A 65,622-nucleotide genomic window follows, 5' to 3' on the forward strand; every position below is an offset into this window, starting at 1 on the left:
GGAGGGATAGAATATAGGCAGAGTTTGATTAATTTATTTATCTGTCTTGACTTTGGCATATTCATATCTTCCATATATATTTTTCCTAATCAAGCTTTCCTTATCCAATATCATATTTAATACTTGCATATGCAAACAATCGATACATATATGAGGAAGGGGCAACAAGGTCAAGGTGTATATACTTTGTATAAATTTAATCAACAATAAAATATAATTTGAAATTACTATTATGGCAATCTCATTATGTCTCCAAAATATTTTTCTTTCTCAAATAATCCTTCCACATTGCCCCTTGTCGTGTTATTCCAACCCAATTACCCAAAAGTCTTGATGAGAGACCGCCGGAAGGAAATGAATTTTGCAAATCAAATTCAGTGCATAAATAATTGTTATGAGTTGACTTGGCTCAAATTATAAGGAAATGTAATAAGAATAATTAAGAAAATGTAATAAGAATAATTAAGAAATAGATATTGACACCTAATACTATGAACTTTAAAAAAGTTTAGTTTTTTCCACGAACTTTGAAATTGACAAATAATTATTTTTATCAGTGAAAAAATTCCAGCTATATTAATAGATTGAAGAACAAATTTGGAGAGTGCTTCTAAAAAAACTATTCTTAATGATTGAAAATCTTGAAACTCTCGAAGTTGTTGTCGAGAAATTTCAAAAAAAAAATCCGTATTATGATATTATTTGCCGGAATTTTTTTATCAGTGAGAAATAACAAACTCGGGATAAAATTCTTGATATTATTTGTCAATTTCAAAGTTCGTGGGAAAAAATCCAATTTTTTTAAAGTTCCATGATATTGGTGCGCCAATATCACTCAAAAAATTGTTGGAATGTGAATATAATAAGTGAAATAAGTTACTTCCTCCATCCCATTATAGGAGTCACTCTTATTGTGGACACGAGTTTTAAGAAATGTAAAGATTAATGGGTTAGAAAACTTAGTGGAATATGAGACACACTTTTATAATAAAATGTGAATGAATTGAGTTAGTGGAACGTGGGACCTACTTATCATTTTTAAAAAAGAGAAGTGTAACTCTTATTGTGGGAGGGACAAAAAATGACAAAGTGTTGGGACGGAAAGAGTATTTAATAAGAAGTCCAGTTGGAGCCATTCGGTTTGCCCAATTAGGCCACGACTATCTCATGATGCCTCTAATATGCTGTTCGCTTGCCGAGACACAAATAATCTCGGCCCATAAGGCCCGCTTCAAGCTCGTTGCAGTAGTGACATATTAGTCGCGTTACATACCATGCAATTATTTCTATCTCACGCCTCTCTCTTCTCTGTCTCACTTCCCCTCCCATCCTTCGCTCCACTTCCATCCCTCGTAACTTTCACCCCTCTCAATTAGTTGATTTTCTGCAATTTTGTTGGAGAGATTGGTTGATGTAGGTTTTTTGGATACACCTTATCCTATATTGTATCTCACTACTAATTAATTTACTCAACCGAACATCATCCTTATTACTCCATTAAAAGGGGCACACTATCGGGCCCAATTACCAAAACGGCCCAGCCCAAATATTTAACCTAATTTCCTCTCTTTCCCCAAAATTCTTCTTCGTCTACTTCTGTCTCATCTCTTTCCGCCATTAGGGTTTTAGCGGCAGCCGAACAGAGTAACAGAGGCATGGCTACTCCAACCGCAACTGAGTCCGTGCAGTGCTTCGGCAGGAAGAAGACCGCAGTAGCGGTCACCCACTGCAAGCGCGGCCGCGGTCTGATCAAAATCAATGGTAAGCCGATCGAGCTAGTGGAGCCGGAGATCCTCCGATACAAGGCGTTTGAGCCGATCCTCCTCCTCGGCCGCCACCGCTTCGCCGGAGTGGACATGCGCATCCGCGTCAAAGGCGGCGGTCACACCTCGCAGATCTACGCAATCCGGCAGTCCATTGCCAAGGCGCTCGTGGCGTTCTACCAGAAGTACGTGGATGAGCAGTCGAAGAAGGAGATCAAGGACATCCTTGGCCGATACGACAGGACGCTGCTCGTCGCCGATCCCAGGCGCTGCGAGCCTAAGAAGTTTGGTGGCCGTGGTGCCCGCGCCAGGTTCCAGAAATCGTACCGTTAAAATGCTGCTTCTGATTGTTGCCTTTTTTTTTGAATACTTTCTACAGAATTTTGAGACCTGTTAGTGAATATTGCTTGAATTTTCGCTATAAATTGGAGAATTATTGCATTTCAAATTTTCAACATATGTTTTGTTTTGCTATATTGTTATTGGCACTTCAAATATTTACTTGCCTTGACTAATTGTGTTGTGTGCCTTTGTTCGATATCTTATATTTCCCTTTCTTCCAAAGTTCCACTTGTTCATTGCATTGCACTGTTGTTGTTGTTGTTGTATGAGTATTGTAAGTTAGACTGAAATCAGTATAATGTTATTGAACTTGAGTTTTCTGTTTGATGAATTTTATTGCATATAACTACTGATTCCTTGACTGTAGTTGATTTATACATGAGCCTACATGAGCCTACATGAGCTTATAAACTCACAATGCTCTCTCCTTGACTTGTAACCTCATTAGCCAAACACTTGACAGCATATAACACTTGAAAATTTTCCTAGGCTGTCTAAAAATAAGCGGAGCCGAAAACCCTGTTATACACCAAAAGCGTAGCTGAAGACCCTCGTATATGTTTCGTTTTAGGTACTTTTGGTGGTTTATCTACGGCTTGGCTCTCTAGAATCTGAATTTGCTTTCCCAGATTGATTGTTTAACTGTTTAATGTGCTCTTAGTGATGATGAGAGCTATTATTGTTACCACAGCTCATATCATCTTTATAGTCATGATGAATTTACAATTTTCTTTAATGTGAAATTGTGAGTATAATGAGGGGTGGCATCTGGTCCTTTGTTTTATGGCAAGTTGGCAATAGACATGGCTTAATCTCAACTTCCCTGCCATTTGTCTATATATATAATCTATATGCTGTGAAGATCTTCATCCCCTCACTCTTACAGTTTCTCAGATTTATCTTCACATTGGAGGATTTGAAGTTTACATATTTGTTCCTACTTCACTTCTCTATGGATTTGATTTGAAGCAGAAATTTAAAGTGGGGTTGGTGCAAGGGTTTAGCTATTATACTTTTTAATTTGTTAAGTAGGGAAATGTTCATATGGTCCAGCATGAGTCGATGAATCATTCCACATAGACATAGTATCAACGAAGGTGCAGCTAGTGAACTGCTGTTCGATAAGTGTCTCTTAGTTGATAAGGCCTAATGTGTACCTTAGCGGGTAAAGCCTCTTTAGCTCAGGACTTGAAGTCATCAGATTAATGAAGAATCATTACTTAATAATGTGTCCTAGTTAAAAATAAATAAATACAGTACGTGTTTACTGGTCTATATATGTACTGGCAATTAATTGAGATCGGTTAATTCTAATAATGTGGAGCTAAACAAAAATAATCCACGAGGCCAATTCAGTATCGTGAAATTGTGATTTTATTGTATTTATTCTATACTACTATACATCTAATATGGTGGAGTACTAGTACAAGTCTACAACAGAAATATATCCTGTATGCTTTTGTGAGGTTTGTCCAGCATCGAGAAATGATTATTTTGGTGTACTCCCTCTGCCAAAAAAAAATAATAGAGATAAGAGAAAAAGCAGGTAAAATAAGATAGATACTTAAAAAAATAGGTAAATTATGTGAGTGGGGAGAAGAAGTGGATAAAACATGAGAGAGAATCATTCTATTTTTAGAAATGGGTTTATTTTTTTGCACATTTCAAAATGGCAAAATATTACTCCTACTATTTTTCGTGGACAAATGGGGTATTTTATTTCAAATATCAAGAAACTGGGAGTAGTAGTAAGTAGAAAAATCCTACTCTATTTGTCCGTGATTAAGAGTTTCATTTTTCTATTTTGGTCATTCCGCCAATAATAGTCCCAATTCATTATTAATGGTAAGTAGCTTTCACATTCTAGTTACTTTTTTCAAGTAGTACATTCTATTATAAAACCAATAGTACTAGTATATAAAAGTGAGATCCACATTTTACTATTTTTTGTACTTACTTTTCTTTATATTACTCCCTCCGTTCCATAGTAATGAGAGCGTTTCTTTTCGGCACGGAGATTAAGAAAAATTGTGTCAGGTGAGCTAAGTAAAAGGAGAATAAAGTGGAAAATGAAAAAAAGTAGAGAGATGAAGAGAGAAAAAAGTAAGAAAGAGTAAAGTAGGTGTGGAAATATGTATTGACTTTTACTAAAAAAGGAAATGACTCTATTACTATGGAACGTACCAAAATGACAAAATAACTCTTGTAGCAGAGTTATTTTGTCATTTTGGTACGTTCCATAGTACTCCCTCCGTTTCTCCATAGTTGAGTCATTTTTCCATTTCGGGAAGTTTCTTCATAGTTGAGTCATTTCCATATATGGTAATTTTTTTCTCTTTCTTACTTTACTCTCTCTTACTTTATTCTCTCTACTTTATTCTCTCTACTTTATTTACTTTACTTTATTCTTCTACCTTTTCCTCTCTCTTACTTTTTTATCTATTTATTTAACACACCCAACATTCATTTCTAAAACTCCGTACCGAAAAGTTCCGCCTCAACTATGAAGAAACGGAAGGAGTACATTTTTTAAAAAACAGTACCAATAAAAAAATAATTCTATTACTATGGAACGGAACGAAGAGAGTATTTTTTAAAAAATAGTACCAATAAAAAAATGAGACATTTATTGAAGGAGGAGAGAGTATTTGCTTTAATGTGAATAGGACATAAAGAAGCCGTCCGACATGGGTGGGTACTGTTGTTAAGGCAACATACATTAGACTGCATCAGATATTTGGTGGTGGTGGTTATCTCATAAAGTTGTAAGTTGTAACTAGCTAGTTGCTGCCCAACCATAACAACATGTGATGCTAATTTATTACCGCATGTTCTTACACACATATATCTTCAAATTTCCACGTGAAAATATGGTAACCTAACTATTTAGTGCCGGAGTCGGTCACTTACTATATTTGGATTTTCATTTTCACTTCCAATTAACATGTACAATTTTTGTGTCCATATTTATCTATAGACACGACATGTATAAACACGAAGTGTAAATGTATTGCTAAAATTCATCTTGGATTGAAAATGGTCCTTGCGTGTGTTGCAAAGTGTAAATGTATCACACCGTGAAAATAGATCCATTAACAAAAGTCAAATCAAGGAAGAATATTTTGCAAGATGAGATACGTCTTGATAGTACTCTCAGTTCAACGTATTATCTCATTTGTAGCCGCATCACTGCTAGAGTGATTACTAATAAATTCACCAAGGACAAAACTTTCAAAAGAGAAAAATATCTTAAGTTATTGTATGCGATGCTAAGCACAACGGTTTTTATATTTTGTGTGTATATTAAATTCTAAAGGATTGCATCATCATTCGTGCTTTAAGGGCATCCGCAATGGGGCGGACGATGCATCGTCCGTCGCATCGTCCGCCACTGCAGCATCGCGGACGATGGGTTAACCATCGTCCGCGCACGATAGATCGTCCGCGGACGATGCGCGGAGGATACCCATCGTCCGTCACATCGTCCGCCACAGTGGACAATGCGGACGATGGGCACGCGTTTCTAAAAATTTTTTGAATTTTTTAAAATTTTTTTTTTCTTATTTAAACTCTACTATTCACTACCATTTCACACACTCCAATTTCAAATCTCTTCAATTATTCTCTCTCATCGACTCAAAAATGAATCCCGACGACTACGATTTGAGTACATCGGATGGCTGCAGACGGGCCTTGACTCGAGCCTTGTTCGATGCCCGTAATGAAGCCAAGGCGGAATGCTTGGCACAAATGCAATGGAGCGGCGGAGGCGCGGGTCCCTCGCCCGATACGACGTCGGACGCTTGTCCCCCGTGGAGCACGACGTAGCGCACGAACGTCTGTTCGCAAATTATTTTGCCGAGAATCCAAGGTGGGGCCCGAATGTTTTTCACCGCCGTTTTAGAATGAGCCGAGATCTTTTTCTCCGCATTGTGCACACGTTGGAGGGCCGTGATGAGTACTTCCAGATCGGGTAGACGGGATCGGCAGACCCGGACTTACGCCGTTGCATACGGAAGTCATGGTTGCGATCCGCCAGTTGGCCTACGGCACAACAGCCGATATGTTCGACGAGTACCTTCACGTCGGGGATACAACTGGCCGCGAATGTCTCAAGACTTTTTGTAAGTTAGTTGTGGAGGCTTTTGGCGACACATATTTGCGACGCCCGACCGCGACGATCGTGCCCGAGCCTCGATGCGGATGCACGAGACGGTGCACGGCTTCCCTGGGATGCTAGGGAGAATCGACTGTATGCACTTGGCAGTGGAAGAACTACCCGACGGCCTGGAGAGGCCAATTTACTAGCGGCTACAAGGGCAGCCACCCGACGATGATCCTAGAAGCCGTCGCTGACCACCGCCTCTGGATCCGGCATGCCTACTTTGGTGTAGCCGGGTCGAACAACGACATCAACGTCCTCAACTCGTCCACCCTATTCGCCGATCAGTGCAGGGGTCGCGGTCCGGCCATTCAGTTCATCGCCAACGGCCGCACACATCATATGAGGTACTACTTGGCCGATGGCATATACCCTAGGTGGCTGTTTTTTCGAAGACGATCAGAGTTGCCCAATTGGTGAGAGGAGAGTCTTGTTTGCGGCAAAGCAGGAGTCCGCGCGGAAGGATGTGGAGCGGGCTTTTGGGGTGCTCCAATCGCGGTGGGTAATCGTGAAAGGTCCGGCGCGTTTCTGGTACAAGGACGTCATCGCCGACGTCATGTATGCGTGCATCATCATGCATAACATGATAGTCGAACAAGAACGTGGCCATGTCACCAATTGGGTGGATGATGAAGCCGGATCTAGCTCCAGCACGGCGACCTTGCCGGTCACTCGAGGATTACCGACCGGCTTCGGTGTGGTTCTAGAGCGACAGGCCTCAATGCGCAACCAACAAGACCATACTCAGCTCATGACCGACATGATTGAAGAAGTTTGGACCCGCAACCGCCGCCGTTGAGAAATTGTAGTTTTTTAATTTCGTATTGTAATGTTTGAATTTTAATGAAATGAAGTTAGTTTTCCAAATTTTGAATTATTTAAATATTCAAATAATAGAAAAATGCTTAGGGCGGGCTATAGTCCGCCCCACTGCAGGTGGAATAGGAGGAGGATAAAATGCTGACATGGCGGTGCATAGGGCGTCCCATTGTGGATGCCCTGAACTTCTCCCAATGGAGATTTTAATTTGGCTGAGTTGGCGGGACAACTAAAACAAACTACAAATTCATCAAATTAGCTTTACAAATTCATCATAGTTGATGGCTTGAAGTTTGCTTAGAAATCACGTTAACTATTTCTAATTGTTTACCTAATAAACTCAAATAGGAGTATAGACTGTGTTCCATTAATGGATTGGAGCTGAAACTTATTGTCGCTGGGAGCTGAAACATTTTTAAATGAATTTTCCCTATTTCATTTATTAGGATTGTGAAAGTTAATTAAAAACTGCCTTTATATTTTTAAATGAATTTTCCCTAAAACAAACTACAAATTCATCAAATTAGCCTCTACTTATAATTATTTCTGACACTACTTGTCAGACATATTTGGGCTCTTATCGACCGACAATAGCAAGCCAGTGTTAAGTTTATGTACTGAGAAGCAAAATTGGGTCAGTGAATTTTATGGCTAGTTGAAATTCAAACATAACTGAAATGATTAAAGTTCTTGAAATTCCTTCAAAAGACATGTTTTAATTACTTACGACTACAGAAGAGTAGCTCTGGTTCGCATGGTCATTTCTAATGCTTTGGCTCTATATGTAACAAAAAAATTAGAATAAAATAATTAAACTTAAAAGCCACATGTTTGAGTAATGATATTAATTTGTACTCTTCTCTAAATTTTGTTAATGATTACATGTGTGGGGTCCCCAAAATCACACAAGACCACCACACAAAATTTTGACCCTAAAACTAAAAAGAAACCCTAACGTTGGATACCATACCATACTATGAAAGAAATGGTTGAAGCCATTAAATTCCACCAACTCCCCTGCATAAAAAAAAGAGTAGATACTCTTGAATCATAGAGAAAACCAAACACACAAAGATAAAATCCCTCTCAGAAACTACTCTCAAAAAAGAAAAAAAAGAAAAAAAGATGACGGAGACGCCCGACGAGCCACTGTCCCCGACCGGGCGTCTCTTCATGCAGCCGAGCTCCGACGAAGTCATCAACTGCATCGTCGCCGGCGAGAATCCCATCGCCCTCGACACTCTCAAATCCGAAATCTCCAACTCTTTGATGCTCAAGCACCCCCGCTTCTGCAGCCTCATGCTCCGCGACCGCCGCGGCCGCGAGCACTGGCGCCGCACCGCCGTCGACGTCGACCGCCACCTCGTCGTCCTCCGCGCCCGCCTCTCCGGCGCCGACGACGACGAGGCCGTCAGCGCCTACGTCGCCGGCCTCGCCTCCTCGTCGCCGCTCGCCGCCGACAAGCCGCTCTGGGAGATACACGTGCTGGCGGCGCACAACGCCGTCGTCTTCCGCGTCCACCACGCGCTCGGCGACGGCGTCTCGCTCCTGTCCCTGCTCCTGACCCACTGCCGCCGCGCCGACGATCCAGCGCGGCTGCCAACAGTGGGTGGGAGCAGAGCCTCTGCCGCGTCAACGCTGCTGACGCGCCAGAGGTGGGGGTTTTGGGAGATTGTGAAATTGCTTTGGTTTACTTTTTTTTATGTGGTGGAGTTTGTTTTGAGGGTGGCGTGGCTGAGCGATCGGAGGACTGTTGTTAGTGGCGGATCCGGGGTGGAGCTCTGGCCGCGGCGCCTCGCCACGGCCAGGTTCCGCCTTGCGGATATGAAGATCGTGAAGCGAGCCGTGACTGACTCGGTGAGTTCAAATAATTTCGTTTACGCTCTTTCCATTTTGGTAAGTTCCATATTTTATTTTTAGTTTTAGTAAATTTTATTTTATTTATTTATTATTTTTTTCTGGTGGCCCCATTTTCCTTTTATCACTTTCTTACTTACCGATTGAGCATGTCAGCTCAAAAATACCTATTTTTATAGGATGGAAGTAGTAGTATACATATTTTTTAAATAGTTTAGTAAACAATCACAATATTTTGAGTTATATTGTACTTTAAAATAAGAATGATGGATAGGTAGAAGATAACATGTGGATTTCTACATAAGGAAGAAATGGAAGTGTTTATTAATCTTAGTTTAGATGATACGTCGCTAATCTGGTCTGACACAGTAGTATATTGGGGTATAAACTATATGTGGTCTAATTTGGATGGAGATTTTTCAGGAAATATTACCTAATTGCTAAAATTGGAAAATTGAGTTAAATTTTCACAATGCATGTAATAGATATGGTGATGTAGATTGTACTAGTTAAAACTTTGCACTCTTCATGCACACATACTTTTTTCGGCAAGGGCATTGAATTATCTTGTTGTTAATGTCTATGATGTTCGAACTTAAAAACAAAATACTGGTCATTTTTAAATATAGTAGCTAGGGGAAAGTCTCTCCATTTTAGGTTTTTAACTAAATTTAATAAACTTTTAGAATTTGAATTTTTTTTTTTTTTTGGAAATGAGATGAGTAGATATTCTTGGTAAATACATATTCAAAATATTTTTTCTTCTCGCGAATAAGGACTTCTCCATATGGTAAGTTTCATAGTCAGTCATAATAAAAATCCTTTTATTCAAAAAGTGTCATTTTTCTATCTTGGCAATGTCTATAACAAAATATCTCATCATATTTTAGTAATAGTATTAATTTCTACTCATATTGCATTATTTTTTGTAACAATATTAACCAAAATGGAGGGCAAAAGTAGGTATGAAACTAAACTTAGGCTCATGTACATTCAGATGCACAATATATCCATCTTTATATTCCTAAGGGATTGGCTCATTTCTCTTCCTAATTGTGTGTGATCAATCCTAAACAACAATTGCAACTTAAACCATGAAAAAAGAAGAGTATAAAAAATTGAAAGTGACACAAGAGTGATACGCATGTTAAATTTACATGACATTGCTTTATGATAAGTTAGAATGGGCTGGTAGAGCATTAATTTACACTCTAAAATCCAAAATAGGTGTAGCTTACAGTTTACTAGCTTAGCAAATTTTTTTATATAGTACTATTAGACTACTTTTCATAAGCGTCGCTGTTATTGAATTGGTAAAATTTTAAATTTATTCAAACATTATGTTCTATTTCAATTTTTTCTTAAATTGGTAATAAATGCTTTTAAAACTCAGAAAATGACATGAAATGTGAAGGTATGGAATATTAAAAGCTTTTGAGTTTGCAGACCATCAATGATGTACTCTTTGGAATAATATCAAGTGGGCTTTCTAGATACCTTGACATGAGAGAATCTCAAGGTAACTTCATTGATTCCTTTTACATAACATATCATCAATGATTACTAACACCTTTTTTTGTCTTGTGCATTCCTCTCTAGCTCTGAGGAATGGTATTCAAATCACAGGCATTGCCATGGTCAATCTCAGACCCCACACAGGATTACAGGTAAAGTAAATCCTAATTGAAAATTGATAATTTTTTCGGTTACTTAATCCTAGTTTTATTTTGTTATAGGAACTCTCCCAGCTGATGAGCGGTGATCCCGGTAGCCGGTGGGGCAACAAGTTCGGCGTGATTCTGTTGCCCGTTTATTACCACGGAAGCGAGGCAGATCCTCTGGAGTTCGTCAAGAGATCGAAAGCTATGATCGACAAGAAAAAACTGTCTTTGGAAGCCCCCTTCTCTTACAAACTCATGGACTCCATCATTTCTCTCTTGGGTCCAAAGGTACATTAGTTACCACTTTTTTCTATTTTCTTAAAAGGGATGTGATCAAACTCTAAATATTATACAAACTCTAAACTATGATCTGGACCCTTTCTCTCAACAGATGACAAAATAGTAGTAGCAAAAAATGTCAACACATTGTCAAGGGTTGATGATGTTGTGTTGATATTGTGTTGACATTTTCTGTTGCTACTATTTTGTCATCTGTTGATATTTTTTAACGGTCTAGATCATAGTTTGGAGTTTGTACAATATATGAGTTTGCATTTTATCACTACCCTTCTTAAAAAAAGAACATCAAAATGAATGAATGCATGTACTAATTCCATGAATTGTTGTAGTTGGCTAGCATGCTCAAGTACCGGCTTCTTTGCAACACCACGTTCACTGTTTCGAACGTCGTGGGGCCTCAGGAGGAGATCACACTGGCCGGGAACCCGGTCAAGTACATCCGGCCCACTTCCAGCAGCCTACCTCATGTAATGCTCTGTGTTTCTTTTAAGTACGGGTTTCGATTTATAGCTGATTTTTTTTTGTCGTTACGTCTGCATGCAGGCGATCACGATGCATATGATGAGTTATGCAGGGATCGCGGACTTGCAAATCTTGGTGGCCAAGGATGTCATTCCTGACCCCCGAGTTCTCGCCAACTGCTTCCAGGATGCCCTGCTCGAACTCAAGGCCGCCGCAGAGGCAGCCCTCAAATCTTGAAGGACAAGATTTTTTATTTATTTAACTTTTCAAGTATTTTGTGATATAAGATGCTATATGTTTCTGCCATAAATCTTGATAAACTCAGAGTAATTTATATAGCATTCTTGAAGAAACTCTACATTTTTTACATGTACGGAATTATGGAGAAAATATTGCGTTCTGGTTTATTTACCATAGTAAATGGAGGTGTTCTTAGTGCTACCTTTCTTCCTCCGAACGAGAAGCTTCCTCAGAAAGCTGATTCCTCCGCCTCCTCTCCTCTTGCTCGGGGCTATGACTATAGCTCCGGACTTCACATTTCTTCCTTCGTTCTTATTCCCAAGATAAGTTGTTGGTGTTGCAATTTGGCCGTCTGGGAAAGTGATAGCGTTGTAGTTGCAGGAAGACACCACGTTCTCCACTGTCGTGCTTATGATCTGTTTTGTCTTGGGGGACTCCTCGTTGCTGGCCTCTCCGTTGTGCTCACGCATCATCTGATCGCGCAGAGACGACCGCTGCTTCAGCTTTTGCTTTGTCCCGTCGCTCATGTCTAAGGCCTTCAGCTGCTTCCCTAGTTTCACTATGGTTTCTTCACATTCTGCTAGCTTAGCAGATGCTGCTGCAGTAATCTCCATCCCCTGCCATTTCGAAACACATTTTTTTCGTAAAATTGATATGTTTTTGCCATCACAAAAAGGTTGGAATTCAAGAAATTTACAGTTTGCAGCTGCCTTCCTTCCTCTGAATATGGATTGTTTGCAATGCTGTAGATGACAAAAACCACAAAGCAAATTACAAACTTATGCTAAAGGTTGGGATCATTCAACGGAACACTAGATAGATAGATACCTTTCGAGTTGTAGTTGAAGCTCGAGGCAGGTTCCTTCTAGTTCTTGACAGCAATGGCTTTTATCATCAAGCTCAACTTCTACAGAGGTTAGCTTCTGGAGAAGTTCGTGTAGCTTGGCTGTGGTAAAGGTGAGCTGCGTCTCGAGATCTTCATTCGCGACCTTCAGATTCTCTAGCTGATCCTCGGTCACCCTCTTTGATTCCTTCAGTGTCTCCATCTCATTCTGCAGGCTTGCAATGCCTCGTTGTGACTGGTCGTTGCCCTGCCTCCCTGGCACCGGACTACTAACATCAACCGATGATTTGATGAGACTCAGCTCATTCTTCAACCCTTTGATCTCTACTTTGCATGCTGAATGGATTTTCTTCATTTCAAGCATGAGATTCTGCACGGATTCGAGCTGCAAGGCCGTTCCTGGCCCATCTCCACCGAGGTGCTTCCTGAATTCGTCTGTCACGGTGGGATCGTCTTGAAATGAGACACAACTGTTAATGATCCATTCAAGAATGTAAACCAAATCCACAGTGAATTTCTCAAAACTGATCTTCCCATTTAGTAGCTTATTGCTACTATCAATGAATTCTTGCAAGACTGCGGTTAGATCACTCCTTTTCCATCGGGAAGTATGAATTTCATAGTCATCGTCTACTTGTGAAGGTTTCATGTTACCAACAAGCTCTATCAATTTGGTGATGGATCTGTTCATCTCTGGCGGAATTAACTCAGTGCACGGTTCTTGGATCAACGCTGTTGGGCTTGGAGACGAAGGAGGCGATTTCCATGTAATGTATCCGGTGATGGGAAGCGGCTGGGATTCCTCGGGATGTCTGATGCTGTGTGAGGACAGCCTGATGTCTTCGAGGAGCTCATCGATGCTTCTTTTCGAAGCATTGTGCTGCTCCAGGATCATGTTAGTCACATTCTGTAGCCAATCATCATCAGGTTTCTTGTCTTTGGCCTTGAGTTCTTGTCCCGTTTCACTATAGTTATCGCGCACCACCAGAGCAAGGGCGTTCGAGTCCACATCAGAAGCATCAAACGACCCATCGACAGCAACTATAGCAAGTTTCTCCATCTCAACAAAATCATCCATTAGGCTCATCTCCGAAGCTCCAATCATTTGACATTCAGCGACTAACGCAAGAGCCTTCGAACTGATCTCATCCGGTTCAGCAGTATTCGTCAGCAATTTACGTTCAGACTTCTCACGAGACTCCGAGTCCTTGAGTTTTCTAAGCTGTGATATTTCCTCATCTTTCTTGGCCAAAAACTCCTTGAAAATTGTGTTCTCTTTCTGCAAATCCTGCACCTGATCAATCAAGAACCCGAGCTGCTTGGTCGTGTTGTCAAGGCCGTATACCTCACCGCGGTCTTGCATAGGCGAACCCCCACATGTGGCCTTTCTCCGTGTAGTCATCTGATTTCTTCCCTGAGCCTCGATATCCCGGGCCAACATAGGCGGACTAGAGAGGCGTTTACGTGTCAAGCCACGCAATCTCTGGCATTCCATTTCCAACTTCTTGATTTTCTTGACATTCTCCAAATGCTGCTTGTGGGAAGCTTCAGCAGAACGGCGGCTATACCCCACCTCCTCGTTCTTGAGCTCGAGCTCTTTCTCAACGCTCCGGAACTCGTACCTCAAAAAAGCATTTTCCTTTTCGACAGAATCCAATCTTGCCATCAGAGCCTCCAACTCAGCCTGTGTCTGAATCTTGACACTATTGAGATCCTCAACCAATTTCTCTTTCACAATCAGAGCCCTGCTGAGATAAGAATTCTCCGAAGTTAGGCTTGCCAGCCGCTTTCTCGTCTCAGACAGTTTCTCCTCGAGCTTCTTGTGCGACTTCTCAAACTCCTCAGAAGTCTGCATCACAGCATCATGCATTCTCTGCTCCTGATCCTGCCGAGCAAGATTCAGCTGCTCCATGCAGTTCTTCAACGTCGAGTTCAAGTCGCCTAGTCTCTCGTTCGCAGCTGATCTCTGCTGCTGAGCCTCGCCGAGCTCTTGCTTCAGACGGCCTATCTCTTCCTCCGCCTTTTCCCTGTCTGAAGTGGGATGGATTCATGAACCAAACCACATTATTCAAACACCAAAAACAACGAAGATCATCGCGCTTGCTCGATGTATATATATATACCTGCTGCAGCAAGTTCAGCCTCTCTTTTGAAGCTCAACACAAGTTCATCTTTGGCCGAACACTCCTCAGCAGCAGAGTCCAACTTCTCATTCAACAATTTCAATGAATTCTGAAGATCTACTTCTTTGTCACTCGAAACAGATTGTGCCTAAGTAAATTATATGTGTAGAACAAAAATTTAGTACTACTCATGATTAAAACACTACAAAACTGTATAATAAGTAAAAAAAGTGTGACATACTTCATCTGAACTTGCAAGAATGGTCTTCTCTGAAGACTTTCTCCTCCACAGCCAAGTTTTTTGATCCATTGCTATTCCCTATAATCAAGAATGGAAATTCTGAAAATAAATAAATATTACTAATAGATATATCCTGCCATAACTGTCCCTTTCTGCAAAAACAGTCAACAGAAACACAAAATCTTAATTTTTGTAGAAAATTAACAACTTTTGCATCAGGGACACAAGAAATTCATCTGAAAAGCCAAATTACTTCTCTTTTAGAAAAAATAAAAAATAAAAATAACAAATCTATAACAACAAGCAACTTGAACATGAATGAGACAACTCATTGTCCAGACTCTAATTATTACAGAGAAGGACAAATCAAGAAACTAAAAGAGAGAGTGCATGCTTGCAATATGGTGAAAAGTAAATTGAGCCTGGCTAAAATCACTACACATGGGTAGTAAATAGAGGGGAATTATAAAAATGCAGACAAAAATTTGGAAATAAGATTTGTGTCAGAAACTTAGAATTAGATAGCTTGCAAAAAAATGATGCTGCAAATACTTACTTGAATTAGAATTGCATATGCCTAATCAAACTTCTCTGCATTCATACTTTTCTCACCACTCACCATCTTCACATCCTTATGCCAACCAATTACACACACAAATGCTATGTGTGTGTGAAGAAATTAAAGCATGTAATAATAAATGCAGCTTCACCGCAAGGCTTGATTTTTTTGCAGATGAAAATAAAGTGGAGGAATTTTGGGAGTTATATAATGCTACACCAATAACCTGAAACAAGAAGAGAGAATACTTGGATTTAATTCGTGTAAATAAATGCCCACCGACAAAAACCTGAGCTGTAAAATAGTCATAAAGTGAACAATGGTGAAATGTGCATCAAATGCATAAATGTGTAATTATTTTTGCTTGACTATTTCCATTGATGGAAAATTAGAAGCGTTTGAAAAACATAGACATGCATGATGGAATGTGTTGAGAGGTTTCTGATGAGACATTGCACCTTATTTTAAGCATAATGTGATATTGATTTGGATCCACATGAATTGAAGTTCCATTTAATTTTTATGGTAACGATTATTTGTGGTTGGTTTATATAATTATATTATTCCAACTAGTTACAAAATAAATTAATAGTATTCCAACTTTGTTAAATTTATTATGTAAACTGTGTATGTTTAGCATGGTTATTTTCTTGTGTGTGTATTTATTTGGATTAGTGTTTACTGAAGGAATACATTTGGGAAATACTCGTCTGTCTGTTCGTTCACTATTGTGGATGCTCTTAATTTTCGATGCTGATATAAATGCATATTGTATTAACTAGTATTATATGAGTTGTAAAATTGTAATAAGACAGTAGTAATATATGTGCAAAGAAAATTAAATACTCCTGGAATAAAAAGAAAAAGTCAGAGAGTTTAATTTTAAAATTCCACCGGAAAAAGAGGAACGATTTAAGGTTAATAATACTAGTGATATTTAATTTAGCTTAACAACACAATGATTTTGTCGGCATATCATTTTCCTTTTATTTAATTATTATAAAGTTACATTCGGCCTACTATGGTTTGGTAATTCAGCTGGGATTTCCACTTTTTTCATAGGATGGAATCAAGTGGACCCTGCAAATAGACTCTTTTCATATTAATTTTATCTTATTTTGCTTTAGTGCTGCTTTCTTTTAATCAGTGGTTCAACTTTTGATTCTATCTCTCTAATAATTTGTGTAGGGAAAGAGGAAAAAAGAAGAATAAAAATGCTTCATTGATTTCAATCAAGATATATGATGTATATGCGCAGCGGTACTTCATTGATTTTATATATCACAAGAAATTTATAATAGATGGTTTTAAGATGCAAAATAGGAGTAATACAGTGTATGAAAAATCAGAGTATAATTTATGCCAATTAAAATTTTATAAAATAGTAGTAATTCGGAAGTGAGAGGAGCTTAAATCACGGCAAATTTTTTCATAAATAAAAAGAAGAAGAAAAAAAATGGATTTCACCAAAGTAGGATAGAAATAATTTTATCTTCATTATCGAAATTGTATGATATTGGATAATTTTATCTTCATTATCGAAATTGTGTTTGAGCATTTAATGTAGTGGGCCTGGGACTAATTAATAGGCCGGTACATATTGTTTATGGATTGTAGTCCAGCCCATGACAAAATTTGGAAAACAATAATTATGTAATTATTGTAAATATTTGGAGCAGTGGATTGTTATAAATTGTAATGCATTTTATAATCAGGTATGGAATTGATTTATGTAATTTACCAATTAAATTAAAATCAAGTAATTTCAATCTAGTGGGGCATTAAAAAAACCCAATTAACCATACCAACTCTGTCTCACGCCTTATCCATCCTCAAACGCAGTTGACCTGGCCAAATCTACTGCGGCAATACACCGCCGCCTTCAGTCTGTAAATTCCACATCTACCCCTCGCCTTGCTGTAAGTACAACACTGGACACATGGGCAAATCGGTCATCTCAAGCTGAAAAATGACCATTTAAAAAAATCAGTAGTCTGACGCGCACAACGTTCAACACTTCCGTTTCCCCAATTTTCACAAAATTCACAAACAGCCCTCTCGGAAACATTTATTCCCACACAGCTCCCCAAAATCCACAAATCCCCACCAACCCTAAGAGAGAGAGAGAGACGATCCACCGGTTCATCCACCGACTCGATGGAGATCGGGCCGGAGACGGCGGCGGAGGCTGAGAGGCTCTTGCCTTTGGAATCCTCAGCGTCTTCGATCGGTTCTTCGCCGGGAGAGAACAGTAGCGGCGGCGGCGGAGGGGATAATGCTAAGACCAGGTTTAATTTGTTGGATGACGACGAGGAGGGGGATGTTTGCCGGATCTGCAGGAATCCTGGCGACGCGGATAATCCGTTGCGGTACCCCTGCGCGTGCAGCGGCAGCATCAAGTTCGTTCACCAGGATTGCCTTCTTCAGTGGCTGAATCACAGCCAGGCTCGCCAATGCGAGGTTTGAACTATGATTGATGTGTTGTTCTTTTCTTTCTGGACGAGATTTTGTTATCGTGCAATTATCGCCTTGAATTGTTCTATTGGTTTGTTCGTGGAAATAATGAGCTATTTTGGTGGAATAGTATCGGAATTTTGACTTAAGCGGGTTCTGTTTGGTTGGTTCATGCAGAGGCGGATATTATGAAGCCTTAGCTGAATTAATATGTTGAAGTTATTTACTCTTTCTTCATCCCTCTAAATCATGTTTCTATTCTACTTGTTTCTTGTTTTTGGGTGATTCATGATTGTCAGCTGTTTCCTTGGAAGTGCTAGACGGTTTTAGAACGTGATATTGTAAGTTGTAAGAACTAGTGTGAAAATGAATATATGGAACTTTGGTTGTCCAGGCTAACTTATAGAAGCGGGCATTGTCACGTATGCATGTTTTTCCTTCATCTTCTCGAAGTTTTAGAGGAGTTTGTGAAATTCTGTCCCAACAACATGCATGAATCTCAACAGCTTCTTGCTCTCAAAGTATAATATATGGAGATTGTTGTTTTCGACTGTTTTGTATTGTTTCAGGCTTATCGAATTGTATTGTTTCAGGCATATCGAATTGTTATAGTCAAGGGAACTCCTAAAACAATGACAGACCTTAACTGATCTTTTCTGCATTGCAGGTCTGCAAACATCCATTTTCATTTTCTCCAGTTTATGCTGAAAATGCTCCCACAAGACTTCCATTTCAAGAATTTATTGTTGGGATAGCTATGAAGGCTTGCCATGTTCTGCAATTCTTTCTACGTCTCAGTTTTGTGCTTTCTGTTTGGCTTCTCATCATTCCATTCATCACATTTTGGATTTGGAGGCTGGCATTTGTTAGAAGTTTTGGAGAAGCCCAGAGATTATTCTTGAGCCACTTATCTACAACAGTCATTCTCACTGACTGCTTGCATGGATTTCTGCTGTCTGCTAGCATTGTTTTCATTTTTCTCGGGGCGACTTCCTTGAGAGATTACTTTAGACATTTACGAGAGCTTGGTGGACAAGATGCTGACAGAGAAGATGAAGGAGACAGAAATGGAGCTCGTGCTGCAAGAAGGAATCCAGCTCAAGTCAATAGAAATATTCCTGTTGAGGGGAATGGTGAAGATGCTGGTGGAGCCCAAGGAATTGCTGGTGCTGGTCAGATGATTCGACGAAATGCAGAAAATGTTGCAGCTAGGTTGGAGATGCAGGCAGCTCGGCTTGAGGCTCAGGTTGAACAGATGTTTGATGGTTTGGATGATGCTGATGGGGCAGAAGATGTACCTTTTGATGAGCTGGTTGGCATGCAGGGGCCTGTGTTTCATCTGGTTGAAAATGCATTTACAGTAAGTCTTCTGAATTTTATTTTCATTTGATTTTTTGAGGTCCTAATTGCTAAATGGCCCTGAAGGTCCCTTCTTATCAATTGTTGGTGCCAAACTGGAATTCTATTTGTGGTGCATGCTCTCCATTCTACATGGAGTAGTACATACTGTTATTTTCTTGCTAATTCTGCTAAGGCTTTTGGTTCGCTTAGTTAGCTATGCTTAGCTTTTTACTTGTTTTAACATGCTAAATCATTTGTCGCCTTTTTTTCCTATTGTAATAATGCACTATGCCGTCAATTATAACAAGAAACAACAACTGTGTTTGGATATATTTGCATGAGAATTTTTTTTCAAATTTAACAACTATGTTTAGTATTTTGAGAATAAAATTTGTTTCCATATTTTGCTTTCATTTAGTTAGTAATCACACTGTCATCATTTCAACCACAAAATTCCTTACTGGATGCTCTTATTATTTATGAGATGCGCTGTGACCTTTTTTGTTTTCTTATGTGAGGCATGGTTGAGAAAATCATGCTTTTCCTGCATGAAATCCTTTAATGAGTTATCAGCACTGTCTTCACGTTCGAATGAGTTATCCAAAAAATTAACCTTCTGACCTGTGCGAAATTCATCCATGTGATACTTTGGATTAATATGCATTGTCATTGAGAAAGTTAATGTTTGTACCTTTGTTTCTTGCAGGTTCTTGCGAGTAATATGATATTCCTTGGAGTTGTAATCTTTGTGCCATTCTCATTGGGGCGGTTTATAATATCTTACCTATCTTGGATTTTGTCATCTGCTACCAATCCAGTGTTGTCCACAGTTGTTCCACTGACTGAATCAGCACTTTCTTTGGCCAATATCACTCTGAAAACTGCTCTGACTGCTGTTGTAAATCTAACATCTGATAATCAAGACCAAAGGATGCTTGGTCAGGTTGCAGATGTACTGCAAGCAAATGCAACAGGACAAACTATCGCAAGCAATATAAGCTCTACGGTGGCAACAGACATCTTGAAAGCACAGTCAGTTGGGGCGTCACGTCTCTCTGATGTTACTACTCTTGCTGTTGGCTACATGTTCATATTTTCTTTTGTCATCTTCTATCTTGGGATTGTTACCTTAATCAGGTATTCAAGAGGAGAACCTTTGACAATGGGGAGGTTCTATGGTATTGCTTCCATTGCAGAAACTATTCCGTCCCTCTTCAGGCAGTTTGTGGCTGCAATGCGGCATCTTATGACAATGATTAAAGTTGCGTTCCTTCTGGTGATTGAGCTGGGTGTTTTCCCTCTGATGTGTGGTTGGTGGCTGGATGTTTGTACTATAAGGATGTTTGGGAAGTCAATTTCTCAGAGAGTTGAGTTCTTCTCAGTTTCGCCATTAGCAAGCTCCTTGGTTCATTGGGTTGTGGGAATTGTGTACATGCTGCAAATAAGTATCTTTGTCAGCCTTCTTCGAGGGGTATGAATTGTGCCAAACTTATAATAATTTTTTTTCAGCACTAGCTTTTTTTTTTATAACTTCTAAATGTCCATATGTTGTAGGTCCTGCGCAATGGGGTTCTTTACTTTCTCCGTGATCCTGCTGATCCTAATTACAATCCATTTCGTGATCTCATTGATGATCCTGTGCACAAGCATGCTCGTAGAGTTTTGTTGTCCGTTGCTGTATACGGGAGTTTGATAGTCATGTTGGTATTTTTGCCTGTTAAACTAGCAATGAAGATGGTTCCTTCCATTTTCCCTCTGGATATCTCGTAAGACTGCCTTTGACTTTTTTTTACAATCTTCTGAAGTTGGTTTGGGTCTTTCTGTTAATTTACTCTATCTGCTCTAATTTATGGATGCATACTTTCTTTTGCAGTGTCTCCGATCCATTTACTGAAATTCCAGCTGACATGCTCTTATTTCAAATATGCATTCCTTTTGCTATTGAGCATTTCAAACTACGACATACTCTCAAATCCCTTCTCCGGTATTGGTTCACTGCTGTTGGCTGGGCTCTTGGCTTGACAGATTTTCTACTCCCAAAGCCAGATGATAATGGTGGACATGAAAATGGAAATGCTGATATGGGCAGACATGAGAGAGGACATGGACCCGCAGTTGGTCAGGAACGAGTGGTAGCCCTTGAAGATGTGAACAGACCCAGACGTTTGGCTGCAACTGTCGAATCGACTGAGGAGCTTGATGATGAACTAACTGATACAGAGTAAGTTCTAACAGTACTCAGGGTCTATTTCACCAGTCAAAGGATAAAACCAGTAGGTCCTGAGATTCAGGGGACATATACTGAGTGAAAGATCTTTTGCCTTGTCTTAAGTAGTGCACATATAGCTCTATAGTTGCTCGGTCACTCCTTTGTTTTGTGTATGTATCTTAAGATGATGTGGCGTAGTAGCGTAAGTTGAGTGGCACTAGGCAGTTTAGGAGTTTGATTAGGTTCTCCTTTGAATCTTCAGACTAGTTTTGTTCTCTTCTTTATCCGGAAATACAGAGAATCATAGCACTAAGCCATAGATCATGTCAATCCATGGGTGTACAGCCTTGGAGTCACTGGTTGGTGTGATCTTTGTTTCTTGTTCAGCTTGGCTTTGGTTTGTGTTATCTTTTAGTTGATTAGTTGACTTTGTTATTATTGGTTTGCAACTTCAATATTTTCAATATTACTTGTCTGTTATGTTGTTAAAAGTAATCATTTTCCGCGTCTTAAGTTGTTGCTTCTGGATAATGATAGCTTCACGATGAATCATTTGGTAGCTGGGTCTTGGTATTTCTTTGTGGTGTGTGTATCTGTAGTACTCCTCACCTTATATTATGTGGCTGTTCCTTCAGAAGGTGGGCTTTTGTACTTCGGATTGTGCTATTGTTGATGGTTGCTTGGATGACACTGCTTATATTCAACTCCGCGTTGATAATTGTACCAATATCCCTCGGGAGAACACTCTTTGATGCCCTTCCGCTTCTCCCATTGAGTCATGGCATTAGGTGCAATGGTAAGAAAGTGGTGATAAAATCTGATGGAGACTGAATTATATTTACTCCAGAATGAAAGTGATGCTGAAAATTTTACACGTTGATTTCTTCTCCAGATTTATACGCTTTCGTCATTGGAAGCTATGTCATTTGGACTGGTTTGGCTGGAGCAAGGTACTGTGTTGATCTCATTAGAACAAAGAGAACTAGAGTATTGCTTAACCAGATATGGAAATGGTGTGGCATTATTTTCAAGAGTTCTGTGCTGTTGTCAATATGGGTAAGAATCTTGTCAATTGTGCAAAAGAATAAAATACATTTAAAATCCATTGTCGGCTAACAGTTCACTCTCTTGCAATTGCAGATATTCGTGATTCCAGTGTTAATCGGGCTGCTGTTTGAACTCCTCGTGATTGTGCCAATGCGGGTTCCAGTGGATGAAAGTCCGGTTTTCCTTTTGTATCAAGATTGGGCAATGGGGCTAATATTTTTGAAGATCTGGACTAGAATGGTGAGCATCTCTATTTCCATTGGTATATTATATATTGCTCTTTGTGGAATCAGAGAAACCTCATTTTTTTTTTCTGGAACTTTTATTGGTTCCAATAGGTTATGCTAGATCACATGATGCCACTGGTGGACGAGAGCTGGCGTTTAAAATTTGAAAGGGTGAGAGAAGATGGTTTCTCACGTCTGCAAGCCTTCCGGGTTCTCCGGGAGATTGTGTTCCCGATCATTATGAAGCTGCTTACCGCGTTATGTGTACCGTATGTTCTGTCGAGAGGGGTGTTTCCCATATTCGGGTACCCGCTGGTCGTAAACTCAGCTGTGTACCGATTTGCGTGGCTGGGATGTCTGATCTTCAGCGTGCTGTATTTCTGTGCCAAGCGATTCCACGTGTGGTTCACGAATCTCCACAACTCGATACGAGATGATCGATACTTGATTGGGCGGAGGCTCCATAATTATGGAGAGAGGGAGAATGTAGTTATGATGAGGCAACACGGGCGTGGTATTCCGGAAGACAGAGAGCAGCATCCAGGGTTGATACGTAGGTACGTTGTTCCAGAAGAAGAATAGTAGGCAAACAAATTTGCCTCTTGCGAATATGAATATTAATATGGCTGGATTGACTTTCTTGTAGAGTTATATTTGTTTTTTTCTTTTCTTTTTAACTTGACATTGTACTCTACAAGATATAGGATGGTGCTTGTTGCTTCAAATATGGAAGCTATAATTTTCTGTCTGCTTCTCTACCTCCATATAATCTTTATACTTCCTCCGTAATTAAGTCGTATTTTTTTTACGAGTTGTCTCAAGATAGTTCTTTTTTTTTGAGGAGGGGACCCTCCATCTTTAACTTACTTGCTTACTTCGTTTTCTTTCTTACTTTATTTTCTTATCTATGATCTCTTTTAACACATCAATTTCTTAATTTTCGTTCCTAAAAAGGATGCCTCAACTACTTTGAGACGAAGGGAGTATCTTGGAGCAAAATATAATTGTCCTAGTTTGTTATCATCTTTGTTCCTGAATAACTGTCTCATTTGTTCTTTTTTTTGGTAATGGACTCTATTTCACTAGTTTTATTTTAAGAGGGAACTTTTTTTTAGGTCCACAAACTTTGCCAAAAATATCATTTTAGGTTCGTGAATTTTGAAAATATCATTTTAGGTCTATCAACTATGAGTTAATATCACTTGAGGTATTTTGAATTTTTTCCGGACAAAAATGCCCTTATGACCTTCAATGAATTTGGACAATTCTTTCGCCACTCATTTTGCGTCAGAGACATAGAGTCCAACAATTTTTAATGGCAAATTTTTATATTTAAATTCAATTTAGATGTTAATTGATCTCTATTTTGAAATTCATATAAATAATACTTCTAATTTCAAAACAAATAAACTAAATATAATTGACAAATCTCCTATAGTATGTTCTTAAATGCAGTTTAGATTGAAAAAATATAATAAAGTATCAAGTTCCAATTCACTATCATTAAATAAATGAAAAATTAACACATATTTTTCACGGTAAATTTTAATTATATTTAAATTCAATTTGGATGGTAATTGAATTAAATAGTACTCCCTCCGTCCCACAAAGATAGTCCCACTTTGACCCGGCACGAATTTTAAGAAATGTAATGAAAAGTGAGTTGGAAGAAATGTAATGAAAAGTGAGTTGAAAAAGTTGGTGGGATGTGGGTCCTACTTTTAACGTATTAGTTTTATAATAAAATGTGAGTAGGAATGAGTTAGTGGAATACGAGGTCCACTGCCAAAAATGGTAAAAGTGAAATTAGACAAACTTTATGGGACAGACGAAAATGGAAAAATGGGACAATCTTTGTGGGACGGAGGGAGTAGTAAAAAAAATTGTTGGACTCTAGGTCTTTGATGCAAGATGAGTGGTGAACGAATTGTCCAAATTGCCCTTTAAAGGCCCTAAGGGCATTTTCGTCCGGAAAAAAATTCAAAATACCTCAATTAATATTACAAGAATGAACGTAAAATGATATTTTAATCATATTTTATTATAAAATAATGTACGTGATTTTTTAAGTCAATCTTTGGGTTCCGATTTTCGGCACCGATGAATATTTTTATGTGAACGACGATACTTGAGGCCTGAAAATTTTATAGCGAACAGTATGAAACCCTTTTATTTGTAAAGAAAAAGAGGAAAATGAAACAGTAAAACGTGATGAAAGAAATTTCCCCAATTTACACCGACCTGATTTGGCGCTAGTAGAAATGGAACGAGCACGCAAAGGCGGAAATTCAACCGTTAAATAACAGTCACCCACCTATCACACAAGGAATGTGAAATATCTCACTCTCTCTTTCCCCATCCCACCTAAATCCCTTGATTTTTTCCAATATCTGCGCGCTCATGGACTCGATTTCTCTCGCCGCCGGTCTCCACGCCATCGTTCCGCGTCCGGAGGCAGTCTCAACCGTCCATGGCCGCAGTCTACCCTGCAGCAGCTCCTTCTTCCGCGCGCCCGCCGCCTCTGCAAGTAGTTCCGTCAGGCGGACTCAGTTTTCAAAGTCTCGCCGGCTGGATGCCTTTTCATTCGCCTCCAACGGTTCCACCAGTTCCGTTCCCGTAAGTAGTCATTTTCACCTCTGCCTTGGCTACACGTTTGTAATTGTATGAGTCTTACGAAGATATGTAAACAAATTGAACGACTGCTAGTGAGCTTCTATCGAATAGAAAGTCATACGAAGATATGCTTACATGTTTCACTCTGGTTGGAGGATTTCAATGACGCTCAACGCTCTGCTTTCAATTCAAATATTTTAGGATCTGGCCTTACCAATACTTTACATATTCCTCTGATCTATTGATTGGATGATTAGGTTGGTTGAATTCGTAATTTAGGAAGGAACAACTGGTAAATCTTGTAGTTTTAAAGCGTTATGCAGTGTTTATCTTTATGCACTTGGTATCCTCTTGTCACTTACAGACACGAGAAGGGATCTATACTGTTGGTGATTTTATGACGGGGAAAGAGCATTTGCATGCGGTAAAACCTACAACTACTATTGATGAAGGTATTTCTCATGCATCTTTGTTAAAAATGTGTCTTGCTTTGGTTTAGTCTTTTTGCTGAAATGTGTTCTCTTAAATTACAGCTCTGGATATCCTTGTTGAGAAACGAATCACTGGATTTCCTGTGATTGATGATGACTGGAAGTTGGTAAAGTTAGCTATATCTGCTATATTTTATGTTTTGCTTGAAAGAACATCTGCGTGTTTTGAGGGGTTATATAGATGGTATGGCTTTTGCTTAACCAGTAAACCACATTTAGAAATTTTAATATGCATTATTGTTGACTTGACTCTGTCCCTCAAATTCTATAATCTTGATGATTATTCTGATGGACTGTTGGATATGTCTCACTTTACCAGTTCTTGAGAATAAGAGGGTTTTAGCTCCCCATAACATTATATTGTGTGCTTCCAAAAGTATAATTAGCCCCACCAACCACTGATATGAAACTGCTGTTGTTGGTTAGCTCATATCAGAAGTGAAACTCTATAGTTGCATTTTGCCAAGATATTTAATTAAAATGAGAGGGAGCCACATTGGTTTGCATATTGTGATGACTATGCTGACGGATTGTTGATATGTTGCACATAATCGTTTGTGGTAAAGGTTCTTGAGAGAAAAAGGAAGTGCTAGATTTCCATAGCAATGATGTAAATTCTGCTAAGAATATTATTGGGTTACTCTTACTCAGACAAGTGGCTTCTAAAGTTCAATTGAAATGTTTTGGTTGGTGATTACCTCAGGGAATATTTGCACAAGTCAGATTTGAACCAAGAGAGGCTATTGTTCATGTATCATGCAGCATATATGAATTATCTTCTATCCCTGTAACCTTCGGTTCTATATCATGATAGTTTTCATTTAAATTTTGAGACATGTAGTTGTTTGATGCAGGTTGGTGTTGTTTCTGACTATGATCTATTGGCATTGGACTCCATCTCAGGTACTCCCTCCGGAACGGAAAAGTATAAATTTTTGGTTGGACACGGGTTTTAATACAATTGGTAAAGTAAGAGAGAGGATGAGAAATGATAGTGGAGGTAATATTAGTGGTAAGTGGGCTCCACATTTTAGTAGCGTAGTTGTATTTCCAAAATTAGAAAGTTCATACTTTACAGGGACGGATGGAGTATACTTTAGGTGGATTCCAGTGTGTGTTACCTTTGTTTTCCATACAAATCTAGAATTCCAGAATGCTTTGTTAGAGATGACAATAGCTGGTGGTATTATTGGTTATTAGATGAATTCGTTATGCCATTAAGTTCTAGCTATTCTATTTAGAATCCCTTGGAGGACGTTTTTGTTGAATTATTTGTGGTTTTTAGGCTTTAAGCAGTTAGAATTGCAAACATGCATGATTTGGTTGGTAGGTGTAGCACACATAGATTTCTCCATTATGATGTGTTTTATTGCTCATGTCAGATGATTATAATCCTTTTGTCTGAGATAGATGTTTTCTTTTTTCCTTGGTCATTACTTTGCTTCCATCAAATAGTCATATCCTACCTCAAATTTCTGTGGGAGTGACCTGGGCTTGGATTCTCCTTGGTAGAGGCTACTTTACATGATGCTATTTTCTTATGTTTTATTTCTTTGTCAAATGCAGGTGGTGGACAACAGGAAATACCTATATTCCCAGATGTTGATAGCTCCTGGAAAGTATGTACTATAACTTTTCCTTATATAACAAGTCTGGCAACTAGTATGAATTTGTTTCTTCTAGATTTCCAGCAAAGATTGTTTGACTTTCGAGTTCTAGTATGATTCTGTAAACATCTCACTACCATGTATAGTGGTTCTGTGTATGGCCTGCAATCATTTTGGGAAAAGTGAGAATCGTAGTTTTTACTTCTTTTTGCATAGTTTATGAAAATCTGTCTTAGTTATTGATCTCTCTTTGTTCTTGTTACAATGAACAAGATTAAGTTATCAGGGTAGTATTTTGTCAATCAGTTCTGATAGTTTATGTTTATCTCATGGCAGACATTCAATGAAATTCAGAAGTTACTCAGTAAAACTAATGGGAAGGTTATCAGTGACGTTATGACTCCTGCTCCCCTTGTCGTCCGTGAAAATACCAATCTTGAGGATGTTGTGAGGTATTTTGCGATTTCCTTTTCCTTTTAATGTGTATTCATAATGATATCTGTTAGTTTTTTTTTGGCAGAGGGGACCTAGGTGAAAGAGGCAATATGTTCTTGATTGTTTTTGTGTTGATATTATATTGATGTTGTTGTAGGATATTGCTTGTAACAAAATTCCGGCGGCTACCGGTTGTTGATGGTGAAGGAAGGCTGGTATAATGACTGTCTCCACTTCCTTCATTTCAGTACATATTTATTTAGAAATTCGTCATACAACTTTGTGTTTTCCTTGTGATAGGTTGGGATTATTACGAGGGGCAACATTGTGAGAGCTGCTCTTCAGATAAAGCAGGCTGGTGATCAATTGTGATGGTGTCCAAATTAATACATGTCATGCATGACCTTAAGTAAAGTTATACGGGATACATGATTCTCGGGTGATCTGTTGCCGATGCCACTACATCAATTTGTGGAATATCGACACACTGCAACCTTCTACTGATATTTGGCAGTCACGACTGCGTAGGTAAGCCAGAAGGTGTCAATTATATCGACGAGCACTCCATTCTGGTGCATCATCTTCATATAAGTTGTAGTTATGTTTGTATTTTTCGGCATTCGATAGATTACAGAACTGTAGTTATGATCAAAGGTGGACATGGATAGTGTGATTTATCTCTCATGGTCCTTAATGCCTTACGCGATGAACAAATATGTGATATATCTAAGATTTATAGTCATTTCGATGAATCTGATGATAGCTTAGAATCCAATTGTTCAATTTCTGTTTGTTTAATTGCCATTCTATAATGTGCCTGGATCAGTACGGTGAATTTGCTTACACTTTTTAATGAAATAGGATGCCTTTTTTTGAGCATCTGACTTTAGCCATAATCATCATCTTATGAAAAAACTTGTACAAGTAACTTAGTATAATTCAATTTGTTACTCAAACGCATATCATCTCCTTTGTCGAATTGGAGTTTCTACCAATTCCTTTTTTATAGTGAAAATGTTGATTGAGTGATGATCTTCTTATTGAAGCTCATTATCCTTTTGATAAAACCGAGTTACTACTTAATACCATCCTCCTCTTAATTGAAAAAATCTAGTAACGCCAAATCATGTGAAGCATAGGTTGTATCCCTGTATTTTAACACCCAGTGTAAATTCAATTATGGAATCAAGAGAGATCAGAACAAAAATGTACTAACGGACAACTTTTGATATCCCAAAGCGTGAAGAGCTACACACTAATCAATATAACATGCTCACTAATTTAAGAACACTACGATGAATATCACAATATTTGGGAACCTCACAAAATTCTCAATATATGAATAGGATTATCGTATAAATAAATATTTCTCTTTATTCTAAATTTAATAGCCACTTTTGTCATTTTGATCGGTCTCAATTTTGTTTCACTTAGCATCTTATTTCATTAGTTTATTTTAGAGCATCTCCACCGGCGGACGTCCCGGTAGGACGTCGCGGAAGTCGACCGGACGTCTGCCATTGTGAAGGAAAATGTCGGACATCCCGTGAGGACGTCGGATATCCACGCGACGGGCGGGCGGACGTCCGACTTAAAATTTAATTTTTTTTAAACTCTATAAATACGGCTCGTTGAACTTCATTTCATTCACACCACTTGTGTTGACAAGTTTTTCTCTCTAAACTCTATTTTCAAGTTTATCTAGAATGGCTAGTAGTCGTGCGGGTGGTAGTGGCGGGGGCGCTAGTGATAGTGATAGTGATAGTGAGAATGAATTGGATGTCGCTGTGGAAGGGGCGGTTGATCGATTGCTACGGCAGAGGCAGCAGCGGCGTCAGCAGGCGACGGTACCTCGGCCGATCTATCGGCGACATCATGGACCCTGGGACCACATTGCTGCACATATTCGGTTGTATCGGGACTACTTCGCTCCGCAACCGCGTTTTGGGGATGCCTTATTCCGGCGACGTTTTAGGATGCATCGTCCGCTGTTTATGCATATCGTGGGTGCTTTAGAGAGAAGATACGAGTATTTCAGGATCAGGGACGATGCGGCCGGCAAACCCGGACACACGCCCTTACGAAGTGCACTGCCGCAATCAGGCAAGCTGGCGTACGGAGGCCCGGCCGACATGTTCGACGAGTACCTCCACATTGGCGAGTCGTCAGCCGTCGAGAGTCTGCAAAATTTTTGCGCGGGAGTTAGAGAGATATTCGGGGATCTCTATCTTCGGAGTCCGAGCCCCGAAGAACGCCAGCAGCTGATAATTATGCACGGGTCAGTGCACGGTTCCCTGAGATGTTGGGCAGCATAGATTGTATGCATTGGGAGTGGAAGAACTGCCCCGCCGCCTGGAATGGGATGCACACTTCCGCCTTCAAAGCCAAGCATCCCACGATGATCCTTGAAGCTGTAGCTGACTACCGGTTGTGGATATGACATGCTTATTTTGGAGTCGCCGGGTCGAACAACGACATCAACGTCCTCCAGTCGTCGCCTCTATTCAACGATCAGTGCAATGGCGTTGGTCCCGCCATCAGTTTCATCGCCAACGGCAACCAACACAATATGGGATACTATTTGGCGGATGGGATATGCCCAAACTGGCCCGTCTTTGTGAAGACGATCAAGCATGCGATCGGACAAAAGAAGTCCTACTTTGCGAGCCGTCAGGAGGCAGCGCGCAAGGATGTTGAGCGGGCATTTGGTGTGCTCCAGAGTCGATGGGCGATGGTGAAGGGTCCTTCACGGATGTGGTATATTCCCAACATCGGCGACATCATGTGCGCATGTATCATTTTGCACAACATGATTGTCGAAAGTGAAGGTGACGAAATGACTCAGTGGACCAACGAAGATGATACGGGTGCCGGTCCAAGCCACGGCGTGGCCAGCGCGAATGTGAACATGGGGGTACCTCATGGAGAGGTTGAGCGGTTGCGCGCATTTGCCGACATGCGGCAAAGAGATGCCCATATTCGACTTCAGGAGGATATCATCGAAGAGGTTTGGAGGCGGAGGGATGGACGTTGATGTGGTTAATTTTTTTATTGACTATGTAGTTTTTTTTTCGAATAATGTATTTTTTTAATGAATATTCGTATTTCCCCGTTCGTATTCGTGTCGAAATTTTAATTCCGTAAATTTTATAATTGTGAATTTAATTTTATTGCGGGAAGTCCTAGTGGGAAGTCCTAGTGCAGGGGAAGTCCTAGTGAGGTGGCAGTGGGATGGGAAGTCCTAGTGATGACGTGGCAGGAAGTTTTTGTGGGAAGTCCGCCACCGGAGATGCTCTTATTAATGTTCTAACTAACACACTAACACAACTTCCGCCGTCATTTCCCTTGTTCTCTCTTTGCTTTACCAATTGCTTCCCCCACTATCTCTTGCTTTACCAATTGCGCATTAAAACCTGTGCCTTACAAAATTAAACTAAACCACACATTTTTCATTTGTCCGAATTTTTCATTAAAAAGACACATCATTCGCTCTTCCATTTGTTGCTCCCTCTTAGCCGCTTCCTCCCGTGCCATTGCAATTTTCCTATATGAATCAACTTGCATCAGTTGTTCCCTCTTCTCCACTTCCTCATGCACCATTGAAATTTTCCTATCTGAATCGGCCTGCACTTTTTCAATTTGTCGTTTGACTTTATGTCGTGCGACTAATTCACAGAGTAACTTGATCTATCATCATCTTCTATATTATTTTTTGTGGATTCTCCTTCCACATTATCTGGTGAGATTCCATCATCCAACATCTATTTCTACATAATACGTGTGGCGGAGGATCATAGGAGAGTGACTTTGAGCGTCCGACAGTAGCTCCTCGAGGCATTTCTACACAATAGACAAAGCATAAACACAGTGGTCATCTATTAATATATATATAGTGCTCGGTTAATCCGTGTAAAGCATCATAAGCTGTCTTTCTTGCCTTCTTCCCTTGGCTGAACTTGATAAACTTATGCTTAGTTTAAGAACTGTTAGCAGCAAGGGAGAAATCTGATAATCAACAGAAACTCAAAAGTAAAAACATTCAAATATTATAATACTAACCGAACCAAATACCCGGTTAACCGATATCAAAAGGAACCAAAATTGAAGCACCAGAACCGAAACCGAAACCGAATTGGCCTCGGTTCGGTTCGGTCCTAGTTAACCGAACCGTAACCGAAATTCCAAAAAAATAAAAATTTATGCGGTTCATAGGTGTCGTAGGAAATATGCCCACCCTAGCCATCACTTGCGCTACATTGCATATTTTGTATTTATACTTATATTAAGAATATGTATGTACTTTGTATTAGAAATTAAAAAAATAAAAACAACCTATTTATAACATGCTTAATCCAACAAAATAAAAAAGTTTACAACCTGCTCAATCCAAAAATTGAAATATTTATAGAAGTAAACAACTTCAAGTCTCAAAGCTCAATCAAATATACAACCTACTTATAATATGCTTAATCCAAAAGTTGAAATATTCAAATACAAAGCTTACAACCTGTTCAATCCAAAAGTTGAAATATTCAGTAAACAACTCCAATTTCAAAGATTCCAAAACAACAATATCTATCCATCAAAATTTACAACCTACTTAATTCAACAACCATTCAAAGTTTAAAAAAAAAAAAACACTCCAAGTTCAATATTTTCAAATTCTAAAACAAATGCACGATAAATTTAACTTTGATCATTATCACTTTGCCATCCTTACGGAGTGCCTCCACCGCTGTAAAAAATAATACAGTAAATTAAAGAAAATGAGTTAAATATATAAGTAAATAGCAATGAATTACTTACTTTCATAGTATTGCTTTTAAAAAAATGGTATTGGTTCTCCTTCTTCCTCCATGAGATTGGCAGATCTAGAACTAGATCTCAACCAATCCTCGGGGCATATCAAAGCTTCAACCATTTCCGTTGCCAGAGAGTTTCTAAATAACGACAGCACTTTCCCCCCTCCCCCCCCCCAAAGTTGAATGCCGACTCAGAAGCAACGCTTGATATATGAATAGCAAGGATATCTTTAGCCATATCTGATAGAAAAGGAAAGGAAATACTGTAGTCTTTCACCACATAAGAATGTCAAAATGCCCATGTTCAATGGCCTTGTATTGCCTCTCTGCGAAGTAACGAGTGAGCTCTGAGCTACCATCTTCATCGTCATCATCCTCACTAGTAACACAGGGAATGTTACAAGAACTTTACCAAGAAATCGTAGATCAGTCGATCTATTCGACATTTGGCTACCTGAAGCTGTTCGTGGTTGTGCTTGGTCAGCCATTGGAGTGAATTCTCTCTTGTACAACTCAAATAAGTCAAAGCTTTCTCAACTCCTCTGCCAACTCATTTGCCCGTGCATCACTATACACCGTCTTCAAACAATGTTGCACATGCTTCATCTTTTATCTAGGATCCAACATTGTAGCAATGTATAAAATTTTGTTTATGTTTGGATTAAACTCATATTCCTCTAACCAATACTTACCAAGCTTTTCCATCATCTTCTTGGCCATGAATCTAACCTTAGCATCTTCATCATTCTTCAACCATTTTATGATAATGAATAAGTCACGCATCTCCATAAAAAATGAATGTGATGTGGCATAAGAGACAAGTCATATCATAAAAAGATTGGAGAAAACTACACATCTTCCTCACTTCAATCCAATCTTCTTCTCCAGGTACGCCAACTGTGAGGTCATTGTTGTGAGTGCTGGGGTTTGGTGCCCCTTGCATAGCGGAAGACTTGTACAAAACAAATAGATCAGATACGAATCTATTTGACCGATTATGCGATTAATCAATTCACATGTTAAACAGATAATTGCATGCTAGAACGCAAATAACTCATGCTTAAAGAAAGTAAATTCTAAACATGAATACTATGGTTTAGAGTTACCGATTTGATTCTCCAAAGAATCGACGATTGCTTGCGCCTTCTCCACGATGATCTTCAATACTAGACCACAGATCTTCTGACTGGTTCCCGAACTGTATCTCGATATCAACGTGGGCTGATCTTATTAAAATATTAGGACTCGAATAAAGAAGACATAACTTTTTCACGGAGGAGGAGCTGAAAAACTCACGAAGGAGAAAAGAATAATAAAAAAAAAGTCTCCTTCTCCTTTTTAGGAGTAGGCGTGTTTTTCATTCTAAAAACATAAATCTGTCTCCTTTATTCTCCTATTTATATTAAGTTCATATTGGGCCCAGTTAGGGATCTATGGAAGGTTTTGGATATGAGCTCCTCCAATTAGCTTTTTACTAATTAAATTGAACCCCAATTTAGTATAAGCTTTTAATTGGAATATTACGAGCAGCCACTATAGAAGTAATATTGCACTCCCCATCCAAATCCGAAATTACAAGTAATCCGGGTTTCCATTTTGTTTATTATTTATTTCCTGCGCTTAAGATATAAATGTCCATTAATTAATTAATGCCTGCTATGGACTTAATTAATTAACATCTTATTAATTCCAAGAGTGGACTCAGCAAGAAACACTTATTTATTATTCATGGAATAATTAAATTCCAACTGGCCAATTTTCCGAATAATAAAACCTTGTTCGAGCTCCTCTTGAGGACATTATCAAACGAGACTCACCTCGCACGCGATTCAACATAATACCAATCCTAGCAACGCTAGATATTAATCACCACTACCCAATATATCAGGATTATTGGGTTGCGAAAAACCCGCACCATTTGATAAGTCAAAGTAGTGCATAATCAATACCGTATGCTCAATTCTAACATATGTAGATTAAGAAATAGTTATTTATCAAGACCTAGTCTTTCAGTAGATAGCATAAAGACACGTCTTGCTGTTAGATCCATTCAGTGCTATACCATACCAACGTCATCTTATTTCAGTAAGGCTTAGAAATAATCGGACTGACATTGCAACCTTTCACGATAGGTAGTCTAAGCCTATCCGGGTTGTGAAATTCTTCTTTTTCTTTTGCAAAGCATTGCATAGAATCGACTGTGTTACCTTAAAGTGGATGTCGTCCACAACCAGTCTCCTAAGCAAAAGACTTAGACTTTGTTTGCATCTTATACATTTAAATGTTTATAAAACATCTTATAAATGCTCAAGCAAACACAATGTAATAATATACGGATTACATTCGTGCGAAACTGCTCGAATAATACTAAATTAGGTTAAAAGTGAATTATAGAGTTTTACGTATACAAGCAAGATTCTATTCGAGCGAAACTTGCTCGAAACATGCTTTTCAGTATACCAAACCTAACAGTGAGGTCATTGTGTTTCAAGTTTCTCAAATCCCTACCAAACTGGGGAGTGACGTTGCTAAACAGCTTCATAACCGGCTCATATGGCAATGCCGTCTCAAGCATTAAGTAGGTCGAGTTCCATCAAGTAGGTACATCTTGACACAAGACTTTTTTGGTATCAACCTTACATACCTTGGCAATATCCTTGAAGGCCTTAGACCTAGCTGATAAATCCTTTATCCATTTCACAGCTTCTCTAGCTCGTACAACAACCATGCCTATTTGTTTCATGCCGTCCTCGACAACCAAGTTAAGTATGTGTGCAACACACCTCTAATGAAAATATTGCCCATTGGCAACAAGCATGCCTCTCGTATTGAAGGTGGACTTCATTTCCTTGATTGCTACACCATTGTTTTTAGTTTTTAGCATTGTCCATAGTGCAACAAAAAAACCTTTGAATACCCTAGTTCATAAGTGCCTTTATCAACACCTTAGCAATATCATCCCCCTTATGACTAGTAATGTCAACGAAGCTTATTATTTTCTTGTGCAGTCTCCATTCCTTGTCGATGAAATATGATGTAACACAAATAAAGTTTGTGTTATTGACTCCAGTCCAACAATCGGTAGTAATTGATACACTACCCATGCCTGGTCACTTTCAATAGTTCCCTCTCCTCTAGAAACATCTTCAACCTCTGTAAGAAGAAGGCTCGCCCCCCATACTCTACTACAATATCATGGATCTTCTAAGTGTTTCAATATCCAAAAGTGTGGGCCCTCAATCTTGCCCAAATCCCCTTGTATTCACGCCCAAGTGGCTCGCAATTGCGCCCACCACAACATCGTAACAAATAGTACCCGCTTTCCTTTTTAGGCTCGCTCCAAATTCTTCACAATGTAGTAGGTCATGTTCACTGGCCTTCTGTGGACGAGGCACCATAGCAAGAACAGCTCGTCCTTCTGGACACTCCTTGTTTCGGCCTGGGCAAAGGGATGATTATTGCATGCCTTCTGGATCAAGCGGAGAACTAGGTTCCGGATTATAGAGCTTTTAGCCCGGCTGGCCTTGAACCCCTTGGTCTATAAAGTGATGTCATTCCAGAATCTGCTATTCTTGAACTCCATCAGCATGTCAAATTCGACCGTCTACAAATGCAAAGTATTAGATCATAATGTAACCAAAATTTAACTACTCAAACAACCAAACCAAGTGAAAGTACTCCCCCAAACTTAGCTAAAATCATATTAATAATTAACAAGTTAGCATAAGGAGTACATTTAACTATTCAAACCAAAAACATTTAACCACTACAACAATTTATCCATTCACGAGATAAACAAAGACATACATAACTGAACACAAACATATACTTCTTCCATCCATAAAAAATAGTCTCATTTGTGGACGACTCGGGTTTTAATGAGAAGTTGACAAAGTAATAGAGAAGGATAAAAATATAGGTAAAGAGTTCTGATCAATGTCGAACCCTTCTTAAAGACCGAACTAGAGACCAAATTAGGACCCTTCATTTTTTAAATCTTGTGGTTATGATTAATTTGCAATTAAATTAATATTTTATTCAATAAAAACTTGCTCAGGGGTATTTTAGGAAATCAATTCTCAGCATACATAACGTGATTCTCTTTGTCTCAATCTCTTTGAATTTTCACACAATCTTCTTTAATTCTCTCGCAATCAACAATATGCTCTGTCGATCTTCTTCAATCTGCCATCCACGATCTGCGTCGATCTTCTTCATTCCACGTTCAATTCAATTTCGCAATATTCACGTTCAATTCACATTGCAGCTGGTGTTTCATTCTTTTTGGGCTCATCAAAAGCTGCTGGAGGGGATCGGCCGGTGGCGGCGGCGCGCTTGACGATTTGGGTGGCGCTGAGCCTTAATTCACGAGTTCTGCTTCAATTTCTCAATATTCTGACTTTCATGGAGAATATCGACAGATTGAGATCTACTTCAACAAATACTGCGGTTGAAGACGGATTAAGATCTACATTAACATGATCTACATCGATCAATGATGGATCAATTATGAATGGTCTTAGAAATCCAGGAGGCTCTATTTTTATTACAGATTCAGATTCAGATTCAAAGCTAGAAGCAGTTCTGCAGTTGAAGGTTCATGACTTTTTCTAATTGAGCAATGTGTTATCTTCGATTTTTTTCATGTTTGTAGTGTAAACCGATTAATAATGAAGTAAATGGTCGGAAAAATGAGCTTAAAACTACGTTGGAACGTTGACCCATGAGCTTAAAACTAATGAAGTAAAACATATTTATTTCATGTTTGTAATGTATACGCGATTTGTACTCATAATGAACTAAACTTTGGTTATCCTGAAGTAATAACAAGTAAAACTGAACTTCTGTTCTTGTTGAATATTATATGCTATGCTGATATTATTGTAGTATATATGCGAGCTGCACTCATAATGAACTAAATTGTTTTTATTATGAAGTAATAATTGGTAAAACTGAAATTTTGTTCTTGTGGAATGAATATGGTTTGTTTGTTTAAATTTTCCACTAACAGTAGTTTGTATGTTTTATAATAGTGTCATACTTACCTGATTGTCCATCCCAGCTGAAGCCTTACATTGGACAGATTTTTCTTAAACTTGATGATGCTACTGAGTTCTATAATAAGTATGCACGACATGTTGGGTTTGACACTCGCAAACATGGATCAAAAAAGAAGGTGGATCATATTACATGGTTGTATGTTGTGTGCAGTAGAGAAGGTCAGAGGAAAATGAAAATGCAAGGGCATGAGTCAAAACGTAGACGTTCTTCTAGGAAGTGTTTTTGCAAGGCTAAAATTGCTTTTAAGTTTTGTAAAGGAATTGGTTATGTTGTCAATCAATTTGATGAAAGACGTAATCATGATATGGTGGAGTTACGCCATAAGCGATTCATGAGGCTGAATCGCAACATTGACCTATTGCATTAGAAATTTATACTAGATTGTGCAAGTGCAAACATAGGCCCTACATTGACTTTTAAGTTGCCGAATGAGGTTCTTGGTGGGCTGGATCATGTTGGCTGTACGGTCGTAGAAGTTCGAAACTATAGGCGCGACTTGAGAGCATTTACTAGTGGGGCAGATGCACAAATGGTACTTAATGAGATGAGCCGGAAGAAAGAGAATTGTCCAGCATTCATTTATCATTTTGAGGTGAACTCTAAGGATAGGCTCACTCGTCTTTTCTGGTGTGATCCCACTGCTAAGAAGAATTTCCATCTCTACGGTGATATAGTATCGTTTGGCACAACCTATTCAACTAATATGTACGAACAATATGTTGTTTATAATGAAATGATTATTGATGTGATAAACTTGTATATGCATGAAACGTTTACTGAATTAATGCAATAACTCAACGGAATGTACTAGTAATAGTCAATAATGAATTAATAGTCCACTTATGTAAAACTCTAACTGTATGAAGTATATACCTTACAAAATGAACTAATTATAACTGCCTTTTTGATGAATGGATGTAATACAAGTACTGCATGATATTTGCATCATTCACTGGAAAAGACAACCATGGGAGACATGTAGCATTTGGTGCATGCTTATTATCTAAGGAAAATGCCGATTCCTTCTCATGGTTGTTTGAACGTTTTGTCAAATGCATAAGTTCTGCACCAAAATTGATCATTACTGATCAGGATTTGGGAATGAAGGTTGTTGTGGAAAGAGTCCTTGTTGATACAAGACATCGATGGTGCATGTGGCACATCATGTTTAAGGTTGTGGAAAAGTTACCAAAGAATCTACTTGTCAATGAAGACTTGAAAAAGGAGTTAAACAATTGTGTGTGGTCTGAGTTGATAGAACCTGAAGAATTTGATGAAGCATGGGATAATGTAATGGAAAAATATGGGCTTAAGGACCATGAGTGGTTTTCCTCGATGTTTGCCTCACAAAAATTTTGGGTATGTATCCTTCTTTGGAAACATATTTTCTATATGATGATGTATTTCTATCCTTATTCTGAAGTATATTTGATAACTAATGAACTACATGTGTCTGCATACTATAGGGATTTTCCAATGAGTTCACTAATAAAGACCACATCAATATCTGAATCTCAGAACATATTCTTCAAGAGGTACTCCAAGTCTCATTCTAATCTTGTTGAATTTCTTATGAATTACAACAATGCATTGGATGGCCAAAGGAGCAACAACAATAGGCTTGAATACTTGGATTTTAACAAGATTCCAACTTTGAAAACAAATTCAGCCCTCGAGAGGCATGCGTCGACAATCTATAGTGATAGTGGTTTCAAACTACTTCAAAGTGAGATTGAGGAAGCAGTTGATAATGTCACTATGGTGACAGTGTCAATCATTGGTGAGAATAAGATTTATGTGGTCAACGACATGTTCTCGAAGAACTGGACTGTGTCATACTCCACATCTTTTGCTTCATATGCATGTAGTTGTAAGATGTTTGGGAGGATTGGGCTTGTATGCAGTCACATTTTTTGGGTCTTGAGAAACAAAAAAATGAAATTAATCTCTAATGAGTTACATGGAGGACGTTGGCTGAAGTCTAAATTTGTCAAGGCTATGCATTGTGGTTTTGATGATGATATTGAAACATTTATTGTTGTGGATGAGACGAAGTAGGAATACAGGGATATGCAAGGAGATTTTTATGATATTGCACGGCTTATTGAAGGAGATGGTGATAAAATTCTTGCATTTAGACATATTATGGCTAAAGAGGTACTTAAAATTCGTGCATTTTTATGATATTGCACGGCTTATTGAAGGGAGAAAAGAGGTACTTGGTGAGGGAAATGTATTGTCCATAAGTGAAAAGAGACAGATGGTTGAGAATTTATATGGCTCAGAGTGAAATAGAAGTTCATCCGTGTGATGTCGTCAAAACCAAGAGTCCCGGTCGACGGCTTTCATGCCTTGAGAAAGAAATGAGAGAGATGTCCAAGCCTGGTCGGAAATGTGCAAAATGTGGCGAGGTTGGTCGGCATGATTCAAGAAATTGTGACAAGATACAGGAGGAGAAGAACAAGAAAAAGAGGAGAAACCAATGTTGAAGCTTGTTGTTTTGTTCTGTTCCAATAGTTCTGTTCCAAAATTTATTACTTCATTCAAATATTTATGTTCTTCATTCCTTTAGTTCTGTATTTCAGTCTTGTAGTTTCTTACTTCATTTACATTTTGAATTTGAATTTGTTTAAACTTTTTGCAAGCTTAAAGAGAATGGACTGAAGTGTTTATATAATGCCTTATTTGTTCTTTATTATGACATTTTTCTTAATCTTACTTTGATATATTTTCCAATTTTCAATCACTTATCAATAATCAATAGATCTCAGAAATGAACTAAATATGGTACCCAATGCAGTATTTCAGGCTAACACTGAACAACATTTAAAGAGGAAAAACCAATGTTGAGGCTGGTTGTTCTTTTTTCCAAATGTTACTTCATTCGGATATTTATGTTCTTCATTCCCTTACTTCTGTACTTCAATCATGTAGTTTCTTACTCCATTTCCATTTGAATTTGATCTTGTTTAGACTTTTTGCAAGCTTAAAGAGAATAGACTGAAGTGTTTTTATAATGTCTTATTAATCTTAAAGAGAATAGACAAAATATATAGTAGGAGTAGATTATTAATATTACTTTATATTTTCCATTTGTCAATAGATCTTTGAAATGAACTAAGATTTCTGAAATGAACTAAATCTGTTACCCAATGCAGTATTATAGGCTAACAATGAACAACATTACAAAGCGTGGTACTTTATTCAAAATTGCTCATAACAGATGTACTAAAATTGCAAAATTGTCAAATACAAAACTTGATCTACTAAAATCATCATTTCTTCTTTAAATATGCTGCAATCATTTTCTCAACATCAATTTCAATGTGCTTGCTTTCCTCTTCGTAATACGCTGCTGTAACAATTTTGTTGTTGAAGCTTTAGTGGCTGTTTTCGGCTAACATCAGCACCGAAAAATATTTGGCCCCCAAGCTCTGAAGCACACCCGAACTTGATTTCTTCAAGCCACAATTCCAGCAACCTTCACGCTCACCCTTGTACGTTTCCTTATGCCGTATCAGAAATACTCCACAGTCTTCAACGTTATCAACTGTCGTCCCTGACATTTTCAATCTCTGCATTTTGGCGTTGGAAATGATCTTGCAATATACGTGGAGACCATTCTTGGTGAGGAAGTGGTCAAAAATATGATCTCTGCATGTACAAAACAAATACATGTCATTTATAGTTGTGTGTATTCATATGTATGCGCTATAAAATTTCAATCATAAGAGAAGAAACGAACCAATGTTTATGGAATGTGACCATAATTTGTTGTGAGGTTGTTGTCATCCCCGTTTGCTGAATTGTCTATTACAACAATAGCATTTCTCTTGAAGCAAAAACAAACAGCATAATAATGCTGATTTGCACATATGGGGAAGAAGACCTATTGAATCAAGTAAAAAAAAACATGAATGAAGTAATAAAGTATACGGATGAAGTACTATGAACAATCTGAAAAATGAATTAACATGAAACATGAATGAAGCAATAAAGTGTATGGATGAAGTAACAGACAACATGATTGAAGTAATATAGTGTATGAATGAAGTAACAGCCAACATGATTGAAGTAATACTAATGATGCTTGTGCCGTTTCCACATCTTCCCATTTGAAATATGGTATTTCCTTCACCTCTCTGTCCAAGTTGTTACAGACGTTTGCAATAACTGTGTTGACATCCATGGATTGAGGCTTTGTCACAATGGTGTACAACTGCATATTAATATTAATGTAGTTAGGATCTTCATAACATACAATCTTATTATATTTCAATAATTTGTACTTACACATGGGTACATAGTGAAGAATAGGCCCATGCATCTATAACGCCAACCACAATCAATTGCCGAGGTATCAAAGAACACATTTCCAACTTTGTAACTTTCACAACATCGTCGTCATAAACAAGTACAAATCTGCACATTATATAATACATGTTGGAATTTCACATTCTATTGTTGGATATGTTAATAGTGTGATATATTATTGGAAAACAATATTAGTAATCATACCTATCTCTTTCATGTGTTACAAGAATCAAGTAATATGATTCTTTCTCATCTGAGCTTGTTTGTAATCTTAACTGGTCTATCAGCGAATGGAAATCGCAATGCATGGGAAACAGTTTTATTTGTTCTATTATGTACCTCCATTCGACCTTTCAAAGTTTTGATCTATTGTTTGCAATAGATAAATCATTTGTAACACATTATATGTTAACCACAAGACAAACTTCAGATTATATATTATTATATTCTTAATTTGCACAGGATTGCCTTGTTAGCATTGTAAACAATGATCTCAGTCCCCACCGGCTTACCAACTAGAAGACCTATCCATGAAATCATCATCAATGTCTATATCCTTGTAAGCATCCATAACTGACTGTATTTCCGCAGCGACATTAACATTCTATTCACCAAAATATAGATATAAGTTTTTCCGTGATGTAGTGTATCATAATAATAATGAAGTAATTCGGTAGCAATCACATTAATAATGAAGTATTATATAATTAGATAGTTCATTCAGTAATATTATTACTTCATCCCAACTAAATATTACTTCATCCAGAATAAATTTATACCTTTGCTCCATCATCTTTTGGCTCATTATCTGTATGCGATATCATATTTGCTCCATGTCAAACTACACACGGCATATTAAAATCCTGGTATTGGAAATACGTCCATTCAAAAAATGATTCATTTCAAGGACAATTTACTTCATCATATAGGAGGTATACTTCTAGCTATTGTCATATTACCTCTGCCACTAGATTAGCTTCTAAGTTTCCCCTAAGTCCAACATCAACATTGAAGTTTGATGATGGAATAACGTCTGCTATTGGTATATTAATATTCTGCTAGTAGAATTATATAATCAGATAGTTCATTCAGTAAGATGTTTACTTCATCACAACTAAATATTACTTCATCCGGAATGAATAATTATGCATAGCATGATGGGTGATAATTGTAATCATGGATTGAAAAAGAAAAGGAATCATGTCACATGGTTGTATGTTGTGTGTTGTTGTAGGATGAAGAATTTTGTTCGTGTAATTTAGATTTATACCTTTGCTTCATCATCTGTATGAGATCTCATATTTGCTACATGTTGAACTACACATGGCGTATTAAAATCCTGGTAGTGGCAATACGTCCATTCAAAAAATGATTCATTTCAAGAACAATTTACTTCATCATATAGGAGGCATACTTCTAGCTATTGTAATATTACCTCTGCCACTAGATTAACTTCTAATTTTTCCCTAAGTCCAACATCAACATTGAAGATTGATGGTAGAATATCCTGCCAGTAGTATTATATAATCAGATAGTTCATTCAGTGAGATGTTTACTTCATCACAATTAAATTGTACTACATCACTTCATCCAGAATGAATAAGAGGCCAGAACAACTTCTTACCCTATCCAAATCTTGGACAGACATGAATTGCACAACCTCAAAGATGTAGTTTCCGGGATCTATGTCCCTTGTTGGTGTAGTATCAACCTGTATATAATAAACAACAATACAAACAAAACCCAATGAACAAGTAATCTTCATTTTAAAACCCCAAAATGGAGAAAATCAGTTAGTTACTAAAACCATATAATACAATAAAAAAGTTTAGTTCATCCCAAATACATGCCATACTAATGTGTTTTATAAATTACATCCCAATAACACAAAACTCCAAGCACAACATCACGACGCAGCCCATCATCAACTTACGTTTCTTTCATGATACTCAAATCATAGATCAAATGATGGCCCTTCTGTTTGCCATTTCTTACTTTGTTCAACCACCCTCATTACTTTTTCTACAACATCAAGAAACTCTGGATTGTTTAGGTCACCTTCTTCCATTGCTTGAGACATGCACTGTACATCATTGGCATCTTCTTCCGGCTCCATCTCATGCAACCTCATCATCTTCATTGAGCATTTGGCTGCAACTTTAGAGCACCCATCATTCTTTAGATCATCTGCACCATCTTCCAACTCCTTCATCAGTTCCCCAAGGACATCAGCAGCCTTTCCCATAAGTGTGACAACGGTAGTTCTACGTTGGGTTGTCTTAGAGATATCTTTGGGCTTTGTCCCAGAGGAGGACACAATATTCACCTTGACAGCCTCTTCAGACAGGTAGCTTCTTCGGGTGGTCAAAGATTGGCTCCTCAATGCCTCTACCGAATGGCCCGGGCTCAAGCTCCATTTTCTCGCGTTTGTGGATTAATGTGCTTGTCCAGCCCTTGATGGTTGGGAATGTTCGGGTAACAGGCCTCGATCGAAGCACAATCCTATCCACATAACATGGCTACAAAATGAAAGCTATCATTAGTAAAGTTCATATTTAAAACATATTTATTCAAGGTTAATAAAATTTTGAATTTAAAACTTACCACCAGAAATGAAACTGGGCCAGTGAATGGTTTGTCCTTATCTGGAGTCCAGTTATTATAGGCCTTGAGTAAGATATCAATGACATACTCAAACCAGTTGTATTTCTTGACATTATCAATGCCATGGATGACCTCTTCAATTTGCGTGCGCAAGTATCCATCTCCCTTAGGGTTGATCAAGATTGTATTTACCAAAATCAGGAATATCTTCCTGAACTTCTCCCCTCCATGGATATCACTTAACATCTGCTCTATACGCATATCTGCACCCATTTTAGACCTCTTTCGACCGCCAGATTCTGCAATCTCGTTTATGAACTTGTTGGTCGTTTGATGCCCATTATGCTCTAACCTCAAACCACCATTTGGCAACCCCAAGGTAGCCCGCACATCATCATGCCCAATATGTAGTATACCACGTTCGTATACTACACCGCATGTATCTTGATTAAAATGATCAAGAATCTCAAATGTGAGCTTCGCTGGGATATAGGACAAGTTGAAGTGCAAAAGATTGCCAAATCCCATATCCTCTAAAGCATCTCTCTGATCATCATTAAGCGATTTAATCGCTTCAACAAATTTCCTTGGTCCTCTCTTAAGACATAGAACTCTCTGGACAAAAGGTCTACTGACATTTTCTTTAGCATCATTATGGGCGAACTTTTTACCTTTCCCTTGTACCTTTTTAGCATCATTCCCTTGTACATTTGTCGATTCTGCAACTTTGTTAACAATCTGCTTTCTTCACTTATCCTTATCCTTATCTGTCTGTACCCCACTAGGTAAAGCACCTTCTGTTTCCCTCATTCTCTTTATGCCTAACATATGCAAGTAAAATTATTTAGTTCATTAGTTAACTTATTTAGGTCATTGCAACTAAAATTTATTTTAAAACGAACCTTTGTTGTCTGTATTTGGCAGCTTATCATGCTTATTTTTTAACCGCCTTTCATCATTACAATCATTACCACCACATGCTTGCTTCAGATTCAACATTTCTGAAAAAAGGGGACTATTTTAATCAATTAATTAAATTACATGTTGTATTAAATCAAACCATAATGGCAGTTTTGGAATTTAACCTCGAAGTTTTCCAATGGGCGTAATGATTTCCTGTATAGCCTTCAATTTCTTGTCACCTGTATCAGCATCATCATCAATAAATACAATTAATACTAGTTAACTACACCATGTCAATTTATTATTTCAAAACAAAAATAGCTTAGACTTCACTTGTTACCTTCCAGAACAGAATTTTTGGGGCCTTTAGCTGCATTCGATTTCTGTACAGATGAAGATCTTACTTAATCATATGAATTCAATACTTCATTCATCTATGCTTTAATTTCATTTTTTACCTTTGGTAGCAGGGATTTTAGTAGGGATTTTAGAACTACTTGCATTCTTCCTAGTTGCAGAGGAAGTTTTACCTATACATAACAAACACAGAATTAATATACAACATATCATCCACAATTATAGATAGTTCACTTGGAATACTCTGTTACCACATTTAATATGATTTTCACTTTATATTACTTCATTTTTAGAGTCTGTTACTTCATTATAATGTTATATTACTTCATTTTAGTAATGTGAGAGCATTTATATTACTTCATTATCATAATTTATTACTTCATCTTATCAATTTACTACTTCATTAAAAAGAATATGTAGTTCATTTTAATGTTGAAAGAACATAACAGTTAATATAATGAGAGTTTATGAATTAAATCCATTAGTTTCTCTGTGGGGGTAATATTCTGCACTAGAGCCTTCAATTTCTTGTCCTCTGCATATAACACAGTTTGTATGTTCATTCATGTGTGCATTAACATGAATGAAGTAACAGGGGACATGAATGAAGTAATAAAATGTACGAATGAAGTACTTGCCTAAGTAATTTGAAAGGATTTCCAAAGAAATTCTCGCATGCATCTTCTTTTTAGAGGAATTTTTACCTATACATAAGAATACAGAATAAATTTACAACATATCATATATAATTATAGATAGTTCACTTAGAATACTATGTTACTTTATTTAACGTGATTTTCACTTTATATTACTTAATTAAAGACACAACTAACTTCATTATATCAATTTACTACTTCATCAAAAAGAATATATAGTTTATTCTAATGTGCAAACAACAAATCAGTTAAAGATGTTACTTCATTATAATGTTTTATTAAATTTTTAGAATCATTTACTTCATTATAATGTTTTATTACTTCATTTTAGTAATAAAACCTACCGTATAACTTATTACTTTATTATATGAATTCAATACTTCACAACAACTAGATTATAGTTAATAGGAAAACAGATCAGTTGCATTACCTCATCACATAAAATATGTAGTTCATTTGAATATGCAAACAATGCAGCAGTTAATTTTAATTCTAAAATCCTAAACTCATACAACAGTCGAGTTTAATCCTAAAACCCTAAACTCATGCAACACAGTAAATAGATAGTTCATATTTAGACTTTGTTACTTCATTATAATATTTTATTATTGAATACATACTAGTTAACTATCACTTAGAACTTTTGGTCTGGAGATGAACCTTTGGCTATATAAAACATACAACACATTAAATATTACATAACAATAAATAGACAACACAGTTAAGTTTAATCCTACGTTACAAATTTTCTCTTATCAATTATTTAGTTAAAATTTGTGCCACATACAAACTTTCAAGCAACCAAAAACATTTTAAAATTTCAAATTCCTAAATTGCACAAAAAAACTGATGAAACTTCATGTTCGATTACTAATGAACTAATCATCTGTCAACAAGCATCCAGCAGTCAACAAGCATCCAACAGATCCTCTGTTAACTCATTATCATAATTTATTTCTTCATTTTACCAGTTTAATTCCTAGGTTTTACCTTCAGCATCTGCATCGGGCTGCCGATTTGATTTTTTGACCGTCTTTGATATATCCGGCTGCTTTCGAGTATATTTCAGTACTATTTTGGCAAAAATCAGAATCCAAGTTAGGTATTAGATGAAGTAAATTAAGAGTAAGAACTTTGCAAAACTTCAAAGGTGTATTACCTTCATCACAAGTTCGGCCAGAACGCAACTGGCGGCCAAAATTTTCGGTCGAAGTTTTTCGAGTATCAACCATTTAATCTACCGATTTAATTGCTGAACTGATAGAGAGAAGTGCTGAATCGTCGATGAATGTCGTCGATTTTAGTCCTATTTGCCACTGATGGCCGATGAAGATGAAGATTCGTTGGATTTGAGCTAGGTTTTGTGAGAGAAGTTTTGAGAGAGAAGAAGAATTGAAGCTCACAGCCGAAAACGCGTGAGTGGAATGGTAGATTTTTTGAATTTTTTACCCTAATTATGAATTTACATAAATACCCCCACATTGAAGTAAATTGAGTATATAATGAAGTGCGAAAAATAACCCTTGATTATCTAATCTAACCCATTAAATTTAAGATCTAAGAACCCAAATTTGGTCTCTAGTTCAGTGTTTAAGAGTGGATTTGTGGTTAATAGGACTCTATAGGTAAAGTAAGAGAGATATGGAGAAAAAGTAAGTAATGTAAAGAAGGGAGAAAAAATGGATAAAGTATGAGAGGGAAACTTTCCATTTTTCTAAATGAGATTATTTTTTGGTAGACATCTTGAAATGATTACATTCGACTATAATTCATGGACGAAGAGAGTATAGAAGTCTTGCTCCCACCTATCTACCAAAATTGAGTCACTTCTTTTTTTGCACTCATTTTGAGAAAATGATAATAAATAGTTAAAGTAGAGTGAAAGTAAAATAAGAGAAAAAATAATGTAACAAAGACATCAACTCCCAAAAATCAAAACTCTGCATTTTAGGAAATGGACCCTCGAATCCCATATCACTAATTTCACACTTTTTTCTATTCCTCTCACTTACTTTACCAATTTTACATTAAAACACATCCGGTTCCCAAAGTTCTTACTTTTAGGAAACGGGGAGAGTAACACTTATAATGGGAATGTGAGCCGCTGGAAGTCGGATTCTCGTTGATTTTCTGTATTTGAGGCAGACAAGCGAGAGCCTCATGTGTTTCTAAGAGAGACGAGTTTTAGTGATGCGTGTTTATTCAAACAAGCGAGCCTCAGGCGTGTTTCATTACACATGCGAGAGTCTCTCACATCGTTTCCCTTCATAATGTTCTAACCGCAAGGTCCTAATGACAGATTGATTCTCATAATTTCATCCTTTTTAGAAATTTTCCGTCATATAACACATTATATATAACGTTGGACATATTGTCAAGAATCATCCAACGGCTAGTCCATTTACCAAATAATGGGTAATTGCAATAATAATAAATTACATGGTATTACCTAGGAACATTAAATCTTTTGTAGTTCCTAGAGTGAAGGGGGATGTATCCCATGGTTGTACTACCCTATAAAATGGGGCCATTGTAACTAGTCTAAACACACAGCAGAAAATACAATACAATCTCATTCCCTACTTTTGCCACCATGTTTAATCTTCCATACAATATGCCTCTCTCGATTACCATCTTTAAGATGGTATCAGAGCAGGTTGTAACAGTGGGGGACTCAGAAAAATCTCATCACCGTCCCGAAGATACCTTTCCCGGCCCTTTTTAAGCCTGCAAAAAAAATCAGAAAATAGCAATGTCAGAATCTGACTCAAAAGCTTCAAACACCAACCAACCTTTGATGAATTTCCCAGGGGAATTCGCTGCCCAATTGGCAGAATTCCTTAGGCAGATGAATATGCCACCAAAAACTCAAGAACAGCCACCACCACCACCTCCACCCTCAAATCAACCAGAATCATTGGGGGAGATTCATGTCCAAGCCAAACTCAATGGAGACAATTACTCCCTCTGGACAACTCTGATGAAACGAGCCATTGGAGGAAAAGGTCTATCATCTCACATTAACGGAGTTACAGACCCTCCTCCAATCGATGATCCAAGCTATCCAAAATGGGAGCAGAGAGATCACTGCTGCTTCAATTGGATCATAAACAACATCGAATCCAATCTCATCAATGAAGTATCACAATATGCGACAGCCCGAGACCTATGGGAAGGTCTAGCCATCACATATAGAAGTGGAATCGATCCTTTCCAAGTCTCAGATCTACACAGACAAGCGTATAATATGAAGCAAGGAAGCATGAGTCTTGAAAGTTTATGGAATAAATTCCAGGATCTCTGGATCTCCATAGATGAAAGGGATCCAAATCCAATGGATACTCCTTCAACAATCGAAAAGTACAACAAGATCACCTAGAGACATATATTATACCAATTTCTATGGGCTCTAGACGACAGATACAACACAATCAAGAGGGAAATCCTAAACAAAGATCCGTTACCCACTGTGAAGAGTGCATACGGCTTAGTGAGGCGCGAATCTGCCAATGAACGGGTTCTCAAACCCTACGGCGACTCGCAAGAAACAGGCATAGGTGTCGGTTTGGCAGCAACTGACCACCGGAACAGACCACCGCCACCACAAAAACCCTCCACAAATCTGGACAAGAGTAGACTAAGCTGTAGCCATTGCGGCGGGAAGAAGCACACGGCCGACACATGCTTTCATCTCCATGGCTTTCCCGACTGGTGGGATGAAATGAAGAGGAACAAACAAAACCGAAATCGGAGCAGAGGAGGCAGAGCGACGGCGGCGGCCGTCGTGGGGGATCGCGCTACCAACACCGACGGTACGATGGGCAGCATCGGTCAACCAAACGCCGGAGGGAACACCAGCCAGTCCACCGGAAAGAATGGAGGCGACGAGAAAGCAATAGCCTCAGTCTCAGTTGCTAGAGTGTGGTCAGAAGGTAATCCGACACCGGAGACCGCCAACCCCGGCGGAACACCAGCGATCGTTGCCGAAGAGAAAGAGAGATCGGCGGAGGTTAGGGTTGGAGAAGCAACGGCGCATAGGGTTGGGAGAAAAGGGGTTTTTTTTTATTTAAATACCCCCAACTCTCTCATATCTAAATTAACCCCCCCAACTCTTCTAAATACCACCACAAACCCCATCTCATACAGTTATCTAATTCCAACCCCAGAAAATCCGAAATCTCCCAAATTGACCCCAAAAAATTCAAAAATTCCCAAATTGACCCCAGAAAATCAACACACTTACAGTTTCAGCCCAACATACCGTGCCACAACTCGTTTAAAGCCTTGGCCAATTCCTCGTCTACTAATATTGGCAAGAAGGAGAAACAATGGATTTTTGACTGTGGGGCTACCGACACTATCTCTTTTGACCCCTCTGATTTCCTACACATAGCCGAACCTACTAAAACCTATGTCCAAACAGCCAGTGGGGATTTAGCTCGAGTAGAGGGGGCGGGCACCATTGTTGTTTCTCCAACCCTCCGACTCTCTAACTGCCTTTTCGTCCCCACTTTATCTCATAAACTGCTATCAGTTAGTCACGTGACGAGGGAACTTAATTGTAAATTACTAATGCAACCTCGTTTTTGCATGCTACAGGATATCAAGACGGGGACGATAGTTGGGCGTGGCACTGAACGAAGCGGACTGTACTATGTGGATGAGATAGCCCAACAAAGTGCGGCATTACTGTCTCAGACACCGACTGACAAGCAAACGTGGCTCTTACACCGTCGGTTAGGGCATCCATCTATAGGATATCTTAAACTCTTGTTTCCTAAGATAGCCTCGAGTGTGCATTCTCTTGATTGTGAAACTTGTCATCTGGCTAAAAGCCATCGTCATTCCTTTAAATTAAATAATACTCGAGAGCTCAAACCTTTTTCCTTAGTTCATTCGGATGTTTGGGGTCCTGCTCCAATCAATGGAGGTCAGGGTCTTCGTTATTTCCTGCTTTTCATAGATGACTTTTCTCGTATGACTTGGGTATATTTTTTAAAACATAAATCAGAAGTTTTTAAAAAATTTACTCACTTCTACAGTTTAGTCCAAACCCAGTATAACCATAGGATTAAGGTTCTACGGTCTTATAATGGGAGGGAATATATTAACACAAACATGAAAACCTTCTTTTCTGAAAAAAGGCCTTATCAACCAGACTTCCTGTGCATATACACCTGAACAGAATAGGGTAGCAGAATGGAAAAATAGGTATATACTGGAGATCACCAGGGCCCTTCTCATTGAATCCAAGATCCCCACATCTTTTTGGCCAGAAGCAATTGCTACCTCCGTCTACCTTATGAACCGTCTCCCAACGGGAATCCTCAACTTCAAAACTCCCATTGATACCTTTGTTAACCATGAATCCATACAGAAACCAACTTCCCTTACTCTCGACCCAAAAATCTTCGACTGTACGGTTTTCGTCCATATCCTAAAACATGATCGCACAAAATTCTCCCCATGTGCTGTCAAATGTGTGTTCCTTGGGTATAGGGTCAACCAAAAAGGGTACCGATGCTATGATCCAATATCTAAACACATGCACACAACTATGAACTGTGATTTCGTTGAGAATGAGATAAAAAACCCAATTAGCGACCCACTGAAGTGGCTATATATCCCAACTCATCAATCTGAATCTACACAAAAGGAACCTGAACCGAACCCTGAACCAAACCTTGAACCAAACCCGGAACCTGTCACATAAGTCAGTCCAACAAAGGATGATGGGCTATCACATTCCACTGGTCAGATCACACAGTTCAACAACTAACCATCAACCCCGTCTTCAAATCCCGAGGTAAATGACTCTGAAACCAATTCAGTTCCATTAAATATCACTAACACAGACAGGGTAGACAGAGAAGGTGATAATAATGGCAGAGTTGATAATACTGGGAAGTATGAACTACCACATAGAAGCACGAGATGAATACCTCCCAAAAGATACTCTCCAGATTGGAAAGGGCGGAAAACGAAATATTCAGTGGCAAACATAGCCCAAGTATACCTCACAGAGATGGCTCGAGCATTTGAAGCTACCCTATATGAGGAAGAAGAAATTCCCAAGTCCTTTGAAGAAGCAGTCACACAGAAGCATTGGAGAGAAGCTATGAAGAAAGAGATTGATGCTTTGATAAAAAATGGAACGTGGGAGAAGTGCGTTCTGCCAACAGGAAAGAAAACGGTCGGTTGTAGGTGGGTCTTCACAATCAAAAGGCGTGCAGATAGATCAATCGAGAGATACAAGGCACGATTGGTGGCCAAAGGATACACTCAAGTGTATGGAATCGAATATGACGAAACTTTCTCTCCAGTTGCCAAACTGAACACGATCCGAACATTACTATCGGTTGCAGCCTGTAAAGATTGGCCGTTACATCAATTTGATGTGACAAATGCCTTTCTCCACGGAGAATTAGAGAAGAACAAGGAGGTCTACATGGCAATCCCACCAGGATTCGAGAGCGAATTCAATCCAGGACAAGTGTGCAGATTAAAGAAAACTTTGTACGGGTTGAAGAAATCTCCAAGAATATGGTTTGGAAGGTTTTGTCAAGCGATGATCAAACATGGGTTCAAACAGAGTCTCTCTGACCATACACTCTTCACAAAAAGAAGGGAAGATAAGGTAACATGTCTCATTATTTATGTAGACGATATGATAATCACAGGGGATGATATAGAAGAAATCAACAATCTCAAGTCTAACTTGTTCAAAGAATTTGACATGAAAGATCTCGGTCCCTTGAAATACTTTTTAGGGATAGAGGTGTTGAGATCAGGACATGGAATATTCCTGAGGCAGAGGAAATATGTACTTGACCTTTTGGCAGAGACCGGACTCCTAGACTGCAAGCCTGCCGAAACGCCAATGGTATCTAATCATGGGTTAAAGATAGTCGAGGGAGCTAGACCCACAGACCGAGAGAAATACCAAAGATTAGTTGGGAAACTAATTTACCTCTCCCATACCAGACCCGACATCACATATGCAGTAGGAGTCGTCAGTCAGTTCATGCACCAACCACAAGAAGAACATATGGATGCAGCATTAAGGATTGTGAGGTACCTGAAAGGCACAACGAACTATGGAGTTTTCTTAAAAAGAGGAGAACATCTGGAAGTTGACGGCTACACAGATGCTGATTGGGCTAGCAATCCAATCGATAGAAAGTCAACTGGTGGATACTTCACATTCGTCGGGGGCAGCCTAGTTACTTGGATAAGCAAGAAACAAAAGGTTGTAACTCTATCAAGTGCTGAGGAAGAATTCAGAGGCATCAAGAGTGGGCTCATGGAGATCATGTGGCTAAGGAGGCTACTCACTGAAATCGGTTTCTCCCCAAATCGGAAGAGCAAGCTATTTTGTGATAATAAAGCGGCAATCAGCATATCAGAGAATCCAGTCCAACACGACAGGACTAAACATGTCGAGGTTGATCGCCACTTTATTAAAGAAAAACTTGAAGGAGGAATTATCGAGTTTCCATTCGTTCGATCTGAAGAACAGTTGACAGATATTTTAACCAAAGCCGTGAATCCAAGAAACTTCAAAGAAATTTTAGTCAAGTTGAACGTTGGAGATACCATTGCTCAACTTGAGGGGGAGTGTCAAGAATCATCCAACGGCTAGTCCATTTACCAAATAATGGGTAATTGCAATAATAATAAATTACATGGTATTACCTAGGAACATTAAATCTTTTGTAGTTCCTAGAGTGAAGGGGGATGTATCCCATGGTTGTACTACCCTATAAAATGGGGCCATTGTAACTAGTCTAAACACACAGCAGAAAATACAATACAATCTCATTCCCTACTTTTGCCACCATGTTTAATCTTCCATACAATATGCCTCTCTCGATTACCGTCTTTAAGACATATAATTCACAAATTATAAAAATATAAACACATACTAATATATGTGCATCGCACAGGTTGCCGCTAGCAAATTATAATAGATGACTGAAATCATAGCAAACATATAGAACCAAATAATTGCTGCTTGCAATTTTTTAATACTATATACTATACGAGAAAAAAATATTCTAAATCAACATAATTTATAATTAGAAATTAGCAAATGAGTTAAGGAATATACCAGGATGATTTGAAGTTTTTTCCAATACCGCCCATACTAAAAATGCACAAATCGATCCATGTATCTCCTCCATCCCAATCGAGCAACGCCAAAATCGAATATGTCACCATTATTTTTTGTGAATTAAACTATTGAATGTCGAGGTGCTGAGTTCAAGGAGATGCAAGCACACCTAGGGGTGGTTCGGTACGGTATACCGTACCGGGAGTGCCATACCGTATACCTTACCGAAAGTTACGGTATGACAAAAATCATACCAATACCGTACCGTAAGTGTCGGTATACTGGAGTTTGGTACACCGGAAATTCGGTATGACAGTTTTCCATACCGTTACCATACCGTGTTATCGGTATACCGTACCGCATTTCGGTATACCGTACTTTTGCGGTATACCGAACTGCGATATGGCATTCCGATATACCGTTATACCGTGTTTTGCGGTACGACATACCATTATACCATTATACCGTGAAAAAATCTATTATATCCAAAATATTAAAAAAAAATCCAGTTTTCAACTACTTCAAAAAATAGGGTTCCCAATTTTGATTCTTTTATTTTTTGTATAATAAAAATTCTTATTTTTAAAAATTTAGTTTAAATATAACATATATAAATATATATTTATATATTATTTATATCAATCGGTATACCGGTATACCACGGTATACCGAAGCATCGGTATATACCGAATCTTCGGTATACCGCGGTATACCGCGGTATGGGAAATCTTATACCGTTACCGTACCGATCTCTATCGGTAAGGTATCATACCGTACCGAAACTACGGTATACCGAAAAGACGGTATTTTCGGTATTTTTTCAGTACGGTAAGTCCGGTATTCCGGTATTTCGGTATAATTCCCCAGCCCTAAGCACACCACTCCTATAAATGCGAAATAAATAAGAATTCAACATATAGAACTAAAATCTACGAAATTCAAGGAATCAACAAAATATAGTAGACAGAGATTTAATCTCTGCAGCTTATCTAAAGTAATATTGTGGTGTTTTTTTGGCTTATCTCTGCATCAAATCATAGCTGTAGAAGATGTTTGGAATAATAATGTTTGGAGCTAAAAATATTAAAGTTGTTTGTCCATAAATAATTTGTAAAAATCAGAGAGAAATACCGTAGTGAAGAATAAGAAGCGGCTAAGGTGAAGAAATTTAGGATTTGACGGAGGCTCTGCGGTGGCGAGGGCGGCGCGGCGCTTGAAAGAGGGAGGGCGTTGAAAAATGAAATCACAGCCTTATTTTAATGGGCTTAAGGATTCTTTTGCAGGTTAATGGATTGGGCTATAACAGAAATTGATTTGCAAGTTTAAAAAAAATTACAGAATACTCCTTCCGTCCACCAAATATTGTTCACATTCAGCTCGGTTCGACTAAGAATTTGAAGAAGAGATTATGAAAATATTTAGTGAAAATGTAGGTTTCACCTTAATATACTCCCTCCGTCCATGAGAATTAGTCTTATTTTGCAATTTCGGGTGTCAACAAAAAATAATCTCATTTCAAAAATTAAAACCTTTTCTTATACTTACTCATTTATACTCCTTCTTACTTTTACTTTTTCTCCTCTCTCACATACTTTACTCACTTTTTCTTTTTTTCTTTTACTTTACCAATTTTCCATTAAAACTCATGTAGTTGAGAAATAGAACTAATTTTCATGGACTAAGTGTAATGAGTTGCTGAAAAGTGAGGTCCACTAAACAAAAATGGAAAAAAGTAAATATAGACAATATTTTGTAGACGAACTGAAATAGCAAATGTGAACTATATTTGATGTACGAATAAAAACAAACCAAAAAGGAAAGTGAGTCGTCTTTAATGGGAAAGAGGAATTATGTTGATGTGTGTGAACATAAAATTGTTGTTGGGATTGCAAATGAATTAAGCTACATTCATGACAATGAATTGATTCATCATAACATCACATCCAACAACAATGTTTACAGTTTATCTCATATATAAGGTATCGGATGCACTTTGAGCATTGGGTATATTCAGCAACTCATTCCTCAACGTGTCTTAATTTGTTTCGTGTTTATGTCTGATAAGCTTGAAAGTAATATATATCATGCATTGCCACAGTTCAGTTCAGACAAGGTGCACAAGATTGTGGTAGCTAGATTACAAGGAGACTACTTGGAAAAGGCAGTTGAAATTAATGAAATCAATTCATGCAGCATGATCATGGATATTTGCTCATTTCATTTAATTGGACCTTGTCAAAAAAATTTAGATTTTGTTTGTTGTTAGACGTTTGTCATTTAATCTCGGAGAAAATTTATAGGTTGGGGAAGGTTGTGCCCTCGACCTTCTGAAGGTTTATTTAATAGGAGTAGCATCAGCTTTTCACGATAAGTCAGTCTTCCTACACATTCGAACGATCCTTCCTTTCCATCGAAAAACAAGGATAGTCTCCCATGAATGCCCAGTTTCTTCAAATTACGAGCCTTGCCTAAAATTTCCTCAATGCAACTTTAGGGCGAAACCATGCCTAGTGTTTGGAGGTTTGAGCTTCTTGTCTAGTTTTACTAGCTCTGGGCAAATTTACTAAATACCAACCATCCTCCTCTTAATTGAAAAAATCGAGTAACGCCAAATCATGTGACAATCATAGGTTGTATCTCTCTATTTTATTACCCAGTGTAAATTCAATTATGGAATCAGATTTAACTGACAACTTGATATCCCAAAGCGTGAAGAGCTCCACACTAATCAGAGCAAGAAATAGATAGACGAATATCTTAAAAAAATCTTCTAAGCTTTTGCGGAAGCACTAACACACAGCTAAGTGAGGGGAAAATGTAAGGAATTGAGAATGGTATTTTTATTTATTTTTCATTAGTTAACTATCACAAGATGTGAGGAATTCATAAAATCAACTTATATCGGCAATAGTTATAGATGTGAAGGTCATCACATCAAGAAAATAGGGTTTTTGGCTTTTTAAACCAAAACCTTTCCCCGAATTCCGGTTTTTCCCATGAACTATGAGATTTGTTTTTAAAACCACGAACTTTCATTTCGTTAGGATTTTTCCCTGGCGGGTCAACGGCGAAACCCGGGTTGTTTACGTGCCAATTTTAATCCTATTTGTCATTAACGGCCAGGTCGCCCACTGCCAGGACATCCGCAGCCGGCATGCCCAAAACGAGGACGCCCAAAAGCAACCTCCTCACCTACCTGAGATAGAACGAAGACGCCTGATTTCGAAGTGAGCGGATGAACGAAGATGCCGGAATTCAATTTTAGGGTTTAATTGGCTGGCTGAATTCGATTTTAGGTGAGTTGGGTAATGTTTAAATGTGATTGAGTCGTAAAACGACGTCGTTTTAGGGTCCTATATCCGGCGTCCATGTCATTTTTTCGACAACTTCTCTACCAGAAATGTGTTATTCGGGTTGGGTTGGGAAAATTCTAACGAAATGGAAGTTCGTGGTTTTAAAAACAAGTCTCATAGTTCATGGGAAAAACCGGAATTCGGGGAAATGTTTTGATTTAAAAAGCCAAAAACCCAAGAAAATATATAAAAGGATCAGAAAATTTTCAGCAAGCGGTAAGGGGAATTTGTGAAAAACTACCAATATTTAGTTGGAATACTAATAATCAGATACAGAAATTAAGATGTGATCTACAACAAATTGGCTGTGAGGCACCACAACAAATTTGACAAATTATACAGAAAATTGTTTCTGGGCATACGTCGACTTAGTTTTGGCTATACCACATCTATATAGAAACCATTAAAAAATAAAAATGCATTGATATAATACGAAAAATAAAAGAAATCGTTTTTGTGACGCAAGTTGTTCTAAAATTTAAATTGTTGGTTGTATATCTATATTTATAGAGAATGATGGAAGCGTACAAATTCTTGTATTCATCTAATGAGCGCAGCGGAAATTGCATACAAGAATAACAGATCTAGATTCATAATCATATTGCAAGTTGAGCATGTAAAACACAACGGAACTAAATCTTACTTGTTGTGTTGTTTTCTTCTGCGATTGAATCCTGCAAGTTGAATCCACTACTATCGAGGTCCACGTGCAATCCAATCCGATGCAGGAACTATCCCGGTACAATTGCTCCGTAGAAGAATGCTAGGAATTCTCTCTACAAAGCTTTACGTATTTTCTCTCTAATGTTACGCTATTTCTCATGTCCCACAATGGAGAATAAATAACCATTATATAGATGAAGAGTCACTAGGGTTTCATGATTGTTGGGCTTATGGACTAATTATAATTATAGCCCAACTATAATTAATTAATCCATATTAATCTAATTCTAGCCCATTTCCTTTCAATCTCCCACTTGGACTAGCATTAGATATAATACGCAGTTCCAACTTTGTACCCTTGAGCGGATCAAAATACACTTATAGTGTGACCCTTTAGGCCCTCATTATCGACGACGATCTAATCGAAGTCTGCACAAAACTCCTAGACTGCGTTGGCAGCGTAGCTCGATATATGAAGGACGTTTACGTGAATTCGGTAAACAAGCCTTTACATAAAGTTTATAGTAATATCCTTTCATTCACGAACCACCCGATTGAGCCTAAGATTTGCTATGTGTCATCCAAATAGCTCAATCACTTTATCTCATCTTTATTAAATGACCCATTCGATCATATTCAATTACTTTAATCGAATATATCTTTGCATTGGCCAATGACTTAATGGTCAAGTAATATAGAGAATTTGAGTGTTCTCTCGAAATTCTAATCGAGGAATGAATCTCATTCTTGGCTCAACTACCATTTTCATTTATCTTATGATATACCCAACACAGGTCCGTGTCTCAATCCTCCTTTGGGAGGCAAAGCGTTGGACAAGATCAAAGCACACCACTCAACAAACAAAATGTGTAATGACCTCAGATCCAAGGACTATTACATACTTCATGCACTAATAAACTGTAGACACTTAACAAAACAGTTTAATAGTAGGGTATACCAATACTCTCCAAAGTATACCATGTGTCCATCACGAGTATCTGATATCTCATAGTTGTGAGAACAACTACATTCTCGAAGAATGTGATGCAAACCCCATGCTAACCTATAACATATCATCAATATCCCATTCTTGATGATCATTGGTTAGGGCTATTTTAGAATTATACTATATCATTAATGTCTCACACCATTAACGACAGTCATAATTCAAGGGAACAAATATTTAGAATAAAGACAAACATTTAAAACAATTATTCCAATAAGTGCACAAAACCCATAGAAAATTAAATTTTCATAGAATGTGATCAAGTAATATTGTCTCAACACAAAATGTTTCTAAGACATATAAAACTTTAACTCCCACTGATTCAAAGCCATCTACCAACATGCTTAACACCTAAGCTCTCAAAGTGCTTGTTGTGTTTTGCTATACATAACGGTTTAGTGAAAGGATCAGCTAAATTATCATCAGTGGGTACTCTTTCTAATTTTATGTCGCCTCTTTCAATTATTTCTCTGATCAGATGATATCTTCTAGGAACATGCTTGTTCCTGTTCGTAGCTCTGGGTTCTTTTGCTTGCGCAACAGCACCAGTGTTGTCACAGTACAAAGGTATTGCACTACTGGCACTCGGAACGACACCCAGTTCCTTAACGAACTCTAACAAAGCAACAGCTTCTTTGGCAGCTTCAGATGCAGCAATATACTCGGCTTCGGTGGTGGAATCGGCAGTTGTACCTTGTTTGGAACTATTCCAACTCACTGCTCCACCATTGAGGATAAAAACATATCCAGACTGAGACTTATAGTCGTCATGGTCTGTTTGGAAACTAGCATCAGTATACCCAGTAACTGATAACTCTGGTTGTCCACCATAGACTAAGAAATATTCTTTAGTCCTTCTAAGGTACTTAAGAATAGTCTTAACAGTTTTCCAATGTTCCTCACCGGGATTTTGCTGAAATCTGCCTGTCATGCTAAGCGCATAGGCCACATCTGGCCTAGTAGATATCATGGCATACATAATAGATCCTATAGCCGAAGCATATGGGATCCTCTTCATGTTGTCTCTTTCTTTGTCATTAGAAGGACAATCCTTCTTTGACAATACAATGCCATGTCCCATAGGAAGAAAACCTTTCTTAGAATTCTCCATTGAGAAGCGCCTTAACAACTTGTCTATGTAAGTGGATTGTGATAATCCCAACATCCTATTTGGTCTATCTCGATAGATCTTAATTCCAAGGATATAGGAAGCATCACCCAGATCCTTCATCATAAAGGATCTAGACAACCACTCTTTCACGGATTGCATCATGGAACGATCGCTTCCCATAATCAAGATGTCATCAACATATATGATAAGGTATACGACGTTTCCATTTTCGCGTTTACTATAAACACATGGATCCTCTTTGCTTCTGACAAAACCAAACGATTTGATTGTTCTGTCAAAACAAATATTCCAACTCCTCGAAGCTTGCTTAAGTCCATAAATGGACTTCTTTAGCTTGCACACTGCATTCGGCCTTTCTTTCGATACAAAACCTTCAGGTTGTGTCATATAGACATCGCCTTCTAATTCTCCATTGAGAAATGCGGTTTTGACATCCATTTGCCAAATATCAAAATTGTAGTATGCAGCAATTGCAAGTAATATCCTAATGGACTTGATCTTAGCAACTGGCGAAAAGGTTTCATCATAGTCAATGCCTTCGCGCTGACTATAACCCTTTGCCACTAACCTAGCCTTGTAGGTTTGTACTTTGCCATCTGCATCTCTCTTCTTTTTGAAGATCCATTTGCAGCCTATAGGGTAAACCCCATCTGGCAAGTCAACTAGTTCCCAGACTAAGTTGAAGTACATCGAGTCCATTTCAGATATCAAGGCTTCAAGCCACTTCTCTCGATCGGTGTCTGACACCGCCTCGGTATAGGTCTTAGGCTCATCGTCATCTAAATCAACTTCATCATCTTGGTTCTCAACCATTAGATTCAGTCTCTCAGGTGGACGACGAGTCCTTCTAGGCCTATTGAGTTGGTTTTGCTCTGGTTCAGGCTGTTCATTCTGTATGTGAGAAGGTTCAGGAATATCACTATGATCTTCTTGAGGTGGAGGTGATGCAACTATTGCATCATCTTGTCTTTGATGCATCTCATTGTCTTGAGGAGGTTCTTCGAGAGTCCCTCTAAGGTCTCCTCTAATAGTAATTTCCCCTCCCAATAGATCATCAAAAACTCCCACTGAGTTATTGTTCAAACCATTTGACAATACCTCATCCTCAATGTTATCTTGTGGTTCTTGAATTTCTTCAAGATCTACAATGTTGTGACCTTGTTCCTTTAAGACATAATTGTCTTCAAGAAACGTCACATTCCTAGAGATTATCACCTTGTGATCTCCAGGGTAGTAGAATTCATATCCTCTAGTTTGTTTAGGATATCCCACAAAGTAACACTTCTCACTTTTAGATTCCAACTTATCAGTCATTTGTTTCTTAACAAAAGCTGGACAACCCCAGGTCCGCATATAGTTAAGACAAGGCTTTTTGCCATACCATAACTCATATGGTGTTTTCTCAACTGATTTAGATGGAACTCTATTCAGAATGTAAATAGCAGTCAATAAAGCATGACCCCAGAGAAATAAAGGGAGACTAGCTAAACTCATCATGGATCGAACCATATCTAATAATGTTCGATTTCTCCTTTCAGATACTCCATTCATTTGTGGTGTACCAGGAGGTGTCCAGTCTGACTGAATTCCATGTGATTTCAAGTAATCAAGAAATTCTCGGCTCAAGTATTCCCCTCCTCGATCTGATCGAAGAGTTTTGATACTTTTCCCAAGTTGTTTCTCAACTTCACACTTAAACTCTTTAAATTTCTCAAAGGCCTCAGATTTGTGTTTCATAAGATACACATATCCATACCTTGTCAAATCATCAGTGAAAGTAATGAAGTACGAATAACCACCTTTTGCTTGAGTTGGAAACGGTCCGCACACATCTGTGTGGATCAACTCTAGCACATCATTAGCACGCACCCCTTTCCCAGAAAGTGGTTTATTAGTCATCTTTCCTTTGAGACAGAATTCACAAGCACCATATGATTCAAAATCAAATGAATTTAGATAGTCTAACTTTCTCAATCTCGCTATCCTTTTCTCATTGATATGACCAAGTCTACAATGCCAAAGATAAGTAGCATTATCCGTATTACATAGCTTAAGTCTTTTATTTTGCACATTGAGAATATTCCGTTTGCATTCAAGCATATATAATCCATTCTCTAAAGAGGCATTTCCATAAAACAATCCATTCTTAGAAAACGAGCATCTGCTGTTTGCAAAATGGAAGGAAAAACCCTCGATGTCCAACATCGGAATGGAAATAATATTCTTTGAAATAACTGGAACAAAATAACAATTATGTAAATCTAGTCTATGTCCTGAGGGAAGATCTAATCTATAAGTTCCCACGCGTTCGGCAGCAACTCTTGCTCCATTTCCAACACGTAGGTCTACTTCCCCAGGCCTCACTTTCCTGCTGTCTATTAGACCTTCCACATTATTACAAATGTGTGAACCACAAGCGGTATCCAATACCCAGGATTGTGAGTTATTCATAGACATATTTATCTCAATGACAAACATAGCTGAGCTCCCACTCATTGCACCTTGTGCCTTGAGTTTTGGGCAGTCTCTCTGCCACTCCGTGAAATTTGACCTAGTCAATTTGTTTGTTTCCATCATACACTCATAAGATAAGTTTGACATATTATCTGAACAGAAAATAAAATGAAAAGCAAATTAGAAAAGCATACAAAGATCACATTCGCATCACTAATCAAACAAGGGTTTATTGTATTGATTAGCTCCCACTAATTTTAACATATATTATGCCCCCAAACATAAAATACGAATTTATATCAAATATAAATTTTAGTGGTCCAAGATCCAAGTCTATATAGTTGTAGCCTCTGCGAGGGCTGATGACTACAATAATATCACTAGGTAGGCCTCCAAGCCAATTGTAACAACAATTTTACAATTCTTGGTTTATTAATCTAATTAATATACGTCCATAAATTATTTTGGTTGCGAGGGCTACACAAAATAATTTAAGCAAGTCAACCCCATCACACGATGCCAACCATGCATCTATGAATGAGCCTAAACCTTGTGGATTTAGAGTAAACGCGAGGGCATAAAACTCGTGGTCGAAAAGGCTAGGAACATCAGACAATTATGATGGACGACGCGTTTGTTTCAAAACAAGACTTATATTTTATGGGGAAAAAGTGTGATACTAGTTATGTGAATATAATATCCAATATTAAATATCAAACAATTACTGGGCGCCGCCTACCCAGACATAGTATAACACGGACTACAAATACTGGGCGCCGCCTACCCAGACATAGTATAACACGGACTGCACATACTGGGGCCGCCCCCAGACAATAAAACGGTCTCTAACTACTATAGTTCAATAAATAAGCATAAAAATCAAATAGCATGCTTATCACATAGGATATCAAATAATGCTCAACAAATAAAATCAAATTTTATTTTCTAATTAAATGTGGACTTAACAATTATATCAATTCCGAATCAATATAATTGTAAATTTAATATTAATTCCAAATTTATATTTTATGGAGTATATATTATCATTTCCAAAATGATAACTATATCGCACTTTGTTAATCCAATTAACGAAATTAATCCAATCTATATTAATTCTAAATTAATAAATTTGTAAATCGAGTAATAACTCCAAATTATCATCAAGCACATATATTATTTATTATTCCAAAAAATAATAATATTAACAAATTCTAGCTCACTAATCCAATTAATAAATTTATCATCCAGTCTGCATCAATTCCAAATTAATATTAACAGATATTTAATATTAATTCTAAAATAATATTAAAAACACATTTACTATTATTATTCAAAATAATGATAGTAAATAATTTATTTGCTTGATTAATATTATTAATTCTAAATTAATAATGAACTTTACAGTGACCAAAACCACCTCAATTTTTAGACAACGGTAGCCTAGCTACTTTGGCCCATTGTGGTTACATTTTTACTTGAATTGAAGCCTAAAACGTGGCATCCCATTCAAATTGCAGCCCAACTGCCGTAACCCAAAACCACGATCGGATCCGACCCGGATCTTCAAGGCCCGCTAGGGTTCTGGGAAAAGAACAGTCGCCCCTTCCATGGTGCTGCCTTCACGCCGCCGCCACAGCTTTTACCCCACCATACCGACCTGCCGCCGGTCGACAACTTCCAGCAGATACACGCGGCGGATAGCATGAGAGGGAGAAGGCCGCCGTGAGCGTCGCTCTTCTTCCGTTTTTCTTTGCTTTCGTAAATCAAATTTCAATTGATTGAATTTCAAATCCAAGTTTTGTTGTGTCGTGGCTATGGTCAGTTTTGGTTTCCAAAACCACTCTAAAATGACTGAATTGAAATTCAATTTCAATTTCCAGTCGTTTCGTTAATTTTGGGTTCCAAAACCATTTTTACTCTCAACTTTAATTTCAAAAATTGAACAATTTTTCAATTCTCAAAGTTTGCTTGGAATCCAATTCCAGTTTCAAAGATACGAAACATGTCGAAAGAAGTTTGAAAACTTTGTTTCTAATAAAATAGTTTTCAATGAAAAATAAAACTCAGTTCTCCTTTAACATAAAATTGTGGAAATCTGATTCCAATTTTCAAACAATTTTCAAAAAGTTGAAGCTTGAAATCTAATTTCTTATTTTGAAATCCAATTTCAGTTTTGTCGAAAAATTATTAAACCAAGTTAAAGAGTTTGATTTCTGAAATCGTCCACATATAATCAAATCACAAAACAATTATGAATCAAGCCCCGGGATCTGATACCACTGTTGGTAATTCTTGTATTCATCTAATGAGCGCAGCGGAAATCGCATACAAGAATAACAGATCTAGATTCATAATCATATTGCAAGTTGAGCATTTAAACCACAACGGAACTAAATCTTACTTGTTG

General features: G+C 38.1%; 9 protein-coding genes across 10 annotated transcripts; 7 read left to right on the forward strand and 2 right to left on the reverse strand.

Annotated features, from left to right (window-relative positions):
- Positions 1–1,575: 1,575 nt before the first annotated feature.
- On the forward strand, positions 1,576–2,237 carry LOC125218519 (40S ribosomal protein S16). The gene has a single exon (XM_048120203.1). It carries the CDS (start codon positions 1,656–1,658, stop codon positions 2,094–2,096), a length of 441 nt encoding a protein of 146 aa, XP_047976160.1. The 5' UTR covers positions 1,576–1,655; the 3' UTR covers positions 2,097–2,237.
- Positions 2,238–6,628: 4,391 nt separating this feature from the next.
- LOC125220577 lies at positions 6,629–7,066 on the forward strand. The gene has a single exon (XM_048122734.1). The coding sequence runs from the start codon at positions 6,629–6,631 to the stop codon at positions 7,064–7,066; it is 438 nt and encodes a 145-aa protein (XP_047978691.1).
- A 1,068-nt stretch (positions 7,067–8,134) lies between these two features.
- On the forward strand, positions 8,135–11,756 carry LOC125222501 (wax ester synthase/diacylglycerol acyltransferase 11-like). Its single transcript, XM_048125153.1, has 6 exons — positions 8,135–8,943; positions 10,390–10,462; positions 10,543–10,610; positions 10,680–10,892; positions 11,234–11,371; positions 11,448–11,756. The coding sequence occupies exons 1-6, from the start codon at positions 8,212–8,214 to the stop codon at positions 11,601–11,603; spliced, it is 1,380 nt and encodes a 459-aa protein (XP_047981110.1). The 5' UTR covers positions 8,135–8,211; the 3' UTR covers positions 11,604–11,756.
- On the reverse strand, positions 11,679–15,590 carry LOC125222499 (filament-like plant protein 7). The gene is made up of 6 exons (XM_048125152.1): positions 15,371–15,590; positions 14,815–14,892; positions 14,574–14,721; positions 12,435–14,481; positions 12,304–12,349; positions 11,679–12,223 (listed from the first exon to the last, which is right to left on the reverse strand). Exons 2-6 carry the CDS (start codon positions 14,881–14,883, stop codon positions 11,771–11,773), a joined length of 2,763 nt encoding a protein of 920 aa, XP_047981109.1. The 5' UTR covers positions 14,884–14,892; positions 15,371–15,590; the 3' UTR covers positions 11,679–11,770.
- A 1,799-nt stretch (positions 15,591–17,389) lies between these two features.
- Positions 17,390–23,403, forward strand: LOC125222498 (probable E3 ubiquitin ligase SUD1). The gene is made up of 9 exons (XM_048125151.1): positions 17,390–17,833; positions 18,495–19,187; positions 19,875–20,639; positions 20,723–20,934; positions 21,042–21,389; positions 22,013–22,173; positions 22,270–22,433; positions 22,518–22,664; positions 22,763–23,403. The coding sequence occupies exons 1-9, from the start codon at positions 17,531–17,533 to the stop codon at positions 23,231–23,233; spliced, it is 3,264 nt and encodes a 1,087-aa protein (XP_047981108.1). The 5' UTR covers positions 17,390–17,530; the 3' UTR covers positions 23,234–23,403.
- A 1,445-nt stretch (positions 23,404–24,848) lies between these two features.
- On the forward strand, positions 24,849–28,549 carry LOC125223828 (CBS domain-containing protein CBSX1, chloroplastic-like). Of its 2 annotated transcripts, none has more exons than XM_048127124.1 (8): positions 24,849–25,267; positions 25,629–25,716; positions 25,798–25,862; positions 26,659–26,767; positions 27,322–27,374; positions 27,699–27,814; positions 27,955–28,012; positions 28,098–28,549. In XM_048127124.1, exons 1-8 carry the CDS (start codon positions 25,052–25,054, stop codon positions 28,167–28,169), a joined length of 777 nt encoding a protein of 258 aa, XP_047983081.1. In that variant the 5' UTR covers positions 24,849–25,051; the 3' UTR covers positions 28,170–28,549. The 2 variants fall into 2 exon arrangements, with proteins under 2 accessions (XP_047983081.1, XP_047983082.1); XM_048127125.1 differs by lacking the exon at positions 26,659–26,767 and adding an exon at positions 26,610–26,658 and having other exon boundaries at positions 24,857–25,267.
- Positions 28,550–29,503: 954 nt separating this feature from the next.
- On the forward strand, positions 29,504–30,112 carry LOC125220578. The gene has a single exon (XM_048122735.1). It carries the CDS (start codon positions 29,504–29,506, stop codon positions 30,110–30,112), a length of 609 nt encoding a protein of 202 aa, XP_047978692.1.
- Positions 30,113–37,108: 6,996 nt separating this feature from the next.
- On the forward strand, positions 37,109–40,149 carry LOC125220579 (protein FAR1-RELATED SEQUENCE 5-like). Its single transcript, XM_048122736.1, has 7 exons — positions 37,109–37,195; positions 37,662–37,953; positions 38,041–38,333; positions 38,753–38,997; positions 39,127–39,556; positions 39,719–39,817; positions 39,946–40,149. Exons 1-7 carry the CDS (start codon positions 37,109–37,111, stop codon positions 40,147–40,149), a joined length of 1,650 nt encoding a protein of 549 aa, XP_047978693.1.
- A 19,802-nt stretch (positions 40,150–59,951) lies between these two features.
- Positions 59,952–60,647, reverse strand: LOC125220581 (secreted RxLR effector protein 161-like). The gene has a single exon (XM_048122737.1). The coding sequence runs from the start codon at positions 60,645–60,647 to the stop codon at positions 59,952–59,954; it is 696 nt and encodes a 231-aa protein (XP_047978694.1).
- Between the last annotated feature and the right edge of the window lie 4,975 nt (positions 60,648–65,622).

This window comes from Salvia hispanica, chromosome 4 (assembly GCF_023119035.1).
Source record: "Salvia hispanica cultivar TCC Black 2014 chromosome 4, UniMelb_Shisp_WGS_1.0, whole genome shotgun sequence".
Classification (NCBI taxonomy): Eukaryota; Viridiplantae; Streptophyta; class Magnoliopsida; order Lamiales; family Lamiaceae; genus Salvia; species Salvia hispanica.

What these genes read in the sequence shown, in the direction of transcription:
- LOC125218519 (XM_048120203.1), top strand. Translation starts at nt 1,656, where the DNA reads ATGGCTACTCCAACCGCAACTGAGTCCGTGCAGTGCTTCGGCAGGAAG.
- LOC125220577 (XM_048122734.1), top strand. Translation starts at nt 6,629, where the DNA reads ATGGCATATACCCTAGGTGGCTGTTTTTTCGAAGACGATCAGAGTTGC.
- LOC125222501 (XM_048125153.1), top strand. Translation starts at nt 8,212, where the DNA reads ATGACGGAGACGCCCGACGAGCCACTGTCCCCGACCGGGCGTCTCTTC. An exon ending in AGCGAGCCGTGACTGACTCG is followed by an intron (nt 8,944 to 10,389) that starts GTGAGTTCAAAT and finishes TTGAGTTTGCAG; the next exon opens with ACCATCAATGATGTACTCTT. An exon ending in CTTCCAGCAGCCTACCTCAT is followed by an intron (nt 11,372 to 11,447) that starts GTAATGCTCTGT and finishes GTCTGCATGCAG; the next exon opens with GCGATCACGATGCATATGAT.
- LOC125222499 (XM_048125152.1), bottom strand. Translation starts at nt 14,883, where the DNA reads ATGGATCAAAAAACTTGGCTGTGGAGGAGAAAGTCTTCAGAGAAGACC. An exon ending in TTCTTGCAAGTTCAGATGAA is followed by an intron (nt 14,722 to 14,814) that starts GTATGTCACACT and finishes TAATTTACTTAG; the next exon opens with GCACAATCTGTTTCGAGTGA. An exon ending in GGCTGAACTTGCTGCAGCAG is followed by an intron (nt 14,482 to 14,573) that starts GTATATATATAT and finishes ATCCCACTTCAG; the next exon opens with ACAGGGAAAAGGCGGAGGAA.
- LOC125222498 (XM_048125151.1), top strand. Translation starts at nt 17,531, where the DNA reads ATGGAGATCGGGCCGGAGACGGCGGCGGAGGCTGAGAGGCTCTTGCCT. An exon ending in TGGTTGAAAATGCATTTACA is followed by an intron (nt 19,188 to 19,874) that starts GTAAGTCTTCTG and finishes TGTTTCTTGCAG; the next exon opens with GTTCTTGCGAGTAATATGAT. An exon ending in CTGTGCTGTTGTCAATATGG is followed by an intron (nt 22,434 to 22,517) that starts GTAAGAATCTTG and finishes TTGCAATTGCAG; the next exon opens with ATATTCGTGATTCCAGTGTT.
- LOC125223828 (XM_048127124.1), top strand. Translation starts at nt 25,052, where the DNA reads ATGGACTCGATTTCTCTCGCCGCCGGTCTCCACGCCATCGTTCCGCGT. An exon ending in TTGATGATGACTGGAAGTTG is followed by an intron (nt 25,863 to 26,658) that starts GTAAAGTTAGCT and finishes ACTCCATCTCAG; the next exon opens with GTACTCCCTCCGGAACGGAA. An exon ending in AATCTTGAGGATGTTGTGAG is followed by an intron (nt 27,815 to 27,954) that starts GTATTTTGCGAT and finishes ATGTTGTTGTAG; the next exon opens with GATATTGCTTGTAACAAAAT.
- LOC125220578 (XM_048122735.1), top strand. Translation starts at nt 29,504, where the DNA reads ATGGCTAGTAGTCGTGCGGGTGGTAGTGGCGGGGGCGCTAGTGATAGT.
- LOC125220579 (XM_048122736.1), top strand. Translation starts at nt 37,109, where the DNA reads ATGAATGGTCTTAGAAATCCAGGAGGCTCTATTTTTATTACAGATTCA. An exon ending in AAGCAGTTCTGCAGTTGAAG is followed by an intron (nt 37,196 to 37,661) that starts GTTCATGACTTT and finishes TGTCCATCCCAG; the next exon opens with CTGAAGCCTTACATTGGACA. An exon ending in GACATATTATGGCTAAAGAG is followed by an intron (nt 39,818 to 39,945) that starts GTACTTAAAATT and finishes TATATGGCTCAG; the next exon opens with AGTGAAATAGAAGTTCATCC.
- LOC125220581 (XM_048122737.1), bottom strand. Translation starts at nt 60,647, where the DNA reads ATGAAGAGGATCCCATATGCTTCGGCTATAGGATCTATTATGTATGCC.